Source organism: Chiloscyllium plagiosum, chromosome 26 (assembly GCF_004010195.1).
Source record: "Chiloscyllium plagiosum isolate BGI_BamShark_2017 chromosome 26, ASM401019v2, whole genome shotgun sequence".
In the NCBI taxonomy this organism is placed as follows: domain Eukaryota; kingdom Metazoa; phylum Chordata; class Chondrichthyes; order Orectolobiformes; family Hemiscylliidae; genus Chiloscyllium; species Chiloscyllium plagiosum.
In genome coordinates, this window is record NC_057735.1 from 17,772,939 (window position 1) to 17,833,886 (window position 60,948).

Here is a 60,948-nt window from a genome sequence, read left to right on the forward strand (position 1 = left end):
TTTTTAATCAACCTCTTTAGATATGTTATGACACATTTTAGGACACTTTGGGACTTGAACCTAACCTTTTAGTCCACAGGTAGCGACTCCTTGCTTAGCTGTATGGACAGGAAAATTCTATTTTTAGGAACAATAGAGACAGCAACATAGATTCATAGATTATAGAGTCATAGAGATGTATAGCATGGATACAGACCCTTCGGTCCAACATGACCATGCCAACCAGATAACCTAACCTAATCTAGTCCCATTTGCCAGCACTTGGCTCATATCCCTCTAAACCCTTTTCAATTCATATATCCATCCAGATGTCTTTTAATTCTGTAATTGTACCAGCCTCCACCACTTCCTCTGGCAGCTCATTTCATGCACACACCACCCTCTGGGTGAAAATATTGCCTCTTAGGTCCCTTTTATATCTTTCCCCTCTCACCCTAAACCAATGCCCTCTAGTCCTGGGCTCCCCCACCCCAGGGAAAAGACCTTGTCTATTTATCCTATCCATGCTCCTCATGATTTTCTTTGCAGTCAAGAAATTTCCAGTGACTGTTCCCCCACAAGAAGAAAAGTCCAAAACTATTGACTTTTATAAAGCCTGCATTCTAACATTAACACACTGCAGGTGGCCTAAACAAAATGACAGTCAAGATTCCATCCCTCAGGGGGAGAAAGCCCATCCTCAAGAGTTGCAGGCCAATCTGATTGACCGCCAGCTCTGTCAGATCAAGTAGTGCCAGAACTACTTGTGGGCGGCATGGTGGCACAGTAGTTAGCACTGCTGCCTCACAGCGCCAGAGACCCGGGTTCAATTCCCGCCTCAGGCGACTGACTGTGTGGAGTTTGCACGTTCTCCCCGTGTCTGTGTGGGTTTCCTCCGGGTGCTCCGGTTTCCTCCCACCATCCAAAGATGTGCAGGGTCAGGTGAATTGGCCATACTAAATTGCCTGTAGTGTTAGGTAAGGGGTAAATGTAGGGGTAGGGGTGGGTTTCGCTTCGGCGGGTCGGTGTGGACTTGTTGGGCCGAAGGGCCTGTTTCCACACTGTAATCTAATCTAATCTAATGTAAACTCAGTAATGGATGCTATTGGGACTGAAGACATAGAACATAGAACATAGAACAGTATAGCACAGTACATGCCCTTCAGCCCTCAATATTGTGCCAGCCTTTTATCCTACTCTAAGATCAAACTAACCTACATACCCTTCATTGCACTATCTTCCATGTGCCTATCCAAGAGTCACTTAAATGTCCCTAATGTATCTGACTCTACTGCTGCTGGCAATGCATTCCACGCACCACCACTCTCTATATAAAGAACCTAGCTCTGACATCTCCCTTAAACCTTCCTCCAATTACCTTAAAGTTATGCCCCATCATGATAGACATTTCCTCCATGGGAAAAAGTCTCTGGCTATCCACTCTATCTATGCCTCATGACATCTTGTATACCTCTATCAAGTCACCTCTTATCCTTCTCCACTTTGGTGAGAAAAGCTATGCCCTCCAGGCCAGGCAGCATCCTGCTTAATCTCCTCTGCACTTTCTCGAAGTCCTCCATATCTTTCCTATAATGAGGTGACCAGAACTGAACACAATATTCCAAGTGTGGTCTAACCAGCGCTCTATAGCGCTGCCGCATAACCTTGCGGCTCTTAAACTCAATCCCCCTGCTAATGAAAACCAACACACCATACACCCTATCAAGTTGGGTGGCAACTTTGAGGGATCTATGGACATGGACCCCAAGATCCTCTGTTCCTTCACATTGCTAGGAATCCAGCCTTTAACTCTGTCTTCTACATTAAAATTTGACCTTCCAAAGTGAATCACTTCACACTTTTCCAGATTAAACTCCATCCTCCACTATCAGTCCAGTTCTGCATACTGTCAATGTCCCATTGCAACTCCCAGCAGCCCTCCACACTATCCACAACTCCACCAACCTTTGTGCCTTCAGCAAACCTACTAACCTACCCTTCCACTTCCTCATCCAAATCATTTATGAAAATCACAAAGAGCAAGGGTCCTGGGGGAGACAATTTCAGGAAGATCATTGACATTGTTCAGAAGGACTTTTAGGATAAGATGAATAGTCCACCCTAGAAGGGTGTTGGGAGTGGGCATGTTTTGGATGTAAGTCAAGGAGGTAAAATCGTGGGTCTATGATCTTTCAGAGGGCTGTTCCAATTGCACCCAAGGATTCCAAATGATATATCCCTTTTCTTTCATTGTTAAAAAAGTCACAAAAATAGAAGTTTCTAGAAAATTTCAGCGGGTCTGGCAGCATCTGTGAAGAAAGATGAAAGGTAATTTTTCAGGTCCGATGACTCTTCCTCAGAACTGGTCTCGAAACATTAACCCTGATTTCTCTTCACAGATGCTGCCAGACCTCCTGAGCTTTGCCAGCAACTTCTGTTTTGTTCCTGGTTTCAGCATCCACGGTTCTCCTATGCCTATCAATTCCCCAGAGTATTATGGAAGTGAAAGCTGATTAAGGTCTTTATGCTGACAACCATTGGCCACTTAAGACCTGCATTAGGCTGAAGGTTGAAAGTGTAGTTGGTAAAACACCCACCCTGCATTTGAGGGAACAGGTTGGGAGTTGAGGGACAGGAAAGCAAATACTCAACATATTTTACATGCCCCTCCCTATATGCAAGTGCACCACCCTCTCCTTTTCCTTCAGGAGCTGAAGGACACTATGTGCTGCCCACTTCCTGATGGACCTGTAGGCAAAGGTGTTTTTCTTTGTAAATTTCTCAACAAAGGACAGGTGATACAGGACGGTCCAACTCTTGAAGCATTCTGCGGCAACAAGGCCAGTCACATCCTTTGCAACTCCGGGGTCAGGTAGAACCTCAGTATGTAGTGACACTTGGCGTTTTTGTACTGAGCGTCTATGCACAGCTTGATGCAGCCACACACAAAGGTGGCCATCAGGATGAGGGTGGTGTTGTGTACATTCAATCCCCCCTTATTCAGAGCTTTGTACATGTTGCCTCTGTAGACACAGTGCATCTTAGATTAGCAGATGATTGGGTCAGATTTGCAATACATACAACATTTGAGAAAATGCCTCATACCTGATGACCAGTTTTTTACCCAGAATAGAGAGGGTGTGGTGCTCCCAAAAGTACAATTTCTACCTCACCTTGGCAATGCGCTCCTCCCAAAACTTTGCACATACCAAGGCCACTCTGAACCATATTCCCAACCATACCTTTCAGGTAGTCTTTCCTGTTGGTGAAGGGGATAAAGAATCAATCAGCCCAGTTCCCAAAGAACATGACTTCGCTCTTGCCTCGATGTATCTTTGCTCCAGAAGCCAGTTCAAACTGGTCACAGATGTTTATGAGTCTGCGCACTGACAGCGGATCTGAGCAGAAAACAGTGACAAGAGAGGCTTTCACCTGAAGGTGTCCGCTGTCTGGAATAGTCGCCCCTCTCAGATTCATTGAGACTACACTAATCATTTTGGTGTACAACAGTTGGATCCAAATGCGGATTCCCTCCCCGAAGCTCATTTTGGACAGTGGATCCCACATGTAGGTGTGTGAAATCTTGTCAAAGGCCTCCTCCCAGTCCTGGCTGATGAGGCAGCAATCCAACACCGCCCCCTCACATCCCCTCCCCTCCGCCCCCGCCCTACATGTATGCGATCGTATCCCTGAGAAGCGCGTGACTGTCAGAGATCATTCTTCCTGGTACAATCTTTGAATCATCATTACAGTGAGAACAATGTTAAATTGCAGTATGAGCTTTTGGAGTAATGGCTTTGCATATCATAGTTTAGAAAAGTGGTCTTTTGACTCATATGATCTTTAAAACATTTGAAATAACAAGAAACATAGAGACAGCTTCTAATACACAATGGCAATGAGATACAATCCCTAGGCTGCATTGTTGTTATTTTGGATATGAGTTTGTAAAATTTTAATTTCAGTATCTGCATACTTGGTTTATTTCTACATCTGCTTATGTTATATCACAACTAAATTTTCACATGATTGCAAACTTGTGCTAATGACAAGTTTATACTAATTTGTCTTTGGTCTGAGTAACATGAAGTTCTGATTATTTCAGAGAATTCAAATCTAAAACACATTCTGGATAATGCAGCGGAAATTCTTGAAGAGCAAATGAAAATTAATGAACTTAGAAAGGAGCTCACTGGAAAGAAACAAGAAATCAATGATTTAAAAGAACAACTCTTAGGAAAGTTAGAAAGTTGTATCGATGGTAAATAATAGGAAAGACATTTTACTTTACTTGTTATATTCTGCTAAGGCTGAATCAAACTATGAAGTTTATGTTAAATTTGTAATGTTAAACTTCTTGATCAATAATGCTAATGTATGAATGATAAATGACATAAACTGAATGTAGTTTGGGCCTGTTTCATTTGTCTTTTAGGAGCTGTGCCTTCAGGTATTATTGTAGTTTGAATCTAAAATTTCACGTATGAAATATCAAAAAATGCTGTGTTGATAAATTTCTAATAAATTAGCTTCTAGTCACACTTTTACTTGAGAGTTCCAGTTTGAATGTAATATAAACAAATCATTTTTTTGTGTTTTATCTTAACATGTATTACTGACCTCTGAATATTTGATATTTCTGAATCAATTTGAATAGAAATGGGATTTGTCCAAATACTTTATGAAAAGAACATTTGAGGTGTTCAGAACCTTCTTCAAATATGAATGTTGCCAATTCTCAAAAGCTCCATAATTAACGATAGGCAACATTGTGTAGTATACATTATTATTTAAAAACACTGATTCAAATCGGTTGCCAAGTTTATTCCGCCATTATGTGTCAGCCTGATCTCAGTGATAGTATCATCACCTCTGAGTCAAGAGGTTGTATGTTGAAGAACTATTACAAAGTCTTGAGGATGTAGTCTCGTCTGACACTTGGAGGATGATGGGTAAGTCTCATTATTGCTAATGAGCAGCATATGTCATTAGTGATGCTGACACACTTGGTGCTAGGACAGAGCCTGCAATGGTGTACAAAATCTCTCTCCTTCCTACTTGTGTATATGGTGTAATTAGTAAATAATATTGGTATTCCACAATATAAGGACATACATGTCACTCTCTTCACTCTTAATCTTCATCAGTCCAATTATTTGGTCCAAGAAGATGGAATTCCAGGGTAAAAGTCCAGAATTCCATTGCAACACAAAGACTAATAGATTGTGCAAAAGCTGTACGCTCTCTACAACCAGTCACACTCACTATCCAGCAGGTGTTCCTGTACAGCTTATAAATTCAACGTTAAGGTAGAATCAGTTGTTAGCCAGACACCTATCTCACTTCTCTCTCCAACATTAGTAAGATCTCACAACGACACTATAGTGCAGCACCAAGGGAATGATATGCTCAGAGGAGCCATCTTTTGGAAGAGAAATTAAAGTGAGACCTGGCCTGTCCAATTAGGTGAAATAGCATCATTTTGAAAGTTCTCCCAATGTCTGGGCCAATATATATCCTTCATTTGAGCTCATTAGAGCAGATTATTCAGCCATTACATCATCGTCAGTTATGGCAATTCATTGTTACAAAATGGTGCCAAGATTTTTGCATTACAACATTCAGGATACAAAGTAATTCTGTGGCTGTAAAGGCATTTTGGGACCTCCTGAGGTGATAAAAGACTTTATCTTTCAATCCTTCCACCTTCCATCAATTTTACCGGCACTCAGACATCATCTTAGCTTCCTACTTCATAAAACGTATTTTGTAAGATCTGAGTATCACTGGCCAGGCCAGCATTTGTTGCCCATCTTTGCAAATGTGGTGGTGACCCACCTTGTTGAACTGCAGCAGTCCATCTGGTACAGGGACATTCACTATGCTATTAGGAAGGGAGTTCCAGGATTTTGATCCCTGTGAAGGGATGGTGATAAATTTCCATGTTGGAATGGTATGCACCTTGCTGGGGAACTTGTTTATTTCATCTGCTGCCCTTCTCTGACCATACAATAGAGGTTGCAGGTTCGGATGATTGTTTTAAAGGATCCTTGGTGAGTCCCTGTAATGTATCTTGTTTGGCACAAACAATGCTGCTACTTTGCATTGTGGTGGAAAAAAAGAGAATATTTAAGTTAGTGTATTGAGGTGTCTTTGAGCTACTTTGATCTGGATGGCATGAATTTTCCTGTAAATCTTTGGAACCACATTCATCCATGCACTTGAAGAGTATTCCATCACACTCCTGACTTGTTGCTTTTAATGTGCATCTGCATTTTTGCTAATGATGATTTGTGAGTAAAGTTGCAGTGGATTAAATCCATCTCCAAGACAAATTCTGAAAATTGATCGCCACTCCCTTGCCCATGCTCAGCATCTCAACTGCACATCTCTAACTGAATCTTCCCAGATGCTAAGCATCCTTTTAGTCAAGTTTCACATTAGGTTTCTTTCTGTAATGCTTAGCACATTTTGTCACACAATCTTCCCAAAATCACCTCATTAATTACCCACCACACCCCTGTGGTGCATCTTTCACCTGATGCTAACCCAATTCTCCCAAATTACTACAACCAGATCTATTTGCCACCACCAGAATACCCCAGAACCTCTGATGTTGGCGTCATTTTTAGAAGCCTGTTATCCATCCAGTCAAGTACTGTCAGCCAGAACCAACTTCCTTGGTTGGGACATTTGCCCCTCAATATGACAGATAAGGGGATATTGATGTCATGATCTGCATCTTCCAGGTGAACTGATCTGAAGGGTGTTTCATGGGCTTGACTGAAAACTACTTCCCTTCAACTTTGACAATTGGCCAATTGGAATGCTCACAGTGTGCTCACTGCATAAGCTGCAGTGGTGAATTTGACATGGCATGGTACCATACAGCAAGATGTCCCTCCCTCATGTCCACCTCTTGACTGATTATTGTTGTCGGCCATGACAAGCTGCATTACTTTGTGCCTGCACTGAGAAATCAAGGCCAGGCAGAAGTACTGTGAGCCTCTTAACTCTTGCTGAGGAGGGGAAACTACAAAATGGCAAGACAAAGCAGGGATGCTAGAAGCAACTGTGTGGATGCAAAGAGAGCAAGTGCTGAGAGAGCAAGTAAGCAGCCCTGAGACGCAGCATGGTTGAAGCAGTGAGCTGGGTGCCTGCTGAAGCACACCACAGTGTCAATGTAACAGCATTGCACTGATAAGTTCAGTGCACCTCAGAATGCAGCATTAAAGTGCATAAGTGGATCAGAGACATACCATGAGTGTGCAGTGAGATGTACCATGAGTGTGCAGTGAGATATACCATGAGGGTGGAGCGATATATACCATGAGGGTGCAGTGTACATGTCAGATGCCAAGGTCCTTGGACATGGGGTGCATACAGCTGCTGCCCATGGAGTGGGCCCTAAGGCACTGGGGCCTGCTGCACAAGCTGAAGGAGTAAACAGCAAGCTGGAATCACCAGGTACCTGTTCTGACTTTCATATCTGTAATTCTCAGTATCTAGTTTCTGTCAGACAGGTGGTCAAATAAGAGACTGTATATTAATGAGGTGAGACTAAGTAATAATGAAGTTTTTTTTATTCATTTCAGATGTGGGCATCACTGACTAGGGCAGCATTCATTGCCCACCTCTAAATGCCCAGAGGGCAGTTGAGAGTCAACAACATTGCTGTGGGTCTGGAGTCACGTGTAGGCCAAACCAGGTAAGGATGGCAGATTTGCTTTCTTGCAGGACATTAGAGAACAAGATGGGCTATTCCTGACAATCAACAATGGTTTCATTGTCATCATTAGAATTTTAATTCCAGAATCTTTTTATATTGAATTCGAATTCTGCCATCTGCTGTGGCAGGATTTGAACCCAGTTCCCCAGAATATTACCAGGGTCTCTGGGTTAATAGGCAAATGATAACATTACCTCCCTTTCATGATGTTACAAGCCATATGGGAAAGTGCCTCATATTCCAATGTTAAGGCTCACTACTTCTAAGATCATCACACAAGTTAAAGGTTTAAATAAATTATTCAATATTCCCAGTTTAACCATTTGATAAACTCAGGTCAACAAAAAGCATTGATCAGGATTCTGCTATGTAGGACAAAGAAATGAATTCTAATTGCAGACTACCAAAAATATGAATTATTACCACATAACCTTCTTAAACCTTTACATACACATGCAGACAGATACAGACAAACAAACTTGGATGTTATCAATGGAAGTGAAAAAAATATTAGGGAAACAGTTCAATAGGACCTTTCCAAAGCACTCAATGAGATCCCTTTTGCTTCTCCTAATTTTCCATATTTCCATATCCTTTCAGTTCTGTGCTGAAGACACAGGTCAGTTGATATGTTCATTACTTAGTTTTTCAGTCACTGGTTAGAGGTTTACAGCAAATGGTAGAGAGAATAGCTAGCTGCCTTTCAGTTTTCAGTTATTTCACTGTAGAGAGAGAGAGAGAGAGAGACTCTTGAAATCTTTGCAGTCTGGAGGTTTCTGTACAGTTACTTTGCACACATACTGTATACCTGCCTAGGAACCAAACTGAAGACTGTTGTCATGCTGACAACTCCCGGAGTCCACAACTTGTCCTAAATGCACAAACCAATTGGCAATCTATCTCGAGGAAAAGCTTGCTCTGCACAAACATCCACAGTGACATGACATCTTAATGATCTGCCCCCACTGCTTGAACAATGCAATAAGTTAGCTCAATTAACTGGGCAGCTTGCTAACAATGCCAACATTATGTGTTCAATTTCCACACTGGCTGAAGCTACTATGAATGACTCTCCTTCTCAATGTTTCCCTTTGTGTTAGGTGTGGTCACCCTCAGGTTAAACACCACCAGTCCTCTCTCTCTAATGAGAGAGCAGCCTGATAGTCTGGTAAGACTATGGTGCCTTTATTTTTAGTGTAAATACTTTTCACAATGAGTTCCAGGAACATTTTTTTGAGAAGTGCAACAATTACCCGTGCAGTCCTGGGTTTAAAGCAGTCCCTTTCCTATTTCAGTCTATAAACCAAAATAAAGGAAAATTGGAAGATGTGGCCTTTTTGCAGTAATAATAAACAATAATCTTTGTTAACAGGTCTCTTACCACTCAACAGCAAGGATCTCATCTCAACGAGTGAAACCTAATTAGAAATTGTGATTTGTCAGTCTTGATGTTGGGAAGTGCCTTATTCAACATCTCACATGATTCTCCCAAATTATCATTGTAGCCCACATCATTAAGAGCTTGGAGAGCATCCACACTGAGTGTTATCTTACTATTCTACAGGTTATGTCCAAAAGAGAAACACCTTTGGTGGACAATATGTCTATAAAATGTTGAAAATCCAGGCAATACATTCTAAATCTAGATTTGCTGGCCCTTGAATGTATTGGCAGATTAGAATGAACCAGGTTACATTAAGGACATCCTGGTGCATTTTTAACATTTTGGAGGATTCTGGGTTTAAGCCCCACCTGTTCCAGAAATGTGTGTATCAGGTTGATTAACACTGAGTTCGTGGTCCCCGAGGTTGACCACAAATTTACAGGAACACAGTGGAAGCTGCAAAACATACAAAACTGAGGACAGACACTTCCATTAATGGAGTTGGTCTTTCGTGCCAGTCTGAGAATTGGCATGAGAGCCACAGCACATCTCTTGGGAAGGCCAGCCAAAACATCTGCTCATCAGGCACGTCTGAGGACATTGGTGGGGCTTCTTCTAGAATTAGATCCTTTGGGTCGGATTAAGGATCCAGGAGTGAGATAAGAGATTTATTTTAAGATGTGGGCAGAGAATGGAGTGGTCTTGGTTAGGCTGGGGATGTCATGATGGGAGGGGGTGCAAGAGGGTCAGAAGCAAGGATAGAGTTGGTTCCCAGCAGACACAGTCCATGCCCTTAGCCGCTGCAAAACAGAAGATGTTCTTTCTGTTTCCAGGACAAATACATTGGGTATCAATGCCTGGGTTAATTAATCACATCACTCGTGGTAAAAGATGCTTAAACGGTTCTTAATTAGTTACTTAAGGGCTTTAGTTGAAGGCAGAGTGGGAAGGTTGATCAAGCATGATACCATCCCACCAAATTAAGTGTCCTTCCTGCCTCTGACCTTGTGCCATTTCTGGGAATTTGAAATTCTGCCTCATATCTGTGAACAGGAAAATGCAAGGTTCGAGTCATTAACTATAAGCAACAAGAAACATATTTTCAAGTTTAAAACCACTAATAAACACACTTTAAGAGAAAAACTTTGTTAAACTATTAAAGTTACAGTTATTAATTAATAATCAACTATTAATAATTTACAGAAATATTCAGTATTATGATGGGACTGAATGTTGCCAAAGAACAAGTATTGATCAAGTAAATATTTAGTAATATTGACCACCATCATAAGCTCACTCTGCTTAGATTCATCCTAATGCATTGTCTCTTAATTGAAAGATACAACATAAGCCCTAAGAACCTGAAATTTTAGGAAAACCAAATCAAGCTGTTTTCTAACAACCATTTTTGCAAAGATTGCATCTTCTTTCTATAACATTGAGAGCCTATGCCTTGCTTACCCAACTGATTTCTGATTACTTAACCAGTTGGATATGCATCCAAGTATTGTCCATGCTTTGTACATGAAAGTTAATGAAATCAGCAATCATGCTCTCAGTCAGGGAGAAAAGAAATCTGCTCAGCAAATTAAGACCATACGTATTCAGTTTCTTTTTGTGATACTTATACTCCATAGGCCCAGAGTTGTTCTCATTGCTATAGTGCAACATCACAAAGACATTCAAAACAAAGATAGTTTAGTTGTTTCTCTATGGACTGATTACAGCAACTGATATCTCAAAGTTCTAAGAGAGGACTCACCTTCATATCACTCACAATAGTGGCCAAATAATACAATTTCTCCATCATTATTGAGTGAGTATCTTGAAATTCTTCATCTAACAGCAGCATGGTAGCAGCATCATTTCACACTACCGTAGTTCATGGAACCAACTAACATCACCAGTCAACTCGAGATGAACTATAAAAATCAATCTTGCCAGCAATATTAAATATTCCCTTTAAAGTGTGCCCATATATAGCTGCACAACAACCCAATGAGCACCATATAGACCACTCAAACGTCCACTTTAAAATATTGTGATTGTGCTGCTGTGCAAGAAGAAAATTATTACATACTGCACTGAACAGGTCATACAACCCAGAACAATTTTGAGGAAACGCAAACACATATCCTTGGACTAATGTTATTGGTTGATGTGTTTCAGAAAACATTATTGAAGAAACCGAGAACTTAAGTTAAAATCTTATTAGATTTAGCTAAACTTTTGCATGACTAATGCATCAAGTTTTTAACACTATCCCACTCTGTAGTAACCATAACACAGTAAGGAATAGGAGCCCAATCAGCCTATCAAATTGCTTTGTCATTCGACCATTACTGATGTTTTTCTATAACACTCTCCTGCCTACTCCCCATTCCTAGAACCTATCTACCTCTGTCTTAAATACAGTGAGTAAATTGACCTCCGCAACCTTCTGTGAGAATGAGTTACACAGATTCTCCAACCTCTCCAGATTAAAGACTGTTGACTTTGATGGTTTTCCTAATTATTGAGGTTTAAACTTGAGGATGTTTTGTCTCTTGGATTATCTTCCTGCTCCTCCACCCTTGAGCCCCACCCCTCCAATCGCCACCAGGACAGAACCTCACTAGTCCTCACTTATCACCCCACCAACCTCCATATACATCCTGCACCTCCACACACATCATTTACTGCATCCGCTGCACCCGATGTGGCCTCCTCTATATTGGGGAGACAGGCCACCTACTTGCGGAACGTTTCGGAGAATACCTCTGGGATACCCGGACCAACCAACCCAACCACCCCGTGGCTCAACACTTCAACTCCCCCTCCCACTCCACCAAGGACATGCAGGACCTTGGACTCCTCCAGCGCCAGACCATAGCAACACGACGGCTGGAGGAAGAGTGCCTCATCTTCCGCCTAAGACCCCTCCAACCACAAGGGATGAACTCAGATTTCTCCAGTTTCCTCATTTCCCCTCCCCCCACCTTGTCTCAGTCCCAACCCTCGAACTCAGTACCACCTTCCTAAACTGTAATCTTCTTCCTGACCTCTCTGCCCCCACCTCCACTCCGGCGTATCACCCTCACCTTAACCTCCTTCCACCTTTTATCTTAGCCTGCTGGGCACACTTTCCTCATTCCTGAACAAGGGCTCATGCCTGAAACGTCGATTCTCCTGCTCCTTGGATGCTGCCTGACCTGCTGCACTTATCTGTAATTTAAACAACAATTCTGTTTCTTATGAGTTTGACTTTAAAATTCCACAGTTGCAGTATTTCACTAATCTGTACAGATTATTAAAGAAATTATCCATTTATTCCACTAGATGTTCAATTCTTGTCTTTAATTTTGCTCTTTCAAGAAACTTACTTGTTTTGAGGATCAAGTGATTGTCCTAGGCTTTCCAAATTTCATCACAAGTATTTGTTGCTTCCTTTATGTCTTGATGAATTATAGTGACATTGGATATACTCCCAATTTTATTTTGAAGTGGATTTATTTGTTCAGCTTCCTGTTTACTATTTAGTCTGGAAACTCTGAAGTGCAGCATTGAAGTGCAGAAATGCATTGTAAGTGGTCCGGAGATGTGCCACGAGCATGCAGTGGGGCTGGTACAATTCAGATGCCAACATCCATGGCTGGTAGTGTACAGGTGGCTTCTGCCCATGCAGCAAGCATGAGTTGTTTGTGACTGCAGTCCAAGATGGAAGGTCAGAGGATTGAGTGGTGAACTGGAGTTGCCAGGAACCCACTCTGACTCTCATGTTGGGAATTGTCACTCTCCAGGTTCTATTCAGCTGGAATGGGGATATATGAGAAAGTGCCCATCATCAAGGCATCATTCAGTAATAACAGCACCCTAACGCATCTGAATATATGTAAATAGGCTTCTCTTCACTTACTAGCGGAATTCTTGTATTGCTATTCAAAACTTGTTTGGAGAAATGGATCCTTCTTCTCAATTTCAAGAACCCAATTTCTGTGATCTCACCCTACTTTTTTCAGCTGTTTCACCAATGCCCACATTGTTCAGAGGCTGAGAACATATTTAAAATTGCTTTATGACCCTTGATTTCCCTTATTGTAACTGTGCCTTCTGGTGGGTACTTGCTATGATGGTGATGCTCAAGCTGAACTGTCAGCATTTTGCTTACTTCTCGCTTTCCCTGTCTGGAAGCTATTTTTAAAACAATTGTCCTCTTGCCCATGAGGGATTTCAGCTTTACACAGAGAACCTCCTATGTCCATTCAGAGATGCAGCTGAGCCCCGGCTTGGGACTACTTCTGCAGGTCACCAGCACCCAATGCCGGTTGTAACTGCCTCTGATTCCAGGCTCCTCCCGACAATCTCCTGCTGTTGTATCTCTCTCACCAGGTTTGAAATACTTTGACCATTGACTGTACATTCTATATCTTGCCACAAGGTTTTCTTCTGTAAGATTTATAAAGTTTCAGCCTTTCCAGCAGCAGACTGCCTGCAGCCCTCTTAAAGCTGTGTCTGAAAAAGTCTTCAGTCCTCTACCATTGCCAGTGTATAAGAAGCAGCTAAATGGAATCCTCACCATGCTATAAGATGTGTTGCCATCATTGCTGATCATGTTGTATGACCTACCTGGTACTGCCACAATCCTCTTTCTTGATAGGGATCTATTAGACCTGCTTGGTGTGGTGTGGTCGAGGAAAGCCACTTGGTAATATAATGAGAAAAGGCTTTTGGCTTGCACAAGATATAGCTTATTGTTTTATTGCAACAAACAACAAATTCCATTGATATGATAGACATTGTCACAGAATTTCGGGTGTAGGTTTGCTCACTGAGCTGTAGGTTTGATATTCAGACATTTCATTACCTGGCTAGGTAACATCATCAGTGACGACCTCCAAGTGAAGCGAAGCTGTTGTCTCCTGCTTTCTATTTATATCTTTCTCCTGGATGGGGTTCCTGAAGTTTGTGGTGATGTCATTTCCTGTTTGTTTTCTGAGGGGTTGATAGATGGCATCTAGATCTATGTGTTTGTTTATGGCGTTGTGGTTGGAGTGCCAGAACACTGTATCAGAACACTATTCCAACGAGCCACCACACACTGCAGCATAGACGAACTTCGGAAAACAGAAGAGAACCACCTATACAACGTATTCAAGAAGGATACTCAAATAATACAGTGAGTAGATTCCTCAAGAACAAACCACGACAAGCAGACCAAACACAGCCTGAAACCCTAACCACCTTACCATGCATCAAAGAAGTTTCAGAAATGACAGCCACACTACTAAGACCCCTCAAAATCCTAGTAGCACACAAACCCACCAACACACTCAAACAAAAACTAACAAACTTAAAAGACCCAGTACAACCCATGGAAAAAACACAATGTCATCTACAAACTTCCATGCAAGGACTGCCACAAACACTACGTAGGACTAACAGGAAGAAAGTTAGCCACCAGGATACACGAACACCAGCTAGCCACAAAAAGACACGACCCTCTAGGAGAAAGATATAAATAGAAAGCAGGAGACAACAGCTTCGCTTCACTTGGAGGTTACCACTGATGATGTTACCTAGCCAGGTAATGAAACGTCTGGATATCAAACCTACAGCTCAGTGAGCAAACCTACACCCTAAACCTCAACCTGAGCTACAAACCTTCACAAACCTTGCAAAAATTGTCACAGAAGTTCTGAGGAGGATCTGGAAAGTAGGTTGCCTCCTTCAAGATTCAAAATTGTTCTCCCACCAAGTCCATTGTGAATGCTACTTAGGGCTCTCTTCTGCATTAACCCTTTTAGGCCCATGCATCTTTACCCAATAATTATCACAAAGGATGGCACTTTTGGCACTCAATCATATTAACCCTTTCAGACCCATAAATATTGAGTTCTCCTCTGTGCTACACACCATCTTGATGTGGAAACATATTAGTTATCACTGGAACAAATTCCTGAATTATCCAACAGCACTGTAGATGTATCTTGTTATTGATCAGACCAAATCTCCTTCAAATGTGTCAAGGTGATAGCCTAGACCATAACTTTTAACTGCTTTAAAGGCAAGTGTAAGATGCTGTGTTTCAGATGTAACTCAACTGGTTACACTACTCGGTTTTAAGCAAAACACACTTTATTCTTTCTCTACAGTTAAAATACAAACAAAAGAAAAGAACTGGTCTAACTTTAACTCTGTTGGAAAACTTAACAGAATAATAAGTTATTTAACTAGTAAACAGCAACTATTCCAAGATAGTAATGTCCCATAATGTCCCTTGGCAATGACAAATTCAGTAAAATAGATTGTCTCATATGCAATTCTCCAGTCCAGAAAGAAAGAACATCAAGAGAAAATCCTGCAAAATCAAACAAGAACTCCAATTTTTTTGCTGTAACTGAGAGAAATGTATGGCAGCTTCAAAACCCCAACTACTAAAACCCAGGATCAATGGGAACTTCTACCAATCATGGGACTTCTATTGTTCTACAATTTTAAAAAAAGGTCTCATTCGTTGTTTACCTTATTGGCTTGGAACAGACTGCTCAGACCTCTGTCTCAACCTCTTTTCATTAAAAAAAAGAACAAAGTACGTTTCTTAAAGCCATAGGATCATCACAACCTACTCCACACAGAATATAATAGTTGAAGAAGGTGGTCATCTTCACTTTCTGAAGGGTAATTAAGGATGGCTGGTAAGCATTGGCCTTGTTTGTGACACTTTGCATTCTCTTATTAAATTCACATTAGTGACACCATTAAAATCACAATAAATCTATTTTTCTTTAAAAATTAAGTATTCATTGATTTGCAGAATTAAAACAGACTTCAGGAGTGTGAGGTTATATTGTACCTGAGCCCTTATCATTCACAGGGCATGGACAAGTTAAGTATTATCAGCTTAGCTGGCTGGATGACTTGCTTGTAATGCAAAACGAAACCAGTGGTTTGGGTTCAATTCAAACTCTGGCTGAGGTTATCACAAAGGTTCAACTTTGCCCCTCAACTAATGTGTGCTGACCGTCAGGTTAAGGCACTGCCAGTTATCTCTGTCTAATAGGAGACTATGACTATGGTGACTTTACCTTCACCTACTCCTAACTCACACAAGCAAAACAGGGAATGGGTTGTCAATGTCGGTAATCTTGGAGTGGCTTTTACCAGAATTAGATTTTAAGGCAAATTGACTTAAAAAAAACACTGGTTAATTATTAACTAGATATTTACAATAAGTAAAAACCATGAGCTGTACTGCAAATAATGAAACAACATTCATAATTGCACAAAATCTTCTTGTTTCTCAGACTTAAGGAGGTATTTTGAAATGAACATGAATATTATTTTGAAGTATGAGACAATCTTTTTGTTTCTCTTTTGGTCCTCTCAAGTGAACTGCAGTAAGTAATTGTAATCATAACTCAAAATATAATGAGGCGATCTCTTAAACGCGGGACTTCTTTTACAAATCTCGCTAGTAATTGATTAATTAAAAGTAGTGCTGATATTAATTTTTGGTGTTGCTGATATGGCATATGACAAATATAACTATAACGTTCAGTTAACTTATGCAGTTCTAAAATGACTGTGCAGTAAGCAGGTCTAAAGCTGAAGGAAAATTATACTTCACATTTCACACAGACAGTCAATGTAGTTAGGTGACTAACATGGGACGATCGTATGAGAAAGAAAATAGTAAAGAGGAAAGTAATTCGTGAAAATAAGGTTTCCAGTCATTCTGATGCTCCATTTTGAACTATACAAGATGTGACATTCACACGTTTTCCATTTTCTTTACCTAATTGGAGAAGTAATCTCATATCACTCTCAGTTATACCGGTTCTGGTTATATAGAGACAAAATAGTGTTTAAAAAGTTCCTAGGTCATGCAAATAATTTAATAATATCATAAATAAAGCTACTCTCCCTGATGATGTTTATTTAGAAAAGGTATTCAGCTCTATTTTTCATTATCAGTGAATGAGGAGGAATGACTTTATAATTTGGGCCTCACACCTCTCTATCTGATTGGTACTAGACACAAACTAGTATACCTCTGGGACAATACCCCAAAAGACTTGGCCATCTGCCCTGCATTTTCAGAAAAACTGAGTATCAAATGAATTGTTTAGATACTTACTGAAGACTCATTTTGCTCAACGGCACCTAAATAAGATTTCAAGTGACAATACTTATGCTGAAATCATAATCTGTGTCCAGGAGCATCTGGGAACTGATTGCTTTTGATGGTTCTCAGGTTTTCTGAAGTCAGAAGTGGCAACTTGTTATCTGGTGACAGCTTTGCCGTAAGTGACAGCAGTAAATGCACATTTAAATTTAGTCATGGTACAGCAGGATTAAGTTCTCTGTTAACATTATTTTCACTGGGACTTGTTTCATACTGGCCGTTAGAGAACCTAGGGATATGGAGATAGAGCAAAATAATGGAATTGAGGAAAAATGAAGTGAACCATCATGCTAATTTGTTGTCAGTCAGGCCTGTATTCTTGTTCCTATTTCATATAATCTTATGAAGGCCTAACCATGTTAGTTACAGAACATTATCGGAACAATCCTGAGTCATGTGGCACCTGTGTTCAGTGGGCAATTATTTCTCAAAGAGGTAGAGATTACTTAAGGATAGTCAGTATGGCTGTGTTGGGTGAGATCATGTATAACAAATTTGATTGAATTTTTTGAGGAGTTTACTAGGTGTATAGATGAGGATAGTGCAGTTGACGTAGTCTATGTTGATGTTAGTAAGGCTTTTCACAAGGTTTCACATTGGTAGACTGGTTAAGAAGCTAAGAACCCATGGAATCCAGGGCAATTTGGCAAATTTGATCCAAAATTGGCTTAAGGTGATGGTTAATGAATAGTTTTGTTACTGGAAGCCTGTGTCCAGTGGTGTACCACAGGATTCATTGCCTAGGCCCTTGCTGTTTGCTATGTGCATTAGTAATATAGACCTGAATGTAGGAGTTATTATCAGTAATTTTTGCAGAGAATTGTTAGTGTGGTAAATAGTGAGAAGGAAAGCCTTAGACGAAAGATATCATCGATGGGCTGAACAGTGACAATTAGGACTAATGCTGAAAAGTGTGAGATGATGCATTTTGGAAGGATGAACAAGGAAAGTGAATAAACGTTGAATGGTAGGACCTTAGGAAATACAGAGGATTGGCGTGACCTTGATGTGGATGCCCATAGACTTTTGAAGGCAGTAGGTCAGGTAAATAAAGGTCACGTTAAGAAGACATATGGGATATTTGCATTTATTAGTCAAGGCATTGATGCAGGAGCAAGGAGGTTATGATGAAGCTGCCTAGAATATTGACTAGGCCACAGCTAAAACACTGTGTGCAATTGTGGCCGCCTAACCCATAGGATGGATGTGATTGAACAGGCAGAGGTGCAGAGGAGATTCATCAGGATGTTAGAGTGATTCATCTCTGAAGTGAGATAGGCTGGGACTGTTTTCCTTAGGGGAGAAAGTGAGGACTGCAGATGCTGGAGATCAGAGCTGAAAATGTGTTGCTGGAAAAGCGCAGCAGGTCAAGCAGCATCCAAGGAACAGGAGAATCGACGTTTCGGGCATAAGCCCTTCTTCAGGAATGTTTTCCTTAGAGCAGACAAGGCTGAGTGGGGAACCTGACTGAGGTGTACAAGATTATGAGGGATTTTGATAAGGAAGGTAGGGAGAAATCTTTCTCCTTAGCACAAGATTAATGACAAGGAGACACATTTTTAAAAGGGAGCAGGAGGTTTAGGTGGTTCTGAGGAGAAATCTTTTCAGCCAGAGGTTATCAGAAGCTCACTGCCTGGAAGGGTGATAGAAGCAAGAACCCTCATAACATTTAAGAACTATTTAGATAAGCACTTGAAACATCATGGCACAGAATGCCTTGGACCAAGTGCTGGAAAATGGGATCAAAATAGATAGACACATGATGACCATTGCTGAAGGGCCACTTCCCACTCTGTAAAAACTCTATAACTCTGCAATTAAATTATTGCTAGAAACAGCAAAAGAAAGACTTTTTTCATGTGTGTTATGTGGATAAAGGTACTCTTAACCCACTATGATTTAGTGTTTTTGCAGAAATCACTTGCCAACACCTTCCTTTCCCGGATCCGGAGGGCTAATGACGGCCTGGAGGAACTACTACTTGATAATATGGAAAGAGAATGCTGTGAAGAAAAGTGTTTGCCAGAAGAGACTCAAGAGGTTTTGAGAAATTCTCCAAAACCTGTAAGGATTGCATCTAAAGCAATTCAATCTTAACAGCTGCTCAGCAGTATGAGTGGTCTAAAATGGGATTAGTATTTGACACTTAACACCCATTTCATTGGCAACATGTAGAATATTATTGCCCAAACTAGCTGCTCAAAAGCATAATTACAGGTTACTTCCAGTGAAGCCTAGCCTACTTAACATGATTAATAACTGTAACTTTTGTAATGTAGCTCATCCTAATTCCATATTATAGCATCTAATAGTTCCTCATGACCCTCTTCTTCACTCCCACACCCTCTCATAATTGACACTAACAGAGTGTTCACCTGATCTGACTCAGGAACCTAGTTACCTGACAGTTGTTGTGCCAATAACAACAACCTGACTTGCCTTTGTATTTGACATACTTCTCAAAATTCAGGCTGAAATAACTCCACAGATGTTGGTATCTTCATCACCAAGTCACCCTTTATTTAACATGTGGAAAGTCCTTGTCCCTGGCACAGCCTTATCAGAGTCAGTACCCAGAGTAAGAGAATTCTGACCCTCTTCTTTTCATCTGTCAGCCAGAGCTCCCTGATTGGACAAAATCAATAGTCCCAATCAAGGAACTCATATTCTATGAGGTCCAGCTGGCCGGCCTCATTACAATCACTACACAGGCCCAATTAATTTAGAAGATTCAGGACCACGTCCAGGTAGAAAGGGGAAGACAGGTTATGATTTGACATTCTCAGAGTGTTCAAATAGACTGCACTCCTAAATTTCAAGACCATAAACAAAGGAAGATGAAGATTCCAGTAAACATGCCAATATTTCTATTTATAAAGTCAGAGTCTGAAAGTTACTATTGACAATATTAATAAACAAATGTGTGATATGTTAGCATAAATCCCTTTCTATTGCGTTTCAACCGAGGCATCAACCATTTAAAGCAAACTGATTATACTAAATTAAAGAAGTCCGCAGAGAAACTTTAAATGTTAATATACATGTTAATGTCTTATTGTAATATTTGTAGCTTAGTTACATGACGATTCAGGAACATAAACATAACTGCAATCTTACTGTCATCATATTTATTTATGTTTTAAATGTTTTTAATATATTTCGTAATGGTGGGCATCTTTAATTGACATTTGCTCCTAATAACCCAGTGCTGGACCACTTATCTCTTACAACAGATCCATATGTGGAGTTGATTCATAAGAGAGGCTTACAGTATATATGAGGACAATTTTATAAATTCAATGAAATATGTACACCACTCACACTTATTGAGAAATTCTAGAGCAAGAGTTGTTGATGGTGAAACCATTGGGCTGAATTTTCTCAGTCTCTTAATGATGAGGCAATGATGGGAAGTTTGGGAAATACAACAAAAGTGAAAAGTTGAAATTCTGGATGTTGAGAAAACAGGGTCCAATTTTTCACTTGAGGTTTCATAGCAAGTTGAGAATCTTGCTCATGAAAAGTGAGGGGCCTATTGAATGCATTAATGAGCATTAACATTTAATTATTTTCTAATCTCATCTCATTTTTGTGCAAGTTGTTTTTTCCCAGTTGTCAGGGAGAAGTTAGACAGTGCCACTTCCCAATTTAAAGGACCTGGTAGCTGCAGTTCACAAGCACCTTCACCTTCTTGGCAGCATTCCCTCAGCATGCTCCTTGGGCAGCAACCATCTGAACCTTCTGTCCATGGAAGTCAGCAATCACTTCATCACTTCACCATGGCACAGCCTTAACTAATTTACAATATGGTTCAGCGTTTAAATACAGCACTTTGGAGTTCACTGACAAATTTTGCTCCAATGCAGCTGCCATGTCATTTTGTGCACAGGGAATAGGTTGCGTACTATGGCTAATAAATTGCTTTCTGAAGCAATTGTGCATACTTTATGAGGTGATCAGTGTAAAATTGAGTGAGAAAAGTTTCTATGCCTCACAAAGAATGACTCTCTGTGAAATGCCCCAAAATTGATACTTAGCCAAATCTAACATTGAAGGGATCTGTACTGTGCTGTAATGGAAATTCAGCCTATTGTTTTCAAGTATGTGGAATTAATCAGTAGGACTCCAAAATAATACTGCTCATTTGTAACATCCCTCCTATTATTGTTGAGAAGCATGTGTCTATTTGTGTGCTGCACGAACTAAGCTAAGATTTGTTTTTGCAGGAACAAACTTGGATTACGCCCAATGGTATGTTTTTTTAAAAAATCAATTTGATCCATAGATTATGCTTTGAGTACGTTTATTATTGTTTATCCTGCACTAAAACAACAGGCAGTGAAAATTTATACAAACACATTTAAATATTCATATTTAGTACTAACTGTCACACTGCTTGAATTTAACCCATTTGGAATTATTAGTGAGGAGACAATTAATGCAGTTATGGATTGGCACCAAAAGCCGGCCATGTCCATATTCGATGAAAGAATCATGAACTAGTGCTGGATTTCAAAATGGCTTGTAAAATGAGGAGATGATCTCTGATGCCTTTCTATAGGTTATGGTACATAAGACAGCCTGAATATGGACAGAGCAAGAACAAATTCAATAGCATAACTAAGAGGTTTGATGGGATGTTAGTGGCAGAATGTGTTAGCAAAGACATGGCAGAAAACATATCCATAAACTCGCCAGTCAGGACCGGTCAATTCTGGCCCTTCATGCCCATCTCTTGAAGTGTAACTGCACTTGCAGGACCTTAAAATTAAGGCCACAACAACCCATTACAAGCATCTTATAAATATTGACAGAGAAGCATGTGATCTTGCTGATATTCAAAATCACAAATTAGCATTCCGTTGATCCCTAAAATGACTTAGGTTTACAAATTGCACTTCCAAGTACATGTAGCAGATATTACTTACATATTGGAATGGGATCACCTTTTTTTGCTGTTGCTGTGTAAAAATAATGGAACTTTCTTCCTATCAACGCTGTGGATACACCTGCCTGCCAACCATGCATGGAGTATAGTCAGATAAGAAGGTAAGTGATTATCACATCTTCAAAGACAATTAGCGATGAGCAATAAATGCTGGAAAAGCCAGTGATATCCACATTCCACAATCAAATAAATAAAATAAATCCTGTCAGAGAACCTTTTCTGAAATTCCTTCCTTCCAACTGAACAAAATATGCTTTGTCCATCCGCATTAAAGATATAATGATGGATCATGGGGAAATGTTCCTTGCTATGTTGCAGATATAGTGTTTATATTTCTCATAGTTTAATGAGTCTCTCCAGGTTGAAAATTGTTTGTTTGTAATTCTTTCACCAGAATGTAATATGAGCAAAGTGCAAAGTATTGGAAAGTGGAGCTTCTAAAAGATTATTATTAATCATATGTGGAGTTAAAGAGGGTTGGTTGCCATTTTATACAGATACAGCCTGTAATTGTCATATTTTGCATGACATCTTATACTAACCCCAATTTGCATTGCATGAATAGTGTAATGATTTCTATGTTTTTTACTTACTGTAAAGATAAACTTGTTAAAAAAATTTAGCTGAAATTACAATGTCCCTTTAACACAAAGTGTCTTTTTTGTACAGGCAGCGTTAGACCTCTCCCCTGTTTTCTGAGCCAATGTAAGTTTGTAATACAATTCACAAATCACATAAATCTATGATTGAAAAACACGATTCAGATTGCTGGGCCTCTTGCTGAGATATTTGATAGTCACAGCTGAGGTGCCGGAAGACTGAAGGTTGGCAAACGTGGTGTCACTGTTTAAGAAGGGTGGTAAAATCAAGCCAGGGAACTATAGACCAGTGAGCCTGATCTCGGTGGTGGGCAAGTTGTTGGAGGGAATCCTGACGGACAGGATGTACATGTATTTGGAAAGGCAAGGACTGATTCGGGATAGTCAACATGGCTTTGTGTGTGGGAAATCATGTCTCACAAACTTGATTGAGTTTTTTGAAGAAGTAACAAAGAAGATTGATGAGGGCAGAGCAGTAGATGTGATCCATATGGACTTCAGTAAGGCGTTTGACTCGGTTCCCCATGGGAGACTGATTAGCAAGGTTAGATCTCATGGAATACAAGGAGAACTAGCCACTTGGATACAGAACTGGCTCAAAGATAGAAGACAGAGGGTGGGGGTGGAGGATTGTTCTTCAGACTGGAGGCCTGTGACCAGTGGAGTGCCACAAGGATCGGTGCTGGGCCCTCTAATTTTTGTCATTTACATAAATGATTTGGATGTGAGCATAAGAGGTACAGTTAGTAAGATTGCAGATGACACCAAAGTTGGAGGTGTAGTGGACAGCAAAGAGGGTTACCTCAGATTACAGCAGGATCTGGACCATGGGCCAATGGGCTGAGAAGTGGCAGATTGAGTTTAATTCAGATAAATGCAAGGTGCTGCATCTTGGGAAAGAAAATCTTAGCAGGACTTATACACTTAATGGTAAGGTCCTAGAGAGTGTTGCTGAACAAAGAGACCTTGCAGGTTCATAGCTCCTTGAAAGTGGAGTTGCAGGTAGATAGGATAGTGAAGAAGGCATTTGGTATGCATTCATTTATTAGTCAGAGTATTGAGTACAGGAGTTGGGAGGTCATGTTGCAGCTGCACAGAACATTAGTTCAGGCACTGTTGGAATATTGCGAGCAATTCTTGTCTCCTTCCTATTGGAAGGAGGTTGTGAAACTTGAAAGGGTTCAGAAAAGATTTACAAGGGTGTTGCCAGATAGGTTTAGGGTGAGAGGGGAAAGATATAAAAGAGACCTAAGGGGCAACTGTTTCACACAGAGGGTGGTACGTGTATGGAATGAGCTGCCAGAGGATGTGGTGGAAGCTGGTGCAATTGCAACATTTAAGAGGCATTTGGATGGGTATATTAAATGGGAAGGGTTTGGATGGATATGGGCCGGATGCTGGCAGGTGGGACTAGGTTGGGTTGGGATATCTGGTCGGCATGGACCGAAGGGTCTGTTTCCATGCTGTACATCTCTATGACTCTATGACTAAATGGAATTGTTGATTTTTCTTGGAAGTAAGATAAACACAATAGCTGAGTAACATAAATATCATAAATATCATTATGGTACAAAAGCACTGTAATGAAATAATTTGAGTAGTTATGATAGATTACCTACTACTTTTCAGGGATATTGGCCCTAAAATATAGCCACAAAGCAGGAAGCAAACCTGGCTGACAGATCTATTAGCCAGAAAACGTGTTTCTCATGAGGGTGGATACAATTTAAGTTTTTGTCAAATTAATTTGCCAGCTGAATTAGGAGCTGTTGGGTGGAGGGGTGGGGAGGAAGAGGAGATGGGGACGGCTAGGGATTGGAGTGAACATGAGTCAGATGTGATGCTAGGGGTGAAGTCAAACATCAAAAGGGATAGGAGTTGAAAATCTTGGAAGGCGAGGTCAGTGGTGGAGGTGAATGGGGAGGGGGTAACATCACCAATTCAATTATATGGGGCAAGGAGCCCAACAACTAGATACTGGAAGGGTCCCAACCCTGTCTTTAAATGTGAATGCACTAATCACGTAGGAGATGAGCTTGGAACCCAGTTAGTGATACCAAGTTTGGCCAGGAGCTGCCAGCAATGCACAAGCAACAAAGGCAAATGGCAACAATGTTAGGACCTGCTTTTGCCTTGCAAAGGAGAGAAGACTGCTCTTCTCTGAGGGCTAGCAGCCTCATTAAGAATAAAGCTGACCAAAAGCCAAATATAAGGTCAAACACATGAAATGGTGCCCGATCTTACAGCTTCTGAAGATCTCTAAAATTAAAAAAATAGATTATTTTCTTCTGCCTTTGAACAGAAACGATGTGCACTAATGTTCATTAGTCTATACAGATTCAGCAGATTCAAATTTGAGTACTTGCTTCTGGCCTACCTGACCTGTTAAGAAGTGCCTCAGGGAGCTTAGTGGGCTGTTAACTGGAGGCAAATTGCTTCCCCATTGCCCTCCCACCTCCTGTCCTCCCATTGAAAATTGTATTGTGCTTCAGAAGAGGTAACATCCAGTGTCACACTCCAGGAACTTAATTTTCAAATTATGCATCCCCTTGACCTTCAGCTTCACTGGTAGTTGAAAACCCTGTGACATTTCATCTAGGAATCATTGAGAAGATGGGAATTTAATTTTAATTTTCTGGCAGTGATACTGCTGACACCTCCAGCTGATATTCAGCTGATTCAAAATAGCGTTGAGTTCAAGCTCAGGACTTACCTGGGTTACCGTCCCTCCTGTGGGGCTAATTATTTGCGCTGCTATTTCAGAACACATTCTCTATGTCTTGTTGGTCTGTCTGGAGAGCACATGGTACATTTCACAGTCCAAAGACTCTAACAGAGTGAAGTGCAGTGGGATTTGTGAGAGCATTCTTGTGCATGAAACAAGAAAAGTTAGCATGAGATGTAGCAAGTAATTAAGAAGGCAAGTGGAATTTTGACTTTTATTGTTGGGGTGGGGTGGTTTGCATTTTAAAATAAAACTGTACAAAATGTTGGTGAGGTCCCATTGGAACATTGCGTACAGCTTTGGTCCCCGTATTTTAGAAAGGATATATTGGCTTTGAAGGCAGTTCAAAACAGATTCACAAGGCTGATTCCTTGGATGGAAGGGTTGACTTATCAAGAATGGATAAACAGGTTAGGCCTTTATTCATTAGACTTTAGAAGAAGGAGGGGTGATTTATGGAAACATACAAGATTCTGCAGCAGTTTGACAAGGTAGATGTTGAGAAGATGTCTTCACTAGTGTTACATAGTTATTAAATAAGGGGACACTCATTTAAAGCAGAGATGCAAAGGGATTCCTTCTTCCAGAAGTGAATGCCTTGAATTCTTTACCCCAAAGACCTGTGGAACCAAGAAAACTGAAATTGTTTAAATGCGATGTGTATGTATTTAATATGTTTAGATATATTCCCAATTTGGATTTAGTGGGAAGTTGAGGGTTATGAGGAAATGGCACAAAAGAGTGGTTGAAGTCTGAGGCAAATCAGCAAATGATCTTATAGAATGGTGGGACAGGCTTGAGGCACCAAATAGCTACTCCAGCTCTTACTTCTTATAATCTTATTTCAAGAGACATTTACTTCTTATTCCATCTGCCTTTGTTTATTGTTTGTGAGTTAACTTGGAAATATCCTCAAATTTTAACTATTCAAGCACTATCCTGATGATAATTGTAAATAAATGAATTTTTACAAGCAGAAAACAATATTGCCTTGTCATGGAATATGTTATAAGAAACACAATCACAATTTTAATTTAAACATTGTGAACTTGAATTAGCTTAATACATATTCTAATCCTGCATTAAAATGGCATTGTTGTTTAAACTCTTCTTTCTTGTTCATAGCACGCTGTGCAAAGGACAATCTGAAAGAGGTCTATTCCATAGGAAAGAAAATCTTTGAAAAACAAAAGGAAGTTGTCTATCTTCATCAGCAACTGATCCATCGCAAGTCGTACATTTTGTACCGGATGAGCAATCTATTTCAAAGCATAGAACGTTTGGTTTGGTTGATATCAGATCAGCTTTAAATGATCTGCATATTGTTTATTTTGAATGTGAATATGTTATTAGTGGGTCCATGCACTGGATAATGCTTAGAAAACATTGAAATTTCACCTTTGGAATAAAAAAATTAACTTTTTCTCAAACTCTTTTCAACTTGTTGTAATAATATTGCAGCAACTTTAAACATTTTAGCTGTAAGTCTACAATAAAATTCTTGTCGTACTTTTGCAATGTTTTTAACTGCAAAAGTTAAACCAAAATAATTATAGGAGTATTTTATACAGAACATACAGCATAGAAATAGACTGTTCAGCTCAATTGACCCATGCTGATATTTATGCTCCACATGACTGTTTTGTTATCCCATTTCATCAAATCGGGTGAGCGTAATAACAACAACTTGCATTTATCTAGCATCTTTAATAAAGCAAAAGATTCCAAGATGATCTACAGGAGCATTATCAAACAAAAAGTGACACAACTGTATAAAGACAAATTAGGACAGGTGCCCAAAAGGTTGCTCAAAAGCATTGGTTTTAAGGAACATCTTGAAGGAGGAAAGTTCAGTAGAGGAGCAGAAAATCTAAGAATCGAATTCAATGGTTTTGGGCTTCAGCAGTTGAAGTCAAGATCACCAGCTAAGGAGTGGGTAAAATCATGGTTGTGGAAGATCTGGGAATCAAAGGAATCTTGGAATATTTTTGGGCTGAGGGGTAATCTGAAATTGGAAAGAGCCAGGACACATGAAATAATCTGAAAGATGATAATCATGGCAGATGGTGGAATTTGCATTCAATAAAAATCCAAACTAAAGAGTCTAACGATGACAATAAATCAATTGCCGATTGTTGGAAAACCCATCTGGTTCATTAATGTTCTTTAGGGAAGGAAACTGCTATCCTTACCTCGTCTGGACTATATTTGACTCCAGACCTTTCTGGGCAATTAGGGATAGGCAATAAATGGTCACCAAGCCTGCGATGTCCTCAACCCATGAATGAGGTCTTGCTTAACTGAAGACCAAATGTAGTTTAGTGAGCACAGGAAGAATAAGAAGTGAACAGGACTTGTGTGAGTTAACCTTCAATTTTTTTCTCCCTGATATTTCCCTGGCTTTGGGGAAATGCATATATCATTCTAAAGACTCTCTGGGAAGAGGTCTTTCCTGAATTCCCTTTTGAATTTAGTTTTGACTTTCTAATACATATAGCCCTCAGTTTTGGATTTCTCAATAAATGGAAGCATTATCACTGGGTGGAATCTTTCATTTTTTTGGGCTAAGTCCAACTTGTATCAAATTCTTTGGTGTGATTCTTGCCATGAGGCCGAGTGAGAATTCTCACTGTACTTTACCAAATGAGTCTCATTAACTACTTATTCCACCTAAAGTCATCCTTCATATCTGAACTTATCACATGCCATTCCCAGAACAACTTTCTACTCACTGGATAGCAATCAAGAGCCCAGCATCCCTGGCACCTGCTGCTCTGCACTTGGATAAGCACTGACTTGAACCTGAACTTGTCGTGGAATGGCGCTGTGATTCTCTGACAGGGGCAAGGAGATCCTGGTCAAGGGATTGGTGCAAAGGAGTCCTTATCCACGATGGACTGGCAATGGAGGGTGTCCTGCTCATCCAAGGTCGCTCCTTGGGTCAGTGCCATTTCTATGCTACAGAGGAAGTGACAGTAGTGCCATAAGGTGGTCAATGACCTTTTCCACTCCACCAGAGTAAGTGCTACACTTTTCTGTCTGTCACCTCACACTCACTCTGTCTTTGCTACTGGACTCCACCACCTACCAAGGTTTATCACGTACCAATCACACTATTGTCTGCAGCATTTTCCCTTGCCAGCTCTCACCCCTCATCCCAACATTCCACACCACTAATCCTACACACTCTCTGCACTGCTTCCTCAATCCCTGAAAACCCTTCACCACCTTTTGAACTATCATTAACAGTTGTGCCATCCACTTGCATCGCATTCAACCCCTCCGTTCCTTCATTCAAGTAGAAAACAGCCCTTGATAGGGGAGAAAGGTGCTGGACGTGTGGACAAGTGCATAACGTTTGATTCCTCAACCTTCAGAGGAGAGGACTAGCACTGCCCCTGCATGCTGAGACATCAATGTCCCAACAACCGTCTAAGTACCACTCTTCATTCCATTGCAGGCTTCACAGTAAATCCGCTATCTGTGTAATACATTGTGTACGACTCCTAACCACTAGTTGTAAAGCCTTCAAACTCTTTTGTCTTGAGGTACTACCGGTATATCCACAACCACTTTGGAGAAATAGTCAGCTCCCCCAGAAACGTCTTGCCCAACCTCGAAGGATGAGAATACAGAGGTGTCAGAGGAAGCAGCAACAAAGCAGCCTTCTGCACATTCTACCAGCGCAGATGTTGACACTTCGATGGGAACATTCATCTTGGGGGCACAATCTAGTGAGAACCTAACTATGACAGCTCCACAGCTGCTGGAGGGAGAAACAGCCCAAGTCACTGGTACTTGGATGGAGACCAGGTCGCTACTCAGCTGCAGGCAGGAGATGACTCTGTCGCATTGGTAATTAGGAACTTTGTCCACAAGCACAGGGAGGAACAGTAAGCAGCAGACAGGAATGTGGGGCACAATAGCCCTTATTGCTCAGAAGCTACAACAGTACACAAGTCAAGTAACCAGCTGTTTCTTTCAATGAACAGGTTGGTAGCTGCCATGGAGAGCTAGGATCAGTGCCCTCAGGGTTTGCTGGAGAGACATATATACCTATACTCCATCATAGAACATAGAAAAATACAGCGCAGTACAGGCCCTTTGGCCCTCGATGTTGCGCTGATCCAAGCCCACCTAACCTACACTAGCCCACTATCCTCCATATGCCTATCCAATGCCTGTTTAAATGCCCATAAAGAGGGAGAGTCCACCACTGCTACTGGCAGGGCATTCCATGAACTCACGTCTTGCTGAGTAAAGAATCTACCCCTAACATCTGTTCTATACCTACCACCCCTTAATGTAAAGTTATGCCCCCTCGTAATAGCTGACTCCATACGTGGAAAAAGGTTCTTATGGTCAACCCTATCTAAACCCCTAATCATCTTGTACACCTTTATCAAGTCACCCCTAAACCTTCTTTTCTCCAATGAAAAATATAACTCAGGTTCTTTTTCAATCTTTCCCTTCTCAACTTGAACCAGGCCCTCTAGTTTTGGACTCTCCCACTCCAGGGAAAAGACATTGACTATCACCCTGTCCACGTCTCTCATGATTTTACAAACCTCAATAAGATCACTCCTCAGCCTCCGACACTCCAGGGAAAACAGCCCCAGCCTATTCAGCCTCTCTCTATAGCTCAAACCCTCCAAACCCGGCAACATCCTTGCACATCTTTTTTGAGCCCTTTCAAGTTTAACACCATCTTTCCTATAGAAGAGTGACCAGAATTGAATACAGTGGCCTCAGCAGCCGCAACATGAAATCCCAACTCAATACCCAACGCATTTGGATGGGTTTGTCTGATTGGGCCGAGGAGAGATCTACCTCCTCCATTCTTCTTCCTCCTCCTTCACCTCCTGCTCCTCGGCTGCTCAATGATGCCAAGAGCTATGTTCTGTTCATAGTGAGATGGCACAGGGTTCAGGAGAGCACAGTGAAACTGAATACCCGCGGTGGGACAGTGGAAATGTTGTTTCGGCACTTTGAGGTATTATTCATTGACATGCTGTGTAGCAGTATGACTTTCAGTGTCCATAAATTGAGGAGGGAGTGGTGCAGTGACATTAACACTGGATGAATAACCCAGAACTCTGATTGAATCTGTGAGGAACTGTTAGCTTGCATCCCTCCAAGGAACTTGGTAAAGTTAGCAATCAATTGATAAACCTGGAATTAAAAACTGGTCACTTGGTTCAGTACCAAAGAAGACTGACTGGAAATTTTAGCTCTGTTTCTCTCTTCACAGGTGCTACCAGACCTGCTGAGTTTCTCTGTGCTCAGTTCAGATCTCCAGCATCTGTGGTATCTGCCTTCGTTGAAAATTCCTGCTGTGCAAACCCGAGTCCTAATCACCTCTGCCCTCTGACCTTCTTCAGCTCCTACTCCACACCCATCACTTCACCATTCTACTTAATTGTGACTCAGTATTCACATTGACAATAATGTCCTGTTCCTGATTGAATACTGACGAAAAGTATTCTTTCAGTGTCTCCCCAATCTCTTCAGCCTCTACACGCAACTTCCCACTACTATCCTTGACTGGACCTATTCCTACCCTAGTCATTCTTTTATTCCTGACATACCTATAGAAAGCTTTAGGGTTTTCCCTAATCCTACCAACTAAGGACTTTTCATGTCCCCTCCTTGCTGCTCTTAGCTCTCTCTTCAGATCCTTCCTGGCTACCTTATAACTCTCAATCGCCCCCAATTGAACCTTCACGCCCCATCTTTACATATGCCGCCCTCTTCCATTTAACTAGGGATTCCAACTCCTTATTAAACCACGGCTCCCTCACACGACCCTTTCCTCCCTGCCTGACAGGTACATACTTATCAAGGACACTCAATAGTTGCTCCTTGCACAAGCTCCACATATCAATTGTGCCCATGCCTTGAAGCCTACCTTTACAAGCCACGCATCCTAAGTCGTGCCTCACTGCATCATAATTTCCCTGTCCCCAGCTATAACTCTTGCCCTGCAGTGCACACTTATCCCTCTCCATCACTAGAGTAAAAGTCACTGAATTGTGGTCACTGTTCCCAAAGTGCTCACCTACCTCCAATTCTAACACCTGGCCTGGTTCGTTACCCAGAACCAAATCCAGTATGGCCTCACCTCTTGTTGGCCTGTCTACATATTGTCAGGAAACCAGCCTGCACACATTGGACGACCACCGACCCATCTAACGAACTCGAGCTATAGCTTTCCCAGTCAATATCTGGAAAGTTAAAGACCCCATAACAACTTCCCTATTACTTTCACTCTTCTCCTGAATCATCCTCACAATCCTTTCTTCTACATCTCAAGGACTATTAGGAGGCCTGTAGAAAACTCCTAACAGGGTGACCTCACCTTTCCTATTCCTAACCTATTTGCACGTTCTCCCCGTGTCTGTTTTACCCCCATCTCTGACCCTACTAAAACATTTAAACCCTGGAACCTGCACCAGCCAATCCTGTCCCTGTTCTAGCCATGTCTCCGTAATAGCCACAACATCGAAATCCCAGGTACCAACCCACGCTGCAAGTTCACCTACCTTATTTTGTATACTTCTTGCATTGAAGCATACACACTTCAAGCCACTTTCCTGTTTACAGGCGCCCTCCTTTGAGATTGATGTCATGTTCCTAACCTCCCTACACTCCAGGTCCTGCACCCTAAAGCTACAGTCTGGGTTCCCATGCCCCTGCAGAGTTAGTTTAAACCCCCCCCAAGAGCACTAGCAAACCTCCCAACAAGGATACTGGTGCCCCTTAGGTTCAGGTGTAGACCATCCTGTTTAAATGGTCCCACCTTCCCCAGAAAGAACCCCAGTTATCCAGATACCGGAATCCCTCCCTCCTGCACCATCCCTGTAGCCACGCATTTAACTGTTCTCTCTCCCTATTCCTCGACTCTCTATCACGTGGCACGGGTAACAAACCAGAGACAACAACTCTGTTTGTTCTAACTCTGAGCTTCCAGCCTACCTCCCTGAAAGCCTGCCTAACATCCTCAGCCCTCCTCTTACCTATGTCATTGGTGCCAATGTGGACCATGACTTCGGGCTGCTCCCCCTCCCCCTTAAGGACCTGGAAAACACGATCAGAGACGTCACGTACCCTTGCACCTGGGAGGCAACATACCAAACGTGAATCTCTCTCGCCCCCACAGAACTGCCTATATTCCTCAGCCATTTATCATTAGGACTGAAGGCATAGGTAAAGAGGGCTGGGGAGCCTGGCATGCCTACAAGGCGCCCCTTGCTCATAAGGAGATAGAACAATGCCACAGAGCACTCAGCTGGTGAGGTTTCTCATGGTCCCTCAGAGGTCTTCTCACAGGACACTCCAGATATGGTCTGTGAGGAGACCTCCATTATGCCCTTGGAGGTTTAAACTGAGGGGGTACCACTTAATCCTGGCAAGTAGACCCTTAGCCTGTCCAAGATACAAATGTTCTTGCAGTCACCCAACCAAACCTTCAGGGCCAATGGGCTCCATTGCTGAGATGTGCCCTGCAATCTATTGTAGAAGCAGGAGGAGACCAAGATGTTATGGGAGTGATAAAAAGAGAAAACCTATTTTCGGGCACTTTGGATGCATACGTAGCAATGTATTATACATGAATTTAAACATTTGCATAAATTTCACTGTCCTTGATTTCAAACTGCTTGCTTGAGTATCTCTGTAGCTGCAAAAGCAACTTTTTTAGCATGATGCTTAACTTCATATGTGCCAAGGACTGTGGTGAAAGGCAGCGTGTGTAAGCGAGATGAACAAGGTCAATAAAGTGTTAGACTCATAGAGAAATAAACAGCACGGAAACAGGTCCTTTGGTCCAACTTGTCCATGCCAACCAGATATTCTAAAAAATCTAGTCACGTTTGCCATCTTTTGGCCATATCCCTCTAAACCCTTCCTATTCGTATACCCATCCCCAGATGCCTTTTAACTGTTGTAAGTGCACCAGCCTCCACCACATCCTCTGCAGCTCATTCCATACAAACATGACCCTCTGTGCGAAAAAGTTGTCCCTTAGGTCCCTTTTAAATCGTTCCCCTCTCACCTTAAACTTATGTCCTCTAGTTTGGACTCCCCCACTCTGGTGAAAAAGACCTTGTCTATTTACCCTATCCATGTCCTTCATGATTTTATAAACCTCTATAAGATAATCCCTCAGCCTCCGATGCTCCAGGGAAAATAGTGCCAGTCTGTTCAGCCTCTTCCTATAGCTCAAACCCTCCAACCCTGGTAACATCCTTGTAAATGTTTTCTCAACCCTTTCACGTTTCACAATATTTCCTATAGCAGGAAGACCTGAATTGCATGCAATATTCCTATAATGGCCTAACCAATGTCCGGGGTGCAAAATGACATCCAAATTCCTATACTCAATGCATTGACCAATGAAGGCAAGCTTACCAAATGCCTCCTTCACTATTCTATCCAGCTGCAACTTCACCTTCAATCTTGGCCTATAGGATCTACTGTCATAGTTGCCCCTCGTCCTGAAACATCACTATATTTTCCCTGGTCTATGTGTCCAAACGTTTTGGTGTGAATCAAATGGTGAGTAATATCTGGGGCAGGGAGTTATATAACAAAGAGGAGACTTAAATGCCAGGATGGGCCAGGGATAAGGGAGTCCACAGACCTATGCCCCGTAAGGTGCATGGGTCTTTGTGTGACATTGTTCTCCTTCCTCGTGACCCTCCCTCACACCCACTGCCTTCCCCGTGCCACCCTGCCCCATTGCACACTTTCAATTTCCAGCATGATGGAAGGGGACAGTGAGCACTCAATGATCAGTGGCTTCCAGCCACTACCTCTACATGTCAGTAAGGCTCTGACCATCTATATCCCACTCTTTGAATTTACTGTTGCCTCCTTTATAATTATCATTACCCACCTCCATCCAGCCTGCAGCCCTAAATCCTGAGGAATAGTTTGCCATGTCTCCTACACAGGCAGCATCGACCCAACACCAACCTCATCCCCAACCCAACCCCCACCCAGTCCCCTACCTTCCCCATAGCCTTTCACCCTCCAGAATGGCTGCTGTGGAGCCAAAGAACTAACAGTGACAAACTACCTGGTCTGCACAGACAGAAACTCCTTCCCCACACCCCCTACCAATTGAAACATCCTGATCTGATGACTAACTGTGGGCAATTCCCTGGACTGGCATCAGAGGCTGTCCAGGACTAACTGTGACAGAACCCTTGTTTAATGGGTGCCTCCATGTGCATATTTGAGGACAACCTCCCTGAGAATTTGAGACAGGTTTGCTTGTTTGTTGCACATACAATGCACTGCATTGCAGGCTGCAAGCACATGTGCAGGCATGAGATTGACAATAGCCGTCCAGCAAGATGTATGCCCCTTGACTGAGGAGTGTTGAGCAGCAGGGCAAGCTGCCCCGGTTGTATCACTGCCCTAATCAGTATGACAAGGCAAGGCAAACTATAGATGGCATTAAAGAGAACTGTTGTTAAACCTGTATAGGGAAGGACAAGATGCCTCCACTTGGTGCCCTCCACAGAGGAGGCAGAAATTTCACTTCTCTGCCAAGCCAGCAGGCTGACCCTGGCACCAAGGAGAACTATCACTCACCTCCAAAGTTGCTATTAGGGAAATGGGAGGAGTCATTGCCTCCCGGGGCCACCCTTTTAGCCAAATAGCCACCAATTCCAATGGCTCCAACACATTCCACTCAAAAGCTTCTAGGAGACTGCCTCCCTTCATCTGGCAATTCTCCCATATGATAATGGCAAAATGCCAGTAGTCTCACAAAATGGGCCCCTAAGGTGCTCTTAGTTACTTAAACTAGCTGTTTGTCTCCAGTTGGTAGTTAGCTCCTATGTTTACAGTCCTGTCTCTAGTAAAATGGCCTGGGGTTGGGACTACATTGATGGGATATGCCCTCTCAATGCTTCCCGACATTTTACCAGCCCTCACCTCCCCCCTCTCCAACTCTCCATGGGGTACCAGTAAGATTCTACCCCATGTTAAACAGTTACAATATGTATCTGCTTTGAGATAAGAAATTATATATTTTGCGGACACCATCAATACTGAAATAAGTGCGCTGTGAACTGCTGTGACAGCATTTCAAAATAATTGGTTACTTATTAAGCAAAACATTTTAGCAGTGATAGTAAAACACTGACTATACAAACAGTGAAACATCAGTTTGAGTGAAGTCCAATTAGCTAATACAAAATTGCATCTTGACTTTGCTGTACATTTGAGCAGGAATTTTGGGAGTAAAATGACAGTAATTTTGAGCTACGGGATAATATCATTGCTTCTCTTTGGCTGTCAAGCAAATGACTGTAAGTATCAATGTTTACCACAGTATCAATGTTTCTCAGGATAATTCTTCACAGAGTCTGATTTTAGACATAGACCCCTTGTTCCCTCCGTTGCTCCCATATACAGTGCTGAGTTAGTCCCTGTCTGACAATATGTTGATGATCTGATTTGTTCTCTACCACTTTGACTTTTGTATCCACTGCCCACTGACTGTCGGTGATTGCCACACTCAATTTAATATGTTCAGTTATAGCCGCCTAGTCTGTGACTTTTTATTTCATATTTTGTTGTATGTTAAGGGTTTTTCCACAGGGTGTGGATTTTTCACTTTAACGTATTAATCTTTTTTACAAACTAAGTGCTTATTTTCTACAGATGGACTGGAATAAACAACCCTCAGGTCTTCATTCTCAATCATGAATTATCTGTTTCTCCTCTTCGTACCATCCCTTCAGACACAGTTGAGATCAAGGAATGTGATCATAATACTGTTTCTTAAAAAATAAATTTTTGTGTAAGTGCATTTACGTTTTGTGTAAAAACATTAATGAATACAAAATATTCATACACCTTTTGCTGGTTTTATGTGGCATGATAGTACTGATATTTTGAGTGGTTTCCATTAAGGTAATTGGATTATGACATTTAGATTGGAAAAATGGCAGTTTTAATGCTATCCACTGGGTGTAAACTGGAGTGATATGTAGTTAAAATATCCCTGATTATTTATCCATACTAGAGCTAGTCACAATTTTGACTCAAGCTTCAGAAAGGGTGCTAAGCAGCCCAGACAAATGCACAGGGTCCTCACTGACATGTTCAGACTACAGGTGAAATAAGTCATCCACCTCTGACTGTTAATTTTCTCCCTGGCCTGAGTAAGTGAGATACTGTGGCTCTTTCGCCAGGTAAATATTCAAGTGAAAAATGTGTTGCATAAGCCCGAAACGTCGATTCTCCTGCTCCTTGGATGCTGCCTGACCTGTTGCGCTTTTCCAGCAACACATTTTTCAGCTCTGATCTCCAGCATCTGCAGTCCTCACTTTCTCCAAATATTCAAGTGAGAAGAGGATCATGGATCAGATGAGCCCACTTTTATTTTCTTTATGAGGTTGGGAGGACTGCAAAGGTTCCTCTGGGCTCAAGGCAGGTTGAATTCTCTCTTGCTCCGGGCTCCCTCCTTCTTCTGTCCTTTGAGATCCTCCTAGAATTTCTCTTGATATATGTCCTTGACTGCCAGCAGTCAACCATGGATCACTTCCTGAACAAAAGCAGAAAATTCTGCTGTGAAGAAAAGTCATATTAAAAAGTTAACTCTGACAGATCTGCTGAGTGTCTCCAAAATTTTCTGGTTTTGTTTCAAATTTCCAGCACCTGCTTTTATATGGGCCACTACTTTCTGCAGAAATAGGTGTGAAGTGGATCTGATAGCCTATTCATGAGTTAAAATTGCTGGGGCCTTTTTTTTCTCTAATAGCGACTTACAGTCTACCTGCTAGCAACTGCCCCCTAATTAAAACCAGAGCTTGGACGTATGAATGATTCCAGTCCATCTGCTAAGAGCAAATACTTGGTTTATTAAAGAGAAAAAAATTTTAAAGTGAAACTTCCACACCACACAGAAAAAAATTAACACACAATAAAATATGAAATAAAAGGTCACAGACCAAGCTGCTACAGTGAAACAGATTATACTGAATGTGGCAATGTTTGACAAGATTGTGGAGAAAATGCTTACTTGTGTTTTTTTTTAATTTGAAACTATCTCTGCAGCTGAGCAAGGCTAAATAATTATCAATTTACTTACTATAGGATTTAACCACATCAGGCCACAGTACTTTAGCTCAAATAATTTTTGAATGATTTTGCAAAATTCATCCCTTAATATTTTGACAAACTTCTGTGGCTGGTCTATTTCCTGGGAAATTTAAAACCAGCAACTCCAGTAAAATTCCAGCTTAGAGTCTTGACTCTTATACTTCAAAGAAATGAAAAAACTTGCATCTATTGAGTAAGGAAATGTGTTGCTGGAAAAGCGCAGCAGGTCAGGCAGCATCCAGGGAACAGGAGAATCGACGTTTCGGGCATAAGCCCTTCTTCAGGAAGAAGGGCTTATGCCCGAAACATCGATTCTCCTGTTCCCTGGATGCTGCCTGACCTGCTGCGCTTTTCCAGCAACACATTTCCAGCTCTGATCTCCAGCATCTGCAGACCTCACTTTCTCCTCATCTATTGAGTATGTTTTGCAACTTCAAACTATTACAACAGACACTTCACACAACAATATTATCATGGTACAATAAAATATCACATAAAATCTACACAGGCACCTGATTTATTATTGCATTATTATTCAAAAATATGGAGTATTTTTACAGAAATCAGCTGCTGCACAGTTCCTGTTTCGATTTCGTAGAGCTAACAATTGGAGATTTGAGGAGCTTAAGTCTGGGAATTTGGAAAGAGAGTGTATAGAAGAAACCTGTTCCAAAGAAGAGGTCCGAGAGATTTTTGAAGATGATCAAAAAACTGTAAGGACCAAGTTTATTCTTGTCTAACTCTCACCGCTCCTTTCTCATTTTCACATAAATAATTACATAACTGAGAAGGTCTCAGATGTCCAGCAGAGTGAGCTGGCTGCAATATGGAACTTGCTGTTTCCATTGCTTATTGTGAGTAGCTCTAGAAACTCACTGAACTATTTGTCACCACACTGCCATATGGGAATAGGTAAAGATGGCATTGACTGATAAAGAATCCTAATTTTTTTCTGTGGTGTGGGTATGCTTTGGGTTGATTTCCTTCTCTCAGTGCTAAGTAATTACTTAGCTCAACAAGACCTCCACATCAAGTCTGAAACTATGGTCGTTCTGTGCCCTGTTGCTGCATCCTCCGATTTATTTCTGCAGAAAACAGTTTTTATTGCACATTTTCAAATAATTTATTCTAATCTACTGAAGCCATTTCCTAAGGCAAACCACCATGAATGGTGTTGGGATCCTGCCCTACATAGAATAATAATTGATGAAAGGCACACAGGCAGAAAAGTGCTGTCTGTTTGCATTTCTGTTTGGAAAATGAAGGTCTAAATGCCCTTACCTTTTGATTTAAAATATTAAACAAGAAACATAATCATTTTCAACAAAGCAGTTAGATTTAAAATGCCAACTTCATTAAGAATTGTGAAGTGAATGTAATTGTTGACTAATTGTTTGAGGAGAGCAGATTGTATTCTAATCTGATCAATGTCTGCTAAACTATGTACAAGAGGGCACTTAGTATGAAAACCGTAGTTGTAGCATGTAAAGATATTGCACTTTATCTCAAGTTAAAAGTAATCTTAAACAGTGCTAAAAACCACACAACACCAAGTTATAGTCCAGCAGGTTTATTCAGAAGCACTAGCTTTCAGAGTGCTGTTCCTTCATTAGGTGGTTGTGACAGATAATGCTGCTCCTTCATTGGGTGATGTTCTAAGCGCCAACCATGTAACAATTAAATTGGAGTTGGCCTGAGACTGTGTTTAATTAGGAACAATTGATTTTTGGCCTTAAAAGTACAAAATTAATAATCTTTTCTTTATTTCCTTTCTTCAAGGAAATTTTCTGGGACTTCTATACAGGTATGCTTTCTCTAATACATCACAATTTAAAGTATTGTGCTTATTTAGACCAATCAGGTTCTGACATCATAAAAGCTATTTTCCTGACCATGTGATTAGTTTAATAAAGTAGTTCGAAGGTAGTTTCATTTCAGAAAGAAAAAAATAAAGACCTCATGATGCCTCAAAGCACTTTGCAATTGGTGGCACAGTTTTGAGAAGTATTTTACTCAGATCAGCCTCCCGAAAAATACTCCCTAAAAAAGTGATGAATGAACAGTGATGAATGGTTTTGGTAACTTTAACTAAGGATCCAATATTTACCAGTACTCCAAGGGTAATTATGCTGCCCTTTATAATAGTGTCACAGGATCTTTTGTGTTCACTTTAAACAGCATCTAGGATCTCAGTTTAATGTTGCAACCAAAAGCCATTACCCTTTACAGGTTGCATGCCCTCAGAACTGCATCAGATTGTCAGCCTAGCATTTGCGTTCAGGTATCAAGCGTGAGTGACACCAAGAATTCTCTTTTCTGTATTCTAAAGGCCCAATTGGTATTATGTGGCCTAACAAATCGAATAATATTAATGAGTGAGAGTCAATGTCCTGAAACAAACAAAAAACACAGAATGTGTTGGAGATATTCAGCAAGCCTGGCTGCACCTGTTGGGGAGAGAGCGCGCGCGCGAGAGAGAGAGAGAGAGAGAGCGAGAGAGAAACAGAGTTAATGGGCTGATTTTTTTACCAAAAATTGTTTAAGACCATAAGATGATAAGACACAAGAGCAGAAATAGACCATTCAGGCCATCGAGTCTCTCCGCCATTTGATCATGGCTGATATGTTTCTCAAACCCATTCTCCTGCCTTCTCCTCATAACCTTTGATCCCCTAACTAATCAAAAACTTATATACCGCTGTCTTAAATACTCTCAATGGCTTGGAATCCATGACCTTCTGCAGTAATGAGTTTCAGAGATTAATCACCCTCTGGATGAAGTGTAAATTTTGTGACTTCAGGTCATTCTGCTATAATGCACGTTTCGTTAATGCGAATTCGCTATAATATGATTGACGAATTGGAGACACTGTTTCCAAAGTGCAAACTTTTAAAGCGTGTACTGGCTATAATGCGTTTCTGGCCCCATTAGTTTAAATGGTGCTGCTATTATGCAAATTTTTAATAACACGGGATTGCATCAGACCAGAACTGCCGCATTATAGCAGAACCGACTGAATCAGGAAGGATTTCTATTTGCAAGCTCCAGGAGATTATCTCACACAATTGTCTGCAATGGCTTCCTCACTCGTGTGGAAGTCAACTAGGAGAAAGGTGAGGACTGCACATGCTGGAGATCACAGTCGAGCATGTGGTGCTGGAAAAGCACAGCAGGTCAGCCAGCACCGAGGAGTAGGAGAATTATCGTTTCAGGTATAAACCCTTCATCAGGAATGAGGCTAGTGGGTCAGGGGGCTGAGAGATAAATGGGAGGGAGGTGGTGGGGCTGGGGGAAAGGTAGCTGAGAATGCAATAGGTAGATGAAGATGACAGGTCAGAAAGGAGGGTGGAGATGTGGTCTCTACATTGGGGAGACAGGATGCCAACTTGTGGATCATTTCAGAGAACATATCTGGGAAACCTGCACCAACCAATCTCACAGTCACGTGGCTGAACATTTCAATTCCTCCTCTCACTCCACCAAGGACATGCAGGTCCTGGGCCTCTTCCATCTCCAAACGCTACCCACACGATGCCTGGAGGAAGAACGCCTCATTTTCTACCTTGAGACCCTGCAACCACGTGGGATTAATGAGGATTTCACCAGTTTCCTCATTTCCCCTCCGCCCCCACCTTATCAGAGTCCAAAGCCTCCAACTCAGCATCACCCTCATTCCCATCAAATCATCTTCCGCCACTTCCACCACCTACAAACAGACCCCACCACAAGAGATATATTTCCCTCCTCAGCCCTACTAGCGTTTTGGAGAGATCATTCCCTCCGCGACTCCCCTGTCAGGCTAACGTCTCCACCAGCCCTCAACTCATTCCGTGCACCTTACCCTGCTACCACAGGAAGTGCAAACACTGCACCCACACCTGCCCTTCACCTCCGTCCCAGGCACTAAAGGATCCTTCCACATTCAACATAAATTTACCTGTACCTCCACCAATGTCATCTATTGCATCCTTTGGTCTCCTCTCCATTGGGGAGACAGGATGACAATGTGGGTCATTTCAGAGAACATCTCTGGGACACCCATACCAACCAACCCCATAGCCCTATGGCTGAACACTTCAACTCCCCCTCCCACTCTAACAAGGACATGCAGGTCCTGGGCTTCCTACATCGCCAAACCTAACCATGCCTGGAGGAAGAATGCCTCATCTTTCGCCCTGGGACCCTGCAACCACTCGGGATCAATGTGGATTTCACCAGTTTCCGCATTTCCCCTCCCCTTCATCCAGGCATTGGGTGGTAAGGGAGTGGCGATGGAGGAGGCCCAGGACCTGCATGTCATGAGGGAGTGGCGATGGAGGAGGCCCAGGCTTTTTTAATGACAACTTCAGGGGTATTTTTGTTCTATTTGGGTAACATTCAGAAAGTGTAAAAAATGCATAAGCGTTTGTCAGCACATTGAACCACATTTTAAATGCTCCTTTCATGGTTAACAAGCCTAGACATGATAATTGAACATAGAGGCAGAGACTCTTCCTCTCGACTATATGATCTCCTAGAAGACAGACAAGAAACGATTAAGAAATAGCAGATGATGAATTACATTTTCCAACATTAATGGTCAAATGCAGAACAGATTCAAACCAATTCCCTTACCTATTACTTTAGACTTATATCTGCTGGTATTGGCATTCAAATTTTCTACTCTACATGCAGAAAAATCTAAATAAACTGTTAGAGCAATTTCTGCTAATTCTAGAAATGCCGTGCCTTATATGATGCCAGATCAAAATAAAAACTCCAATTTAATTTCTCTTTTTCAGGCAGAACAATATGCGATTCATCTCCCTGTCAAAATAATGGGCGGTGTGTAGATTTGTACGGCGAATTTTATTGCAAATGTCTTGGAGGATTTAATGGAACATTCTGCGAACAAGGTCTGAGAATTTTTGTCACAAAATTCATTCTTTCTCTTGAGATTCCCATAGATTCTCCAATCCCAATGGTGTCACTAGTTGTGTACTGTGAGGGCAAGGTGTTCTTACATTATCTATCATAATCTATTCACATAAATTGAGTGCAATAATAATTGGTGCAGACCTTTCTTTAGTACTTTTTCTAGGTCTTATACTGAATCAGGTGATAATAACAACTGTGGTATGGGTAATGATCACTAGGAACAGGTTTTCCTGTAGCAACCCAAACCAGGACCAAAGATAGAAGATCACAGCAAGATTGATTAAATGACTGATAGAATATGATGAGGTAAAAACAATGACTGCAGATGCTGGAAACCAGATTCTGGATTAGTGGTGCTGGAAGAGCACAGCAGTTCAGGCAGCATCCGAAGAGCAGTAAAATCGACGTTTTGGACAAAAGCCCTTAAATTCCTGATGAAGGGCTTTTGCCCGAAACGTCTATTTTACTGCTCCTCAGATGCTGCCTGAACTGCTGTGCTCTTCCAGCACCACTAATCCAGAATGATAGAACATGATTCTCAATTTGCTGTAATGCCACACCATTGACCACAGCCCCACAACCTACAACTCCCATTGCAGATCTTCCTGTTTGTGGCACAAGCTCCACTGCCCAGCTTTGTGAGCATCCCTCCATTGGAATACACTAAGACCTGATGAAGAGAAACATAAGAGCAGAAAGGCTTGAAAAATTCTGTCTCCCAAAAATTACGAAGCCCTGGCTGGGCTTGCAATGAAACCAAGTGCTTGTCAAGTGAAATAGAGAAAGTTCCCTGAAATCCTGCAATAGTATTGTGATAGCAGAGACTTGATAAAAGTGTTCTCAAAACTTGCTAACAATTGTTCTTTCTTACTTGTTCATGGGATGTGGATGTTACTAGCTAGGCCAGCATTTAGTGCCCAGACCTAATTGCCCTAGAAAAGGTGGTGGAGACCCACCATTTATTCATTCATTCACTGGATGAGGATGTCACTTGATTGGTCAACATTTATTGCCCATCCCAGACAGCAGTTAAGAGTCAACCACATAGCTGTGGGTCTGGAGTCATATGCAGTCCAGGCCAGGTAAGAATGGCAGTTTCCTTCCCTAAAGGACATTTCTGAACCAGATGTGTTTTTCTCAACAATACAATAGTTTCATATTTTTATTGATAACAAATTCCACCATATGTCAATGGCAGGATTTGAACTCGGATCCCAGAACATTACCTGGATTTTTGGATTAACAATCCAGCAATAATGCCACTAGGCTATTGCCTCCCCAATTTTATCATCCAATGCAGGGTAGGGACACCCACAATGCTGTTAGGAAGGGACTTCCATGATTTTGATCCAATTACAGTGAAGGAATTGTGATATATTTCAGAATGGCGTGTTTCTTGGATGGAAACCTGTAGGTGGTGGAGTCCCCATAATCTGCTGCCACTTTCAGGTGGTAGAGGTCATGGGTTTGTAATGTGCTATTGAAGGAGCATTGGTGAGTTCCCGTAATGCATTGCTTCCACTGCTTAGCAGTGGGTATGGATGACATGCCAATAAAGCATGTCATTTTGTCTTGGCTTGTGTCAAGCTGCTTGAGTGTTCTTGGAGCTTCACACATTTGGCTTCACCCCATTTCCTCTTACTGTTCCTGGCAACTGAGTACACACCAAACACAACAGAGAAAAATCTGGTCTGGTGACTTATATATATTTAATACAATTTATAACACAAAAGGGCATGACAATATCATAATGTAATTTTACATTTATTTCAGTCATGTATTTCTTCCCAAATTGAGAATAACCACTAGATAGTTAAAAGTCAAAGCTTTGTGGCTTATTAACTACCGTGGCAGTTGGGACAGATAACTGATTAAGTGTGCACAGCTAAGATGGATAGATAGTCTATGTAGAGCTATACGCAATGACTCAACCTTGCTAGATCAATTAAAAAACATATTTGTTATTTAACAGGCATGTCATTCATGATGCTAGATCCTATTAGCTATTCGCAGAATAGCTATTGACAGAATATTAGGATCTGGCATCTCGTAGAGGATTTGGGCTGCTTCCTTCCTAAAAAGACAATATTAAAGATGTTGTATACAGCATTCAAAACAGATAAAACTGATTGTGCCACTAGAAATGAACAAGCACAATCTGATAGCAATTACAGGGACATTGTTTCAGGGTGGCATAGATTGAGATCTAAATATTGAAGGGTAAAAGACACTTAGAAAAATGGAGAGGTTTCTTTGTTAATTAATGTCATTATTAAAATTATAGACAGGGATGACCTAAATTTAGGAAACCAGGAAGTAGGGTCGAGTTGAGAAATGATAAAGGAAAGAGGATACTTGTGAAACAACACATAAGCTCCCAAACAGTAATTACACAGAGTATAAATACAAAAAAAAAAGTTTGTCAGAAAACTGCGGTCAGTCATTGGGAATTTTAATCTGCATACACATTGGAAAACCAGATGTACAAAGATAACATACAAGAGGGTTTCATAGAATATTTTGGGGCTTATTTATTAGAACAGCACATTTGAAGCTGACCAGTAAGCAGGCTATACCAGACTTGTTAGAGGGAGAGAGAAGTGAATCTAAGACTATTATTTTAAACTTGAGTAAGAGCAATTCTGGTTGAAAGAAGAGTGAGCTAAAGTGTACTTGCAAATCAGGTTAATGGTTAGATCAAAAGAGATGCAGTGGCAGACATTTAAAGGGATATTTTGTTTTATACATTGTGTAACAAACAAGGCATTCACTTTTAATAACTGGGCAGCCTCTGGTGCATATTTGCTCCACAACACTGACAAGGACATTTAGTGTCTGGTGCCTTCCCAGTCAATGTGTTGGTTTACTGAAAGGATTTTGCTGATCTAAGGTTCATCTTCCCCTCTTAACATTCATCTGTTCTGCTTCCTGACATCTCTGAAGTAAAATCTTCTTTGGAGTGTAATAAATCTGATAAAGAATCATCAGGAAATCTGACAACAATTCTGTCCTTTATGAATTCTGATTTTAAATCACCAGTACATTTCTACATGTAATTAATGATAATTAATTAAGTAATCTATGTATCTCCCTGAATGCTAAGCTATCTGATAAAATCTTGCTTTTCCAATTATTTTATTTGTTTTAAGAATAAGACAATTGTCAAAGGCTTTTGGTACTTCTTCAAAAGAACTTGTTACTTGTTTACCACTTAGTGAATTATAACATCATTGATTATACTCCTAAATGAATATTAAAATGTACAAACATATTCAGTTTCAGATTTAGTATCTAATTTTGAAACTGTTCTATGTTTTAAGAATTGTTTTCTCCAAAATGTCCAATTCTGTGTTCTATTTGTCCATCTCTGAAATGAATCTTTCTGGCAATTTTATTTCTGATGCCATGTATTTGTAATATGATTATTTTGTTTCCTTGCTTAAAAGGTTTTTTTTGCAGTGATGGTAGTGCTGCTGCTGTGTTCTGCTTTGCTACAGGTTTCCCAGCTTTTGCAGGCATATCGAAGGATTCTACTTTTCCTACATTTTCACTGGATGTTTTTTGTCTTTAATAAATGATACATATTTTCTTAACAGCTTTACTGAATTAACTCTGCTGCCTCTGGCTTTAATCCTGTATTAAACATGGTTTCATTAAGTTACTCCCTCAAGTCATGGCTTTAATAGATGAATCCTACTTCTATTTTTATTCTGTGTTTCCTGCTTCCCATTGATTAAAACACATTTTTCTTGCCTTTAATGTGATTTTATTGAAGGATCCCCTGTCTTTTGTTTCAACAAAATCGGCTCCCTTCCTTTATCTGTTAGACCATGGCTGCTGAGGCTTCCCATCTGCCCTTTCATCACTTTAATTCTGGCTTTGCAGTGTCCCTGGATCTCAGTTTAGGTTACTCTGAGCCCTTAATTTCTCTTGTTGTAACAGACCTCCACCACTGTCAGCGTATTGCATTAGACAGCTAAATGAAATCAGCACTGCTGCTTACCATGTTGTATATGCAGTCAAACTGAGTCTGCACCTCAGCATTGGGGAGGTTTGCTGTCACAACCCCCTTTTAAGTTTCAGGATTGGCTTACTCAAGTGTGGTTGAGGAAAACCATTTATTGGACTAACTAGATGACCTCTTGAAAAAGTAGTTTATTGCATGCTTGCAACTAGTTACTGGTTACCTTTATATGTTAGGCATTGTTACAGCAATGATAAGGAGGGCCTAGATCTCAATCCAGGCCCTAAGCTGTTTTCCCTAAAATTAAAAATGAGATCATCATATTGGGTGGTGCTTAAGGCACTCTTGGTATTATCCTTGTCAGATTCTTACATTGTTAAATAACACAAACTAGAAGGCAAAAGTTTCCAACATTGTTGTCTTCTTGGGTGATATAAACACTGACCTAGCTGAATAAATCTGACATCTAAGTTAACTGAAAATGGTGGTTCAAGCAATTAACAATAAAATTAATAGTTACCAGCAAATTTTGTAGTTGGATACCATTCTGTTGTCTGCATTTTCTGGAGTGCAAACAGAATTGAAGAACATATAAAGACATTGTGGTCTGTACTCCAACATGGAGAACTTTCAAGATGTGCACTCTGTAAAGAGGCAGGCAAGTGTGATAAAGTCCACAAGCCTGGTTGATGACCCTTGTGTGACTCAACTCTTAAAAGGGCACTGTCTTCACATAAAATACACCAACAATAATACATAACAGATACCAATATAATACCGTTTTAGGAAATACTTTTGTGCTTATTAAATGAGGAGCACTAATGAACATTATCCATTCAGGACCTTAGTTTAGAACAGTCTAGCTAGCTACAGAATGATGTTTCCTCTATTGCACTGTAAAGCTATGTCACTGCCTCAATATAAGGGCAGCTTGTCATTTTGTCTATCTCTCACAGACTGTGGCCTTCCATATTGAAGTAGATTTTGGGTCATCTTTTAGAGGTGGCTTAGATAGAATGGCCTAAATGGCCTCCTACTCTACAGTTCTATGAAACCTACATAAAGACAGCCAGCAGAGAACCTTCTGAACATCTGGGTTTGAAATCAGATCTCAACAGGAAAAGACATTTGTCTACACCTCTATACTTTGCACTTATGCTCAAAAGACTGAAATATTATTATAAAAGCAGTAAATAACGTGGTTTATAATTATTTTCCAGATATCAATGAGTGTGAGCTCATGAACCCTTGCCCACCAGGATCAACGTGCGTAGATGGAGTCAATAACTTTACTTGTAATTGTCCACCTGAAGGGTGCAATTTATTCAGAAACGACACTGGATTTTACTAAAATTTTAATTAAATGTACAAGTTTATGGATACACAAATGGAAATGAGACATATGTTTTCTAAATGATGCAATCAATCATAACCTGTGATTACTGATCTCTTCTGATTCTGGTCATCACAGAATGATTTATAAAGCATCTACGAAACTTGACTTTGTTGTCAATGCAACAATTTTTACACTTGTTCCAAAAATAAAGCCACATATGGAACATGTTTCAACTAAATAATCAGTACTATACTTTAAATGTTTCTGATTTAAGTAAAATAACAAATTCAGTCTGAAATGTGACAGTTTGAAGATCTATTGTTATTCTAACATACTGTAGAAAATTATTACTTGTTGGAAAGAGAAAATTATTTCATGTCACAACTACAATTTCATGTATCTTATAAGATTGAATAAACTAAATAGGCTGCTCAATATTGCAAATTAAATTTGGTCTGTTGGAAAAATCGAGCTATGTTTCCTTTCATATAAAATGTTAAAATGTCCGTGGAAACCAACTATCGAAAGGAACCAAATTAACTGAACAGCTCAATGAAGAAACCAAATGGACAAATTTCCAATTTATATTTAACATATGTCTAACTTACATTTCAACAATCAAACTCAGAATCAAATAAGTCAAATATAGGTGAACAGTAGAACAGCAATCAACCCCACCGCCCTGTGGCCCAACATTTCAACTCCCCCTCTCACTCTGCCGAGGACATGCAGGTCATGGGCCTCCTCCAGCTCCGCTCCCTCACCACCCAACACCGAGAGGAAGAACGCCTCATCTTCTGCCTCGGAACACTTCAAACCCATGGTATCAATGTGGATTTCACCAGTTTCCTCATTTCCCCTTCCCCCACCTCACCCCAGCTCTATTGTACTCTATGCTACTTTCTCCCCACCCCAACCCCCCCTCTCATTTATCCCTCCACTCTGCAGGCACCCTGCCTCTATTCCTGATGAAGGGCTTTTGCCCGAAACATCGGTTTTCCTGCTCCTCGGATGCTGCCTGACCTGCTGTGCTTTTCCAGCACCATCTAATCTAGCTTACACCCACTATCCAGTGAAAAATGGATATATATTACACATTAATGAAAAGATGCCACAGAGTTAAATCTTAGAGTATATGTGGCACAATGTTGAGTCACAAAATTCTGCTTTCCTTAGGTAGAGTTATAGGTCCTTTTCTCATCCAGGAATTAGCCATTGACAGTAATTGGAGCTGCTATTACGTTCATTCAAATGTGAGCAGAAAATTCAAAACTAACACTGGACTGTCATCAGATGTCACATTTTCCATCATTACCACCATAAAACAATTGTACTTCATGAACTGAGCACATAACCAGAGTCCAGTGCTGGCATGAAGTCTGGGGAGACATCTACTTTTAGAACCCCCCCCCCCTCTTTAAAACCCTAATTGATTGTAGAAGAATCTATAACACCTATAACCCTGAGAATGGAAGATAATACGCTTTAATTCTTAAGCTATCATTGACATTTCTATGTGTAAGAAAGAGAGAGAGAGAGAAGAGAAGTAGTTATATAGCAATTGTGCATCAGACAATGAGGCAAGACAAGGCCTCCATGAACTACCATAGTCAATACCTGTAAGGATTGAATCCACATTGTTGGCATCACTGCACTATGCTCCAACCATCTGTGTTAACTCCACCTGAAAAATATAAACTTGTTCCAAAATGCTAAACCAGCTGTACATCTGGCAGTTTGTTGTGCTAAATAAGATGATAAAATACCAAATAAACAATGTGATCTACAACTGACAGGGACAGAGTATCATTCTTGGCTTAGTGGTAACACCTTAACCTTTGAATCTTGTCACAAAGCTGGTTTCTGTTTCTCTAAAAGCTGTTCCTTTTCTCAATCATACTATGTCCCTTTTTTTTTCAGAGGGGTAACAAACCACTCTTGGTGCTGATTAGTCTGGTTTGGTACAGAAATTAAAGGATATTGAGAGGCCTTTTTGTTTATATGTAAACAGATGAGACTTCAGGCTGAAGTGACCTGTATAATGAAAGAGGAGTGGTCAACTCTCTAGCTGAGCCGTTCAGTTCAGTTCAGTTCAGAACTAGTTGGGCGTTCAACAGTAAGCTGTGTGGAAACAAACTCTCTCTCTCTGCCCTTCTAATTCCAACCTGTAAGCATCTGTTCCATGTATTTATACTGGTTTCTAAGGGGTTTGGTTATTGGGACTGTTGTGTATATTTGGAACACCATAATTAAGTCTAGTTTGGATAGACTGAGTTCTGTAGGCTTTCGTTATTCTGTTCTTTGTGTTTCATTGTATAATTTTATGAATATAGTTTTGTTTGTTTCTAACCTAGTAGTCAACCTCACTAAATTACTCTGGGTAATTTTCACTGTACACTTACCAAAACAAGTTATGATCTGGGCTGCCTGCTTAAGAATGTTTTAAGTAGTCTGGCCGAGTCCATAACAATCTGATCATTGATTCAAATCCCTTTCCAGAAATTTAAGTACATCACAGAGATTGACATTTTGGTGCAGAGTCAAAGGAGATATATAATATTGGAAGTCTTTCAGGCAAAACATTAAACTGAGATCCCATCTCAGGATTACTCATAGTGCCAGATGCTAATGAGCATAACAACAGGAAGATCCATTGATTGAAAACATGACTGGAGAACTGGTATAAGAGGGAGAATATCAGTTTTCTGAGGCCTTGAGACCAGTTCTACGCAAGTGGGTCCTGTCCTAGCTGGACTGGTTACATATTAATGAGGCTAGGATTGATATTCTCACAGGGAGATTTGTTTGAGCTGTCAGAATTAGTTTAAACGAGCTTGTTAAGGGGATAGATCCTCAGGGATCTTTCAAATTAGAAGGAAACAAATTTCCTTACAGGAAGTAGAAAAGTTGCAAAGGGACACAGAAGACAGGAAAAGCAAAGTCAAGCATTGAGTATCCCTAGAATTTGGAATGACATCATAAAGTCAAAGTTAATGGCACATCTCCTGAACACACTCAGCATTCATAACAATATAGATGATCCTAAATAGAGGTAAATGTTTGTGGCACAATTCCTATTACAGAAGAATGGTGACCAGGGCTGTGAATGGATATTCAAGGATATGCAATGTTTAGGAAGGACAGTCAAAAATGAATAGGAGATGGAATTGGTACTGATAATGCAAGATGGGATCAGTACATTCGTCAGGGAGAATCTAAGATTGAAAGAACAATATATGAAATCTATTTCAGTGGAATTCAGAAATTGCAAGGGACAGCAAACATTGGTTGGAGTGATTAATAGCCTACAACACCATAAAGATAATATAGGCCATGGTTTAATCAGGTGATGAGTGAAGTTTGTTGTACAAGCAATACAGCAAACATGGATTACTACAATCTGCATATAAACCAATGGAGCACCAAAACTGTAGGGAATACATTCCTGAAATGTCTTAGGGATGATTTTCTGAAGCAGCTTTTTGAGATAAGTAATTTTAGATTTGATAAGGAAAAGGGGATAATGAATAATATTGTTCTAAAAGAGATAACAACTACAATAAGATAAAACTTCAGTACAAAAATGAATAGTTAGAAGTTTGTGAGAAGATTTGTATCTCGGGTGCTTGAGTGAATAGTTAGATCAGAAACAAGGGTGCTATGCACAATATGAGGCACAAGTTGGCTCAGCTGGATTGGGGAAATAAATTAAAAGGCATGACTGTATGTAGGCAATAGACAGTCTTTAAATAACTATTCTGTAACTTACAGCAACAATATATTCCTTCAAAAATAAAAAAAATTTAAAGAAAGGACAGTCAACTATGGCTGACAAAGCAAGTTAATGATTGTGTAAGATTAAAAAAAAAAGAAGGCCAGAAATAATAATAATTCTAAGGATTGGAAAGTTTTTAGAATGCAGCATAAAGAACCAAGAAACTGAAAAGAAGGGAAATACAGGATATGAATGCAATCTAGTAAAATACCTAAAAATGGATTGTATAAGCTTCTACAGGACTGCAAAAACAAAAGTTTTGCTAAGACCTTGTGAGTCTAGTAAAGGCAGAGCCCTGAGAATTTACAATGGGGAATAGTGAAATATGGAGAGACTAACTGATTACTTTGCATGGACTCTTACAGAGGTCTGAGCAATGTGGACTATGGACAGATTTGTAACAGAACTGAACAAGAAATCCAGCGAGTCTATCTCCATGTCAAGAGTATCTCGTGCCATCTTTTATGCTTGTCAAAAACAATGTGCCAAGTTCCTCGCTAGTCAGAAACCAGTTGCCAATTAAAGGGAAATTATAACCTGTTAAACACCCATTTGATGACCCAATTTGCCTCATTAGTCCAGCTTTCTATCTTAACAAACTCACCAACAAGCTGGACATCCAGCAAATATGAGATAGAAACCAGAGTAGGTAATTGGCATATTCAACTTGCTCTGAATAACTTCCAAATTGTGTTTAATCAAACTGAAAGTCAGTGCACAATCCATGGGAATCAGCTACATGCACCTCTTGTACATAGACATTAACATCTAGTAGCTGTCAATCCATCACAACCATGTCACCTCTCTGATACAGTTGCAAATCTCTTAAGAAGCAAAGATTCAAATTACAAGGTGCATTGAAAGGCTGCAACAAAGGCACTTTGTGTCCAAGGACAAGAACCTAACTCAAGTGTTGGACTGGGCTGTATGCTAGGGCTGAACCATTTCTCTTAGCATTCAATTATTTAGCACCTACCTGCATTCCCACATTATCCATGCCTTGCATTGGCTTGCCATGCCAGCCTGTTATAACATTGCATATCATTAAAGCAGAAGTTGATAGATTATCTCTTGATTGGAGAGGTCATTGCCTGGCACTTGTGAGGCATGAATGTTACTTGCCACTTTTCAGCCCAAGCCTTACTTCATTTGGACAGATTGTTTCTATATCTGAAGAGTTGCAAATGTGTTGAATTTGTGCAATCACCAGTGAACATCCCACTTCTAACCTTATGATGAATAGAAGTTCATTACTGGAATGCCTAGTCAAAGGAACACCTTGAATTGAGCTGATTCACCTCCAAGAACCATAATCATTTTGTGTTAAGTATGACTCAGAGTAGTGGAGAGTTTTCCCCAATTCGCACTGACTCCAGTTTTGCTATTTCAACATTATATTTGAACTGTCAAGTATTTCAAACCTTTATTATTGTGCATAGCTATAGAACCATAGAGTAATATTGCAATTATGTCATGGAGCTGCTCCTCAATGGGCATAAATAACAGTTTGAGCAGAGTTGTGGGATAAGCTTGAAGTCTAGCCATGTGGATGTTCGAAACATGGAGAAGATCCAACTAGCTTATTTAGACTATAGAAATCATTGAAAAGTCTTTCAATAATGTAAGATTAGGCCCAACTAAATCACAGACTACCATATATTGCATCTTTAGATTTATTTAATAGTTTACATGTACCTAAATACAGTGAAAAATGTTGTTTCGCATGTTATTTGTAAAGTTTTGCCATACACTAACACCATCTTGTATCACTGATTGTATTGCATGTTATGTTATAAAATGTTATAAAAAAGCCTAATCCTGAAGACAGTCATTGACTATAAGAAATAGGAACAGAAATAGGGCATTCAGCACGTCAAGCCCGCTCCAACAATCAGTTGGATCATTGCTGATTGGACACTATTCATACCCAATTTGGATATCCTTGGATTCAAGATGGTGCCAACACAGGGAGCTCTCTACAACAGATCATATTCTCACATTTCTTTCAATTGTTCTACACTTTCTACTGTATCTTTGTATTTCTTACTCTGTTCTATCACTCTATGATCTTTGTATGGTATGATCTGCCTGTATTGAGACTAAAACAAAGCTTTTCACTGTACTTAGGTACGCTGACAATAATAAACCAATTCTTCAATTTCCTGTTTTCCTCATAAACCTTGTTTGCCCCCGATCAATTAGTGAAGCCAAATTCATGGATGTGAGCTTAAATGCACACAAAAATCTTAGAGCAGAAAGTAATTTAAAACGAATTCTGCAAATACACACAAGTACAGGCTACAAAACTTATTGACACGCGCATGCGTGGAGCGATGTGGCTGGCTTGAGGCAAGCGGCACGGATTTAGAAGCGCATGCGTGAAAACTGACGCACGCGCATTGGGGAGTGTGGCCTTTGTGGCGGCGCGGGTCGGGCATTGGGAATATTCCCGTGCTCTCGGTAAAGTGGAACATTTAAAATATGCGGAGCGTTTCGCGTTTAGTCTTTTATAAAATCGGAGAGACTGGGTAGGGGGAGTTTGTGGGGAGGGTGGTTGGAGAGGTGATTGGGGTCCGGGGTGTGGGAGGGGAAGGGCGTGACCGGTGATGATAGAGTCTGTCCCATAAACCCTTCCCCCGGAGCAACATGTCCAGAGACAGCGGTTCCTGGTTTTAAACCCACTGGCTCTGAATTGACGAGTGTGGTACAGGCCTGACCGGTGGGGAAGCAATGGCTGCGTTTGAATCATGGCGGCGTGGGAATTTAGCGAGGATAGGATTGAACCCTGCAGTTATGGATTTTGCTGCCACTCTGTTCTTAAAGGATCAGAGAGCTTCAGTCGCATCAAATTGCTGCCTTCAAAAAGGAAGCTTGAGGGATAGGTTTGTGACTGTTGGAATGCAGGAAAGAAAACCGACGTGGGAAAGCAAAATTGAACTTACTTGCTCTTACCTGACCTAATTTTCAGAGAAGGATTTTGCAATGGCTTACCCCTTTTGCCCGAACTAAAGATCATTGAATTGCTACGGCGTGACAACAAGTCCACACCGACCCTCCAAAGAGTAACACACCTAGACCGATTTTCCTACCTTATTGTTCTACAATACCCTGACTAGTGCACCCAACCTACACATCCCTTGTCACTTTGGACTCTGGGGGGAGACTAGAGCAACCAGAGGAAACCCATGCAGACACAGAAAGCATATGCAAAATCCAAAGACAGTTGCCCTAGGCTGGAATTGAAACTGGGACCCAGGTGCTGTGAGGCAGCTGTGCTAATCACTGAGCCAGATTATGAAGGAGAGGACATGTGCAGGTTAGGTGAATTGGCCATGCTAAATTCCCAAAGTGTTCAGGGATGTGTAGGTTAGGTATTTAGTCAGGGATAAATATAGGATAATAGGGTAGGGGAATGGGTCTGGGTGGGATACTTTTTGGTTGGTGTGGACTTGTTGGACCGAAGGCCCTGTTTCCACAATGAAGGGATTATGTGAGACAATATTAGTGGTCTTTGTTGGCTCTCTATTCTCTCTTTAAAAAAGAAAGCAGACAGTACTAGAGTGTAAATGTACAGGATCTGGGTAATATTGGTATTATAAATGAAATTACTTGTAAGTCACAGCATGAAAGAGTGTTATTCTGGCAAAATATCAAATTTTTGCTTGTATATTTTTCAGTTCCTGAAATTAGTTTTTTTTCATGATCTTCTTATCTGCAAATAGATTTTGTCTGATTTCTACCATAATGGAGACTATACTGAAAGAACAACTGATCTTTGCTGCACAGAAGACCTTAAGAATAGGACAAAAGAAGAATTTTTCTGCATCACGTTGCTTGGGTCTCTTTGCTGAGATCCTAGCTGTAGATTCGGAATTGAAGCCTGCTTTCCTGTTTGATTACAGTCTAGCAAAATCTGAACAGGTCCAGAACTACATCCAGGAGATACAGAAGATTGGGCTTTTTTCTCAGGATTTACATATCCTCAGCATGGAAGAAAACGTACTGATAATAAACTTAAACAAAACCATAAGACATTTGGAAAGAACATTGCAAGAAAATAGGGTTCCAATCATTGATGTTTCTGCACATAGGTCCAGCCCAAGCCTAGCTGAGACATGCGTTAGTAAACAAGTGAAGGCCCAGTTGGATCTACTTTTGAAGCATCTGAAATCCCAAGTAGTTCAAAAGGGAAGATGTGAATTAGGTGTTGTTAGTGCAAGTAAAATTTTCTCTTCAGAGTGGAATCTATGTACAATGTTTGGATTTCTCCTTGGGTTCCCAGCTGCATACTGGTTTGATTTTAGCACATCTTTTGAGAATTGTTTGAGCATGACTGAGCTTCGGGTTTTCTCTGTCTCTGCTTTTTGTCACCAAATCACTAAAAACCTCAAGCATCAAATGTATTCGTTCAGTATTCCAGAAATCCTTTACTTGGAGTTACAGAGCATTGTAGCATGTTGGAACAGAGATCTTCAGTCAGACTTTATCAAGCAGTCCAATTTCTCTGAACTCAATATTTCCACAGAGATCACCTGTCAGCCTGCAATTACACTTTAAATATTGAGCAAATGGAATATTGTCATTTGCTAATTAATTCTAAGAAGCCAAATACTGAGGATGCTGGAAATGATGAAGTAAGAACAGAAAATGCTGGAGGCATTCAGCAGGTTAAACAGTATCTGTGAAATTCTGACAAAACATTATAAGACCTCTCTGGGAATGCTGCCTGACCTGTTTAGTATTTACTTCCACTTAATGGCAATTCATTTTCTTGAAAGTGCAACATTGCTTTGTGTTAGTCACAAAGCCTGCATAAATGCAATGATAGCTCATGAAATCAAAGTCTGTGAAACTTATCAATGTCCAAAGTCAATTAATATAATTACGAAATTCAGCAATAAATATTGTACCAGTTGATTTGCTTTTTCAATTGTACTCGACCTGTGCAACAAAGCATATAGTCTGCTTGATAACTAGTAAATGGAACAAATATTTGTGTTTTCATATTTGGCAAGCACTAGTACTGTTCAAATTATATTTATTGTTACTACATTCTTGGTATGTTGATAGAAAATACATATGAAGCAAAGCATTTGTATTACATTTCTTACAGATTGTCCATTCAGATGAGAAATGAACGGGTACCTTTCTTATGTCATGTTTTTGAATCTTCATGATTCAGCCTCTGCTGAAGTGATTGAAGTGCATGCTAAATGCTGATCATTCTGTGGATGAAACAATTCTTAACATAGTCCTCAAACAGCCTTGTTCCATTTTCAGTCAATGTCCCATTATTCTGAGGTGGTTGTCTAGAGTTTATTGAGTTCTAGTTCCATCTATTGGCTCTTCCAAGGTTCCTTGAGAAGTTGGTGTACTTTCTTGAGCTCCTAAATCTTTGAAGAGGTTCTCTGGATTTGTCTTTTTTTAACATCAGTATTAACCCATGTATTTCTATAGACATATTTCAACTACTTTCTTTTAAGATTTCCAGCAGTTCATGCATTGAAAAGTAAAGAAGAGGCCAGTTCAGAAATTCGTGGACTGTGCCACGTTACCAGATGTTTTCTTTACTTGTTGTAACACAACAATTGCAATAGCATCCACTGTTGCTTCCAATTCCACTTACATTGTTATTGCAACTTGCCCATTGAAAAGCCACTGATGAATTGGTATTTCTCTGGTTCGCTGCCTGAAAGCAGGTCCTTTTCAGAAAATACATATGAACTATTTCTTGAACTGTAGCAAAATGCTGTATTTTGTTTTATTGTATGGGTGAATGATAGGTCCAGAGTATACCTTAACCACAGCAAGATTCAAAAGCCCATCAGTTGGTGTTAAGTTGCTCCACACATGAACTGAGCTATAGGAAACCAGTGATATACCAGTCAGTATCCCAATACAACTTGAATTATTTTGTGTCATGTCACCTCCAAAATCAGCTTTTGTCTCAGAGTTACCAATGATGGCATTATGTACTGTACCTTATACTGCAGTGGACAGGTAAATCAAAATAAAACACACACATTTATATTTCTGGTTGTCTTTATACTTGACTGAAGTTAGATATCAAAATGGAAAAAAATGCATATGTAAGCATTTTATATATATATGTATTATAGTGGTTAAAACCTCACTGGTTGGTCGTATTTGTTTTGCTGTTGAGATATGGAATTATTCCGTTTCCAGTCTGAAGTGGAGTAGGATTTCACAATCAACTGCACTAGAGGTGAGCAGAGCCTTATTTAATGCATGTTCAAGTAATACTGGAAGTATTATAGAACATAGCTCTGAGTGTGCTGCAAAATTTTTGAAATTTACTCCAAACATACAGTTATAAATAAGAACCAGAAAGAGACCATAAGACATAGGAGTGGAAGTAAGGCCATTCGGCCCATCGAGTTCACACCGCCATTCAATCATAGCTGGTGGGCATTTCAACTCCACTTATTCGCACTTTGTCTGTAGCCCTTGATCTTGCAAGGAATTATCAATTTCTGCCTTGAAGACATTGAACATCCCTATCTCTACTGCACTCGGTGGCAATGAATTCCACAGGCCCACCACTCTCTGGCTGAAGTACTGTCTCCTCATGTCCATTCTAACTTGACATCCTCTAATTCTAAGGTTGGGTCCTGGTCTCCCCGCTTAACGGAAATAAATTCCCAGTATTCACCCTTTCTAAGCTATGCATTATTTTTAAGTTTCTATTAGATCTTCCCTCAACCTTTTAAATCTAATGAGTACAATCCCAGGATCCTCAGTTCATCGTATGTTGGGCCTACCATTCCAGGAATCATCCGTGAGAATCACTGCTGGACACACTCCAGTGCCAGTATGTCCTCCCTGAGGTGTGGGGCCCAAAATTGGACACAGAATTCTAAATGGTGCCTAACTAGAGCTTTATAAAGTCTCGGTAGCACATTGCTGCTTTTACATTCCAACCCTCTTGAGATAAATGATAACATTACATTTGCTTTCTTAACCATGGACTCAACCTGCAAGTCAACCTTTAGAGAATCCTGGACTAGCACTCCCGGATCCCTTTGTACTTTGGCTTTATGAATTTTCTCACAGTTTAGAAAATGGTCCATGCCCGTATTCTTTTTTCCAAAGTGCAAGACCTCGCATTTGCTCACATTGAATTTCATCAGCAATTTCCTGAACCTCGCTCCTAAATTGTCTAAATCTTTCTGCAGACTCCCCACCTCTTCAGAACTACCTGCCAGTCTGCCTAACTTTGTATCATTGGTGAACTTTGCCAGAATGCCCCAGTCCCTTAATCCAGATCATTTATATATAAAGCGGACAGCTGTGGCTCCAACACTGAACCCTGCGGTACACCACATGTCACCAGCTGCCATTCCAAAAAAGAACCTTTTATCCCAACTCTCTGCCTTCTGTCAGACAGCCAATCCTCAATCCGTGCCAGTAGTTCACCACGAACATCATATACCCTCACCTTACTCAACAGCCTCTCGTGAGGCATCTTATCAAAGGCTTTTTGGAAGTCTAGGTAGATAACATCCACTGGGTTTCCCTGGTCAAATCAACTTGTTACCTCTTCAAAGAACTCTAGCAGATTTGTTAGGCATGACCTCCTCTTGCTAAACCCATGCTGACTTGTTCTAATCCGACCCTGCACTTCTAAAAATTTAGAAATCCCATCCTTAATTATGGATTCTGGAATTTTACCTACAACAGAGCTTAGGCTAATTGGCCTATAATTTTCCATCTTTTGTCTTGATCCTTTCTTGATTAAGGGGGTTGCAACAGCAATTTTTCAATCATCTGGGACTTTCCCTGACTCCAGTGATTTTTGAAAGATCACAATCAATGCCTCTGCTATTTCTTCAGCCACCCCCCTCAGAACTCTAGGATGTAAACCATCAGGGCCAGGAGATTTATCAATTTTTAGACCTCTTAGCTTTTCTAGCACTTCGTCATTTGTAATGGCTACCATACTCAACTCTGCCCCCTGACTCTCCTTAATTGTTGGGATATTACTCATGTCTTCCACTGCAAAGATTGATGCAAAGTACTTACTGAGTTCTTCAGCTATTTCTTTATCTTCCATCACTAGCGTTCTTGCATCAATTTGGAATGGTGCAATTTCTACTTTTGCCTCTCATTTGTTTCTTATGTGGGTGACACGGTGGCACAGTGGTTAGCACTGCTGCCTCACAGCGCCAGAGACCTGGGTTCAGTTCCTGCCTCAGGTGACTCTCTGTGTGGAGTTTGCACATTCTCCCGTGTCTGTATGGGTTTCCTCCGGATGCTCCAGTTTCCTCCCACAGTCCAAAAATGTGTAGGTTAGGTGAATTGGCCAAGTTAAATTGCCCGTAGTATTAGGTGAAGGGGTAAATGTAGGGGAATGAGTTTGGGTGGGTTGCGCTTCAGCGGGTCGGTATGGACTTGTTGGGCCAAAGGGCCTGTTTCCACACTAAGTAAACTTTTACTATCATTTCTAATATTACTGGCTAGGTTACCCTCATATTTGATCTGCTCTTTCCTTATTTCTCTCTTTGTTATCCTCTGTTTGTTTTTGTAGCCTTCCCAATCTTCTGATTTCCCAGTGCTCTTGGCTATTTTATAGGCTCTCTCTTTTTGTTTAATACATTTCCTGACTACCTTTGTCAGCCATGGCTGTGCAGTTTCCACCCCCTCCCCCTGGATAATCTTTCTTTTCTTTGGGATGAACCTGTGTCCTCAATTACACCCAGAAACTCCTGCCATTGTTGCTCCACTGTCTTCCCCACCAGGCTCTGCTTCAAGTCGATTTTCGTTAGTTCCTCTCTCATGCCCCTGTATTTAACTGTAACACCATTGCATCCGATTTTGCCTTCTTTCTCTCAAACTGCAGACTGAACTCTACCATATTATGATCGCTGCCTCTTAAGTGTTCCCTTACTTTAAGATCTGGCTCATTACATAGCACGAAGTCCAGATTAGCCTGCTCCTTTGTGGGCTCCATCACAAGCCTTTTCAAAAAGCCATCCTGTAAGCATTCCTACTTTTTAAAGAGGTACTGTATGTGATTGGTAGGGCAGATGAATTCTTCCGATGCTTTTCTGATGTACATTTGAACAAGGATGAGTACCTTCTGCCGACACCCCAGATCCAACTACAGATGACGATCTACTTTTTAAAGTCAAAATTGCTTCATTTTTTTTTCACAATTATGACTCCTCACTTGGTATCTCAATTGATTTCTATCAACTTCCACCAGAGGGAGCTAAACTCCAGAACACAATAAAAACCAAAACAACTGCAAATGCAGAGGTTCTGAGGAAGGATCAGTGGAGCTGAA

The 60,948-nt window shown here is 40.6% G+C and overlaps 4 protein-coding genes and 1 long non-coding RNA gene across 8 annotated transcripts in view; 4 read left to right on the forward strand and 1 right to left on the reverse strand.

Moving 5' to 3' along the window:
* The window catches only part of LOC122563159, a 4,311-nt gene extending 1,008 nt beyond the window's left edge, over positions 1-3,303 (reverse strand). Inside the window, exon 1 of the long non-coding RNA XR_006315502.1 lies at positions 3,222-3,303. This is a non-coding gene — a long non-coding RNA (uncharacterized LOC122563159). The remainder of the gene's footprint in view (positions 1-3,221) is intronic.
* Positions 1-4,526, forward strand: part of LOC122563158 (venom prothrombin activator oscutarin-C catalytic subunit-like) — a 7,796-nt gene extending 3,270 nt beyond the window's left edge. Inside the window, exon 4 of the mRNA XM_043716633.1 lies at positions 4,085-4,526. Within this exon, the coding sequence (XP_043572568.1) occupies positions 4,085-4,248 (164 nt within the window). The 3' untranslated portion in view covers positions 4,249-4,526. The remainder of the gene's footprint in view (positions 1-4,084) is intronic.
* An 11,792-nt stretch (positions 4,527-16,318) lies between these two features.
* LOC122563156 (coagulation factor X-like) lies at positions 16,319-26,958 on the forward strand. Its single transcript, XM_043716630.1, has 5 exons — positions 16,319-16,468; positions 19,160-19,320; positions 21,483-21,507; positions 22,874-22,909; positions 26,654-26,958. Exons 1-5 carry the CDS (start codon positions 16,396-16,398, stop codon positions 26,836-26,838), a joined length of 480 nt encoding a protein of 159 aa, XP_043572565.1. The 5' UTR covers positions 16,319-16,395; the 3' UTR covers positions 26,839-26,958.
* Positions 26,959-35,693: 8,735 nt separating this feature from the next.
* Positions 35,694-48,328, forward strand: LOC122563155 (coagulation factor X-like). 2 transcript variants are annotated; one of them, XM_043716628.1, is made up of 5 exons: positions 35,694-35,850; positions 38,198-38,361; positions 39,428-39,452; positions 42,431-42,544; positions 47,751-48,328. In XM_043716628.1, the coding sequence occupies exons 1-5, from the start codon at positions 35,787-35,789 to the stop codon at positions 47,879-47,881; spliced, it is 498 nt and encodes a 165-aa protein (XP_043572563.1). In that variant the 5' UTR covers positions 35,694-35,786; the 3' UTR covers positions 47,882-48,328. The 2 variants fall into 2 exon arrangements, with proteins under 2 accessions (XP_043572563.1, XP_043572564.1); XM_043716629.1 differs by having other exon boundaries at positions 38,209-38,361.
* Positions 48,329-53,994: 5,666 nt separating this feature from the next.
* Positions 53,995-57,671, forward strand: c26h1orf74 (chromosome 26 C1orf74 homolog). 3 transcript variants are annotated; one of them, XM_043716637.1, is made up of 2 exons: positions 53,995-54,101; positions 55,364-57,671. In XM_043716637.1, exon 2 carries the CDS (start codon positions 55,386-55,388, stop codon positions 56,196-56,198), a length of 813 nt encoding a protein of 270 aa, XP_043572572.1. In that variant the 5' UTR covers positions 53,995-54,101; positions 55,364-55,385; the 3' UTR covers positions 56,199-57,671. The 3 variants fall into 3 exon arrangements, with proteins under 3 accessions (XP_043572572.1, XP_043572569.1, XP_043572571.1); XM_043716634.1 differs by having other exon boundaries at positions 54,016-54,169; XM_043716636.1 differs by having other exon boundaries at positions 54,027-54,101; positions 55,319-57,671.
* Positions 57,672-60,948: the final 3,277 nt, after the last annotated feature.

What these genes read in the sequence shown, in the direction of transcription:
- LOC122563156 (XM_043716630.1), top strand. Translation starts at nt 16,396, where the DNA reads ATGAACATGAATATTATTTTGAAGTATGAGACAATCTTTTTGTTTCTC. An exon ending in TGAGAAATTCTCCAAAACCT is followed by an intron (nt 19,321 to 21,482) that starts GTAAGGATTGCA and finishes TTGTTTTTGCAG; the next exon opens with GAACAAACTTGGATTACGCC. An exon ending in CCCCTGTTTTCTGAGCCAAT is followed by an intron (nt 22,910 to 26,653) that starts GTAAGTTTGTAA and finishes TCTTGTTCATAG; the next exon opens with CACGCTGTGCAAAGGACAAT.
- c26h1orf74 (XM_043716634.1), top strand. Translation starts at nt 54,123, where the DNA reads ATGCGGAGCGTTTCGCGTTTAGTCTTTTATAAAATCGGAGAGACTGG. An exon ending in TATAAAATCGGAGAGACTGG is followed by an intron (nt 54,170 to 55,363) that starts GTAGGGGGAGTT and finishes ATCTGCAAATAG; the next exon opens with ATTTTGTCTGATTTCTACCA.
- LOC122563155 (XM_043716628.1), top strand. Translation starts at nt 35,787, where the DNA reads ATGACAGTAATTTTGAGCTACGGGATAATATCATTGCTTCTCTTTGGC. An exon ending in TGGCTGTCAAGCAAATGACT is followed by an intron (nt 35,851 to 38,197) that starts GTAAGTATCAAT and finishes AAAAATATGGAG; the next exon opens with TATTTTTACAGAAATCAGCT. An exon ending in TGGAACATTCTGCGAACAAG is followed by an intron (nt 42,545 to 47,750) that starts GTCTGAGAATTT and finishes ATTATTTTCCAG; the next exon opens with ATATCAATGAGTGTGAGCTC.